The sequence below is a fragment of the Amblyomma mixtum genome, chromosome 5, assembly GCF_055824585.1.
Source record: "Amblyomma mixtum isolate Tamu chromosome 5, ASM5582458v1, whole genome shotgun sequence".
In the NCBI taxonomy this organism is placed as follows: domain Eukaryota; kingdom Metazoa; phylum Arthropoda; class Arachnida; order Ixodida; family Ixodidae; genus Amblyomma; species Amblyomma mixtum.
Genome location: NC_143016.1, coordinates 2,867,093 through 2,938,501, shown reverse-complemented (window position 1 = coordinate 2,938,501; position 71,409 = coordinate 2,867,093). Strand labels below are relative to the sequence as shown.

The 71,409-nt window shown below is 48.3% G+C and overlaps 2 protein-coding genes and 1 pseudogene across 2 annotated transcripts; 2 read left to right on the top strand and 1 right to left on the bottom strand.

Moving 5' to 3' along the window:
• Nucleotides 1-12,585: 12,585 nt before the first annotated feature.
• Nucleotides 12,586-18,806, bottom strand: LOC149341143 (uncharacterized). The gene is made up of 6 exons (XM_089543024.1): nucleotides 18,697-18,806; nucleotides 17,492-17,598; nucleotides 15,930-15,998; nucleotides 15,159-15,236; nucleotides 14,893-14,949; nucleotides 12,586-12,672 (listed from the first exon to the last, which is right to left on the bottom strand). Exons 1-6 carry the CDS (start codon nucleotides 18,797-18,799, stop codon nucleotides 12,586-12,588), a joined length of 501 nt encoding a protein of 166 aa, XP_089399150.1. The 5' UTR covers nucleotides 18,800-18,806.
• Nucleotides 18,807-34,138: 15,332 nt separating this feature from the next.
• On the top strand, nucleotides 34,139-43,831 carry LOC149341142 (ATP-binding cassette sub-family A member 7-like). Its single transcript, XM_089542838.1, has 5 exons — nucleotides 34,139-34,316; nucleotides 37,425-37,603; nucleotides 40,181-40,312; nucleotides 42,943-43,060; nucleotides 43,827-43,831. The coding sequence occupies exons 1-5, from the start codon at nucleotides 34,139-34,141 to the stop codon at nucleotides 43,829-43,831; spliced, it is 612 nt and encodes a 203-aa protein (XP_089398964.1).
• A 22-nt stretch (nucleotides 43,832-43,853) lies between these two features.
• On the top strand, nucleotides 43,854-71,163 carry LOC149341141 (phospholipid-transporting ATPase ABCA3-like; annotated as a pseudogene).
• The last annotated feature ends 246 nt before the right edge of the window (nucleotides 71,164-71,409 follow it).

Genomic DNA, 71,409 nt, shown 5'->3' with positions numbered 1-71,409 from the left:
TGCATACCAGAGGGGACGGAGAACATCCCGGTGCTGTGGCGCCACATGCTCTTGGTCGCTCCGCTCCCGCGTAACATGGACATGGCTTCACATGAAGGCAGACGACAAGCGCGGGTTCGCACGCTTGAGAGGCAATATGGGTATAAAGAGGGCGTCTATTACGTGGACATCACAGGGCCGTCGCCCGCAGGATTCTTCACGGCTGCCGTAGTCCACCGGGGAATGAATGTCGATGGGCTATCTTTTCGGGCCCCAAATTCAACACGAGCGGAGGAAGTCGCAATAGCTCTCGCTGCCGCCGATCCAAAATCGAAAACGGTTATTACAGACTCTCGCCGGGCCTGTGAACATTATCTTGCAGGCGAAATATCACCTCTGGCCTCGCAAATTCTAAGACGCGCTCTCGCCGATCCAACTCGCACAAAAGTGATCTGGGCTCCTGGCCACCAGGGTCTACGAGGCAATGAGGCCGCTGATGCGGCCGCCCGAGCGCTCACACACCGGGCTCCTCATCCTAGCTCTCATGGCTCAGAAGCTCATAAACCGCTTCTGCGGTTCCGCGAAATCCTAATTTATTATTGCGACAGCCACCGTCTCTACCCGGCACCTGCCAAGGGGCTGAGTAAGGCGGAGGAGCGAACTCTGCGGCGCCTGCAGACAGGAACCCTTCTCTGTCCTGCAATAGCAAAACACTTCGATCCGAACACAGATGGGCGCTGCCCGCACTGTGGAGAGATCTGCGATATCTTTCACATGGTGTGGGCATGTACTCAGAATCCTCACCTTCCCCCCTCCCCCACCCCCACCCGAGAGGCATGGGAGACTGCCCTCCTCAACTGCTCCACACTGGAGTCCCAAAGGGCTCTGGTCAAGCGGGCGCGAGACGGGGCCTCGTCATGCGGTGTCCCGGACTAAGGATACCGACCATGCAGCAGGGTTATTTATTTTTTTTTAACCCTCAAGCTCTCTTGATTAAAGTTTTTCACCACCACCACCTAGAGGCCCGTGTACTGTGCGATGTCAGTGCACTCAACTGTTGTTTGAAGGTTCCATTGACATAGAGCTTTTCTAGAAATAAGCGCTTTGTTCAGATCTGTAGTCTGGTGCACATATATATTTGGCATATAGCCATAATTGCACTTATCACGCTTAGCAACAGGGGCTGATGCGAAAGAGTAGCGGATGAAATTAGCACCGAAAGTTCCAAATCAATCAATCAATCAATCAATCAATCAATCAATCAATCAATCAATCAATCAATCAATCAATCAATCAATTAATTAATTAATCAGTCAGTCAGTAAGTCAGTCAGTCAATCAGTCCATCAGTCAATCAATCAATCAATCAATCAATCAATCAATCAATCAATCAATCAATCAATCAATGAACTATTTTGCGTTAGAGTGACAAGAACTCGCATTCCTCGTTGGGATCCCAGGGCACAAACTACAGGTATAAGCCATTCCTGGCCAGCAGCCTTCCTGGGAATTATTTGGTAGCCCTTTCCCCAGAAAAAGCGGAGGGGTGGAGAGAAATCTTAAGCTTAGGAACGAGCTTCGAAATGTTCACTGTTAGCTTTTCCATTTTATTCATAATAAAGCTCTTAATTACGTGATGCTGACCTAATACAAGCTGGCCCCAGATATGAGCGGCCAAGCATGAGCTGCTTTGCGTGTCTTGCGCAGTTTAAGCAAAATTCAGGAAAAAGAAACACATTTTTCAACTATAACTGCGATTTTGATAAAATTTTCAGGGTTCGTTTATATTAGTCTGATATTGATCAAATGCTTAGGGGAATCCCCCAAGGTGGAGTAGATTTGTATTAAGGGAGTAATTACTCATTGACGTCCACCGAAGCGCATCCAATATGCATTTCTGCCTAATATGCCTAATATGCATTTCTGCGTACTCCTGTCCTGTATTTTTAAAGGAAGAAACCCTGGAAGGAGGAGGTCAGTATTCCTATGGGAAAGCTCTATAGCTAAGGCCAAAATTCTATAAATTATATAATCTCATTTTGTAGACGAGGCGAGAATTGCCAGGTAACTGTAAAGGTTATTAACCAATTTATGATAACCAGAAGAAAAAATTGCCCCTTCAAAGGACGTTCGTGGTATGACTACACGCTTCAAAGGCTTTTTTTCTAAAGCGGGAAAAAGTCATTAAACTGCATTGCATTGCGCAATTGGATTAAACTGGCCCCGAGTTCACTTTTCGCAACAATATAGTCCAGCAATGCATTCGATCTGTTCGTCCTTCTGTATTGAGCGCTATAAAGCTTGTGAAGAAATGGAAACCAGAAAAAAATAGACTCAAGGTTCCAAGTGAGTGCAATTTAATTAAAGAACTGATCCATTAAAAAAAGTCCGAAATCGGCTTCATTGCAAACTTTTATTCAAAGTTCTGTCCAAAACATTAAGCATCTAATTCCTCATTATCTGTTTCTATGTACATGCAGCGTGGCATTTCATGTTAAATTTTGTGCCGACTTTCCATCAAAATTCCTTAACACCTAGACACCATTGCCAAATAAGATCGGTAATGTCTGACCAGACTGATGCGCTCCCGGATATGGCCTTGTGCAGATTAAATTTATGCAAATTATCTGTTTTAATAATTTTTCGCCGAATAAGAATAAAACGTGCTACATATTTGCAGCAGTTTTCACATTATTAGTTAACCAGCGCAACACCAGGAGGTGTGGTTGGCTAAGAATTATGTCTGACCAACTCGCAAGCCAGTTCATGATCTGCAGTTCTCACATGCAATAGAAATTACGAAGGAGGACGCCTCCAAAAAGAATATCGGCTCCCCAAACATTTGCTTTCAAGCGCAGTTTGCACGCAATCAAAATCGTATGTTAGCGAGGAGTAAGTGACTCGCAAGGGGCGCGCGAGTCACTTCTTCTTCGTTATGAGGCGTAGGGCATTATTATACAGGGATTACCACGTGGTATCCTCTTACGACCGATGATCGGCAAAATGATTTATAATCAAATTTCTTTCTCGTGCTGTTTCGGTTTCGGTTTCAACAGCTGAGCGTTGGCTGTGCCGTCAAAGAGGAGTTATAGGTCACGCGAGGCATGAAAAACTGCAATATAATCGGTGCTTCTACAAGCATCGTCATACCGGCTCTTGAGGGAGGTTGGCTTCAGCATTGTAGTGACTACATCCCGACTGGACTTAGTCGTTGATAACCCAACTATCACCTTGCGCTTAAAGCAGATCACGATTAAACCTAGCAAAAATATTCAAAAGAAGCTTTCTCCGATTTTCATATTTAACACTCATACTTGTCAATTTGCCAGCCTTGTTCTTCCGAAACGCTATACACACACTGGTTAAATCCATTCCTCTTCACATTCACAGCACTCAAATTCTACTGTCCTCTATATTTCCGATAGCCAGGAGCACAACAAAAGAAATGAAGACCAAGGCCTCGTTCTGCTTTATTTAGAGCGCTTCCAGGAGTCAGTGCTCAACACTAGCTCAATTAGAGGATCATCGTGACTCCACGCCTTATCACACAAGATTGTATAGGCTCTTCGCTTAAAAACGTAAATATGCCGTGATACACAAGGCTGTCACCTCAACTGCGGTTTTAAGCATGAAATGCTTTTAGCTCCCGTTGTCGGCAGTGTGGTGACGTCACGCCGAGACCGAAATCCACTCATCCGGGCTCTGTAACGAGAACATCCGGGCACCGTACGAGACTTAACGAGATTTAACGAGACTCTCTGAGCCCTCCTACGCGACCGGCATGCAAGCGCCGGTTGGTCTCAAAACGAGTCACAAAAAATAACTGCTGCCAGTGCCTTCTCAATGTTTATCAAGATATCAGTCGGGCTGTGCGTTTGACAATGCACGGAATTAGAATTTCCGATTTCTAATAATGCGTGCAAAAAGCACATACATGCTACATCCGGGCACCGTACGAGATTTAACGAGACTCTCTAAGCCCTCCTACAGGACCGGCATACAAGCGCCGGTAGCTTCGCGCCGAACGGGTGGTGGCGTTCCTCCCTTCCTGTATGGTGCGGTTCGGGTGTCCACCGAGATAACAGAGAATTACTGCGCCATTTCCTTTCCTCAAAAAGCGTTTCGTTCAAAGAGCAACGCATCGCGCCGGACGGGTGGTGACGTTCCTCTCTTCCTGTACGGTGCGGTTCGGGTGCCCACCGCGATGACAGAGAATTACTGCTCCATTTCCTGTCCTCAAAAAAAACGTTGCGTTCAAAGGGCAAGGCATCGCGCCGAACGGGTGGTGGCGTTTCTACCTTCCTGTAAGGTGCGGCTCGGGTGTCCACCGAGATGGCAGAGAATTACTGCGTAATTTCCTTTCCTCAAAAAGCGTCGCGTTCAAAGGACGAGGCATCACGCCGAACGGGTGGTGGCGTTCCGCGGACTGCCTGGCAGCGCTACAACACGCTGTCGCGTTCCACTCCTAAAGGCGAAGCTTAAGCGTCATTAATTAGCAGTTTATTAGTATTTAGTCATTAATCAGTCATTACACACTAATCAGTAATTTGTCATTACTTCGTCATGAATTATGTGTGACGTAATCCAGTGGTAACATCACCAGTGTCACATACGCAAAGTGGTGCTGAAAACGCTTTCGCCTCTACGCACTTCGGACAGTTTCGAACGTGCTGCATATACATTCTTGTCAAGCCTGCGTCTCGTCGTGTCCGCGTGCACTTCGCATTATGCCCGTAAACATTTCATGCTTACTCTACTCTCGGTCACGGGAGAGGCAGAGATTTTTTTCAGTGTGATTTAGACGATAAATTGTAAATGTCTTCGTTTTTTCCAATGTGTGCCCACTGAATATGTTATCGGAATGCAGCTGCGACCAATGCGGCGAATTCCATCTGTTGCTGTTTCGTCTTGCTCAGGTATTGCTGGAAGCGAGGTATTGAAAGTTTTCAGTTGGTTGTGTTGCCGCAGTAGGCTTTAGAGCAACGACTGCTGAACAGAGTGGCTCGCTGGCCGATTTCTCTTACGGCTGCAACTAAGCACGCCTTCGTAGTCGGTTCTTCACCACATATTTGAACATAGGTGCGGCGGAGCAGTCAGCAAGGATTGACCGAATGGGGCTCCTCTCAACCAGTGCAGCGCTCGATTGTTTCGTGGGGCTTTGAAAGAAAACGGCTGAACTGAACATTGGGATTCAGACCTTGGTCGCCGCCGGCTACGACGGCTAAATATCTCGCATTCGTCTGCTGCCTAAAAGAACATTCACATCGTTTATGCTTTTGGCGTAATTAGTGCTCTAAATCAGCGGCAACTGAAAGCCTATGCGTCCATACTTGAACGGCCCTAGGCATGCGTGCCGATCCTGCGCCAATTTCGCGTCCCATCGTTCCGCGTCTGGGCGGGCTAAACGTGTGCGCTCTGGAACGCGCGGGCGTCTCCCAGCAGCCTTATCTAATGAAGTAACACCATCTCCTTCCACGTCGGGATGGAATGACGCAAGAACCGCTGCAAACACTCTGTTGGCGATTTTCACGGCATAAAGGGGGCGCCTCAGTTTGTTCAGTATGACGGCGCCACAGAGAGTTGCCCCTGGGGTCAGCTAAGGGGAGTCATGCTTGTTTTGAAATTTCCCGATCAAGTCGCACTTGTTTGCCAATTGAAGCAACCTCATGCGAGTCTGACGGACTCTGCTGTCTGTGGTGCAAATGAATAAACGAGAAGCGAGGAGTAAATTGCTGTCTGGCATTCTAAAACGGCTGGCGTGAATGTGCAACGGTGCAATAGTGGGCAGCAGCACATGCGATGTTTCAGAAGGCAACACTGAAAGTTACGGGTGTAAAAAGATCGTCGCCCAAGCCGGCCTCATCACCCCGCGGACATGCAGGCCGTAAAGTCTTCGTTTTAAAAAGTTGGCCCCTCGGCGGCCGCATTATCCATGTGGCCATTGAAATATCTGCACGAGCAGGTACAGTTATCGCTGTCAAATCGCCCCGTCGCGGGGATACTCTGGAAGCACCTCTCTGTTCGCTCCGTGGCTTAATTACTCGGCTTACTTAATTACTCGGCTTAATTAAGCGTGGGCCGTCTTTTTCTTTGGGTGGCGTTTGCGGAACTGTAATGACTCCGCTCGCGGTTCGCGTTGTTGATACGCTTTCACGTCGGGGACATCATTAGTGGCGGTTTGCTATCGCGGCCGGCATATTTCGTGCTCACTCCAAAGAAAGCAAGGAAAGCGCCATTAAGGATGTTTCAACATATCTCTTGGCCCGACCCTCTCTTGGGAGCTGTAAAGGCGCTGTATTATTTCCTTGCGAGCGGTATGGAGACCACTACGTTCATTTAGGCCGGAAAGTTTTTACAAACGTCCGCTCCAGTCGTGAAGGGGAGCACTCAGACTTCGCGAACACAGCATCTAAAGTTGCTGATATGTTTTTCTGGGACTCCCTCTGTTCATCTCTTATCTAGCCCGCCTTGTCCTCGTTGTTGCTTCGAAGTCCGGAATACGTCGCCCTTTTTTTTTTTTTTGCTGCGAACACCTTTTATCATTGGTATTTCGTCAGCTCCAGTGCCCTTCTTGTTCACTGGCGCCAAAAAATAAGGGAATAATATTAAGCAGAGTACGAATGGAATCGTGATGCAGAGAGACTTAGCGCTTAATCACATTCAATTTGCGCCGCCATGCTAAGCCGGTAAATAGGAGCTGCTTCTAGTCGGGAAGTCTTCACAAAAGCGTGTTCGATAATCTAGTTTGGGGACTTTAATTGGCCAGTGAAGTCCACAAAAAGAGGCTGAAATTTTTGCGCCGGCGCCTAGGCGAACATAGCTTACGCCCCCGCACCTTGAAGTCCGTACTCTCCGACAAACTGCGCCTGCGCGAAAAAACAGAAGAGAAAAAACGTTCCTCACAGAGGAACGCGCTCGCTTTTTCCTCTTTTGCTACTGTTGGCTTATAGCCCGTCCTTTCTCACAGCCACGTGTATGACCTTATCACTGCGATAAGATTAGACTCACATTGTGCAATAATGGGCAGCGTGTGTAACAAAATTAAGCAGAGTGGCTTGCTGGGCGAGTTAGTTGAGCATATCTTCAAAAACCAGCGCTAAAAGACATGGAGAGCAAAAACGAGACACACATGCACACACACTGCGCAGAGTGTTTGTGTCTCATTCTTTCGGTCCACGTCTTTTAGCGCTGGTTTTTAAAGGTAATGAAATTCGCTGATTGGTCGAGAGAGGTCGCGTGACCTGGTTACGTCACCACAAACTGTCCACGAAACAAAGACAGCGAAGAGAGAAAGAGAAGACAGAAAGAGCAAGAAAGAGAAGCAAGAAAAAATAGCGGGAAAATCTGCTTAGAACGAGTTTTTGGCTTCAGATAGCGAAGAATGCCCATCATCATCTCCCGCTTGCGGGGAATGCCGATCTTCTTGGCAATAATTTTTGAAAATTTAGGTTCGACTATGATGTTTAAATTTCAAAATATAGTAACAACTTAGTGCATGAATGTAGATACGATGACTCGAGAAAACACTGCGTGTGTGGTGCATCAGAACTCAATCAATCCAACCTCATCTGCTGATTCAACAGCGGGATTGAAGTGGACCGGTTGAGTGCTGACCAGAGCCTCAGGATCACCCTCCAAGCGCGGCGGGCGCGTTCCGATGGTGGCTGAATAGAAAACTCGCCCAGGTAACACCCAAAACCTCAATGAGGCCGAAGTTATTCCGAAACCCTCTACTTCAGTGCTTCTTTCTTCCTTTTTTTCCCTCCCTCCTCATCCCATCCCTTTTGCAGCGGCTGAGGCGTCCACGGAGAAGCGAGACACTTACTGCGCAATTTCTTTTCCTGACAAATCATTTTTTTCCCACATTGGCAAGGAGACCGGTTTTCTCCATATACGCCCAAAACACACAAGGTTGGCAAGCCATCCCAAAATTGGCAATGGCAAGCAGAACACCCTGAGCAGAACAGACGAAGTGACTCGGCGGCATACGAACGAAGGAGGGTTCAGGACACCGATTATCTCGCACGGAAACTAGTGCGCATGCAAGGAACGCACGATGGCCCCGAAACCACTGGACACGCGCCAATAGGACATGAGCGCTGTGACAACCCCAACATTGGGGATAGTACGGCGATCACAAGGCCATCCACGTAATCGCCAAATAATACAAAACAACCTACCAAAATTTTCTCAGTAATGAATTTTCTGTAAAAGCCTCAATCACAACCACGGAACGACTTTCCTCAAAGCATATCTCAGTCACTGTAGACGGATGCAACTCAAGAACGAAGCGTAAAAAAACCTGAGTAATGAACAAAAATTCATTAATTAACCGTTTTATTTAGTGCAGTTAGCGCGCATGTTTATCCTGAAAACTTAGAGGCAAAGGCACTTAAAGACTATTCTATTTCGTACAATTTTAGTAATGCTCTTCTGTCCTCAGATATGCATGGCTAAAATTTCAACCCATACCGTTAATTACGCATGCGAGACCGTGGCACTCAGCGTTAGGCTTCTCTCTGATGTGACGCAGCTGTTGGGTATGGGAGTCCTCCCGACAAGAATGCGGAATTGCAGACGACGGTGATAACGCTTCGTTCTTGATTAGCGAACCCGGACAATCACTGCATGGGGTGAGCGCTGTTTCCTCAACCGATTTCTTCTAGAGTTAGGGATAAGAAATCACGCTCATTAGACTTTGCATGCAGTCAAGCGCAGCGATGCTACACTGCTGGCCACGGCCGAAAATTTGTAACCGCAGCCTGTAACTACACAAGTTTGTCAGACCAAACGCCATACGCAACAGCTGCGTCACACCAGGAAGAGGCTTCATGCCGGGCGCCGCGATCTCGCATGCGTAATTACGCGGTTTGGGCTCAGATTTCAGACGTGCGTATCTCAGGACACAAGCGAGTTACTAAAGCTCTGCAAACTAGAATTGTCTTTTAATTCCCCTGCTTCTTAGTTTTCAATATATGCATACACGCTAACTGCAGTAAACAAAATTTAATTAATGAATTAGTGAGGTTACGATGACCATTTTTCTCAACGTTTATGCGCGCCTGGCAGCATAGCTCATTTACAGTAATACACTTTGTGCGCTGCTCTCGGTATTTTCTTTTTATTCATTAAAGCTTAATTGTGAACACCCTGCAATGCATGTAGAACTAGCGGTTTCATTGCAACTGAGATTTAAAGAACAGCTCATTTAGGATCCAGCTGTCATGAAGAACTCATGCTCCCAGTCCAACATTCGTGACGTTCAGCAAAGACGACCAAGGCAAGAAGCTGGTATTGAATGTTAGTCGAGTTTAACGGAACGCGCTTTATTTGGGTTCCAGGCAGACTTGTACTTAATGTGTTACAAGTAACCGACTACTAGTAGTAAATAACATTTTCGTCTAATTTTGTAACACACGAATTACTTCTTGTAAGGCGTAATATTTGCTGTACACCTTATAAAATTGTTCGGTTATTGTTTTCAGTAATCGAGTACTAGGAATCTTAATTTTTTTTTCCGCTCGAAACCAAGTTGTAACCAGTGGTATAACTTCGAGAAGCGTCGCGTTAGAGCAGCAACGGCCGAGCTGCGTGGAAGCTGCGCATGCAGGGATGTACTACATGCAAGGCCGAGCGGCCTGCGTATCACTAGCCCCGTGCTCCGAGCTCCTCATTTCCCCACGATGGCACAAGGAGACGTCATATTCAGTGAGCATGGGATTTGTCCGCTTACAGCGCGAACGAAAGCTAAGCGCGGAGCTTTGCTTAACTCCGAGGGGGTGCGCAAGATGTTCGCATATTACAGGAACGCACTTGCCTCATGCACGCCACAAAACTTGCGCTAAATGCGCCTCAAAAGAGCATGCTTCCGAGAACTGTGAATGAGCAGCAGTTCGCTGCGCAAACTGCGAAGGTAATCGTGCCCCTATACTGATGTGTTCCCATCAGCGTGTTCACATCAGGGGAAATTACCAGCGTGTGTACCTAAGATGCTCTGCAAGATTTAAAAAAAGGCTCTTGGAGTTATAAGAGCGTTTTTTTTTTTTGGCACAGCATTGTCAGTGGTGTAACAAATAAGAATGCAGCTAAGACGAGCTAGCTAGTGAGCTGGTTAACTAATAATGTATAGTTAACTTTTCAACTATTACTGTTGGTCTATTTATATATTTATTGAGAGGAGTGCTTAGCCCACCGCAAGTAATATCCATGTTAGATATTAGAATTCCGAGAACGCAGTTACCCTCGGCGCCGTGGCCTATCAAACTTTGCCTACACCGCGAAAAGTACGTGTGGTTTCTAGTAGTTTAATTCAAAGCAGCCCTCCAGTTCACGTAACTTGTCGGAATAGACAATATTTGTTGGGCCACAGCAGAGAGGGTAACAATGTTCTCCAAACTAAAAACTCATATGAATATTACTTGCTGTGGACTGCAGGACTCTCACTTGTGTGTTTTTATTTTTGCTATTTCCAAACAACTGCGTGGTCACTCCTTTCTTCTGCAGATCTCTTTCCAGTTTTATTTCACTATTGTTCGTATGCACTTCAACCCTCCCATGTCCAACATTCTTCGCCCCAAAAATTTTACATTGGAAAATTGTAAGGTACTGTTCTGAAATAATTGAAGGTATTGGTCCATTCTTCCGATGTGTAGGATTATCTCTTAATTTTTTTACCATCTCTCGCATAGCGCAGTTAAGACTGCCATAGAAAACCAATGCGGAAATCTTTTGTCGATATCACACACATTAATAGCAAAATAAGTGCAAGCTTATCGACAGGCAGATCTGCAGATATAATGATTACTATAGTGAAACTTACAATATACATAAAAAACTTGCGTTCATAAACTCTTTTTCGTTCAAAAATGCTTTTGTCCAGAATTCTTGGATATGTTTCACCTTGAAATAACTTCGGTCTTTTTCTCTGGCATCCTTCACCGAAGCCTGGCTAATCATCCTATCGTGATTAAGATTCCTGTCTCTAGGGGCAAACAACAACGGATTTTCATGTAAACAGCAGATCTTCATCGCAATTATTGCTAAAGAAAACTCGAAGGCGGGCGCTCATACATAGCCGTGACGAGCTGCAGCCTCAAGCAAATTCCGCTCCCAGGGGGCGCCACGTGAAAACGGCGCCATTATTCACTTGCGCGTAATGTGCGTCCGCATGTGATCGCTCGTTATGCATGCCCTCTGCACCCGTGCCATCTGCTCCCGACGAGTGCAGCCACGCGATGCTCGATTGCGCTCGATGCTCACGGAGGCGTAGAGGAGAGCTGCACTTGCTTGAAGCTGGTGCAGAGCGCCAACGGGAGCGGGAGATGGAGGCCCAGTCGTGCGATGAGCGGCAAATGCGGCGCTGATATGCAATAGTGGTGTGTGTGCCCAGCGCACTTCAAGGTTAGAGCTTGAGAGGCAATGAAGGATGCACGATATGGCAGAACGAAATATGCTCAAATCTTTATTTGTAGGAGACTCAACTCCAGAGCGTTTGTAATAAGCGAGTAATTATACTCATTAGCGTCCACTCAAACTGAGCCATACGGCTATCTAGGAAAACTGAGGAGGTTTTATTTGTATAGCTGTGTAGCATTTTTTTTTCTAGCACTATGGGTGAGTTTGCGTGGATCTAATGAATAATTACTCCCACTTTACAAATCCTCTCCACCTTGGAGGATTCCTCTGAAGGTTGTACCACAGTATTTCCTTGCTTATTTCCAGTCTGACAGTTAAGGCTCTGTCAGTTAGGTCTCAGGGGGCCGTGGACAGCTGCTTCCAGGACAGCCGAAGAGTTTATAACTGGAAGAAGCTCGCATTTCACGTCATAGAATACTTGAACACATGATATGCAGAGTCATCTTACAAACTTGCCCGACATAATTGGACATGCTTGGGCGGGTGAGTTTGGCGTTGCCTAGGAGAAGATTAGGAGCTTTTCAGGAAGCAATTATAGGCGGTAGTTCAGAAATTTTGCCTAATACGAGTGCTCTGGGGCACAGCAGACCGCTTCAAACGCACATGCAACGCGACGTGGCTGTAATTTAGACTTTCAGGGGCAGCTCTTATAGCGATGGCATCACATTCACTGAAATACGGCAATGATTCGCGCGAATCTGGCACTAATTGCATGGACTTGCGTAAGTAGATGATGTGGCCCCGAAATAATGGCGACAAAAACACAAACAACCCACTAAGCCCATCAAATTTGGACCGCCGCGAAGCTCTCTCTCCGGATAGAATGCACATGCGTGGATAGAACTAAGACAGAGAATGGGACAATTAAGGGCGAGCGCCAATTTCAATCTGATGTTTTCATCTCAGCTTAAGATAAAAAAAAAAATAAAACACGATGGGTTCTGCCACCGCAAATGCTTTCTAGTGAAGAAGTAGAAACAGGCGCAAAAGTCAAGTCTGTAATCAACTTCTCTCTTTCACATGTTGCCGACTCCGATGGTTTCCATGCCGACGCCAGTAAGCAGAGGGTGGCATGGTTGAAGCTGAGCGGGCGCAAGGCATCTTCGCACTCGCTGCTGAACCAAAGCAGGTGCAAGCAAAGGCACTCATCAATGACCAGACCCATTGCGGGCGTTTTATTCTTCGGCACATTTTAAAACAGAGTGTCTCGCACCCATCTGATTCCAAAGAGACTGATCGCTGAGTCTTCTGTGAAAACTTTGTTCTTTCGGGCACAGCTCTGAAACGCAAACAGAGACCGAAGGGGTGAGTTAAGTGAACTTCAAAAAATCGCCGTCATAGAAAAACCCATCGGAAAAGAGGCAAATATTAAACTCCTTCAAGGTGAGTAGGTTCGATTGATTGACTAGTTTTTTTTTTTAGACAAAAAGGGTGTGAGGCGTCAGACAAAATACTCAGACATATAGGTGTTCCAAACATTCACAGGAAGGTCGCGTGATTAAAGAAAAAAATACACCATGCGCCTGAACAAGTTAAAGGATTGAAAAAAAAGGCGCTGCAATAAGAGAATTATATTGCCATTAGTTTTAATTAGCCTCGCATAATTAGTCTAGCATTTGAACAATACTCAGGATTTGTGTGAATTATTGACGAAACAAAGCCAACGCGAACGAGGCTTCCTGTACCTTTGCTACTTTGGCTTAGGACAGGGGTATTCAAGTGTTTTTTTTTTCCTTCATTTATGTCTGTTCACTTATCCTCAAAAGCAAGAATTTTCGAAGCAGCTTTTCGATTAGCCGCACGGGGTTACGACAGTATTCGGTTGTGAACGCCACGCTAAGGTTTTCAAAGGGTTGGTGGAGTTTGTGTAGAAAGCGAAGGGTGCAGTACTGTCTCACTGTCTGTGGACGCCACTGGCACACCTTGAGGGAAATGATGAAAGAGGAGGCGTATAACGAAGAAAGAGAGAGAGAGACAGATCATAGTGGGGGACTCCGGAATAATTTCGACAATTTGGGAGTTCTTGAGCTTGCACTGACATCGCATACCACACATCAGTTTTCGTTTTTCGCCTGGATCGAAATATGGGTGGCCCGATGTGGCAGGATACAGTCCCACGACATCGTTCCAAGCAGCGAGATATCATACCCTGTGATCCTTCGCAATGGCGTGTTCACACCAACAAACCATGAAGGTCACGCGAGTGGTTTTGGTCGGGTCACTGCGGTCGCGGATTCGATTCGAAAATTTTTGGGAGCAGTCGCCCGTTCATACATGTACGTCAACTGAGTTTCAAGGCATGGGTCTGCACAGCCAGTGAGCGCAGCCACAGGAAGTGGCGCAACCATGTATGTGACAAAAACAAAGTTATTCTCTCCACTCCGTTTCCGGCCACTCTCGAAGAAACTAATTTAAAGCGTCAACTGTTAGTGGCTCAGTCCGCTAGACCTCGACTATGGCTGCGTCCCCACCACGCGCAACTGCACACACACATGTGGCGGCCTACACGCACCTGCCTCAGAATCCTACACCGACTGATGCTGGCTTCGCACTTCTCACCCCTTTTTCCTCTTACAGCGCCTTCAACAACACGGCTTGCACATGTGGCACTGCTCCCAGATGGCGCTTGTAGTACACCGTCTAGAACATCACCCAAGCATGACACCCCCCCTTTCCAGGTTCCTAAGCAATCACTGTGAGAGGGCAGCCATGGTTACGCAGCCTGCATGTGCCCACTTGAAGAGGGAGGCGCACCCATGCCTTATCCCGTGTGCGTGCCTCCTCTGGAAGCTTCGCGTGACGCGGACTTCGCTGTGACAACAACCTCGCGGTCTGAGTCATTAACAGCTATCGCTACATACAAATGTTTTCTAGATTTAATTTTTATTGCTGTTCGCCGAGGATTGGTTCCTTAAGTGCCACTCCAATGGCGTCGTAACTGTATTGGCCGAATGGGGCTTCCTTGCCCACCGAAATTCAATTTAAGGAAGTTCGTTGCATCTACCCAAACTGTAAACACTGTGGCCAACGTGCCACCTATGATCACATCCTGTGGGACTGCAAAATAGAGCCACCTCCGGGTGATCTAGTTACAGCTCCTTCTCTCGAGCGGTGGGAGACTGTGCTGGCTAGCTCTGACCCCAGAAAGCAAGTTTTGGCGATGGAGTGGGCTGACAAAGTCGTCGAGGGCTATGTACTCTCGACCACCTAATGCGACCTCTTACCAAGCTCTTTCCGGCGAATAAAATGTTTTACAATCAATACAATTCAATAACAGAGAGAAATCGGTTTGAAAATAGTAAAGCGATTCGCAGGGAACACCGCGGCAGTCAAATTCGACTCTTCTTCACAAGAAGAGAGAAGGCTAGGTTGCCGTCGTAATAGTAGAAAGTTTAACTATTAAACTATTACTCTCTCGTCCTACTTGACCACTATTCCTCGTTCTGCTGCAGTGCCTTGCGGAGCTGTCTAACCTATGCTTGCACTGGTGTCAACTTACCACACCATCGTAGTACAGTCCCTTGGGATCTTCAACGTTTTTTCCTTCGATCCACTCCTAAGATTAGAAATATTTAAGAGTAAGTTTCAATAGTAGCTTTGACGAACGAGTAAACTTTTAGCGGACGTTTCAGAAATAGCAGGCACTGGCTCCAAGACTACCAAACCTTGAATTGAGGAACGGAATCCAGAAAGTTTCTTGCTAAAAGTAAGCAACGAAGTTAAGCTTCACACGACGAAGGGAAAAGCAAGGCGTCTCAGCCTCACCGGATTGAGGACCACAGTGAGAAGCGACGCTATGTTGCCGACGCAAGCGTACACTGCCTCACGATACGCATCGGGGCCCTGCAGAAAGTGAGAGTGAATCGCGGCTCGTTCACCCCAAGGTCTTAACGTGCTTAACGTGCTTAACGTGCTTAACGTGCTTAACGTGCTTAACGTGCTTAACGTGCTTAACGTGCAGTGTCAGTGCACAGTGATTAGCGAGCTGTGCAGCATTGAGAAACACTTGGGAAACGGCATGCTTGACAAAAATTGTGGAAGGCACTTAATACTACTTGCATGCTTCGAATGTGAAAATATTTTCTCATCGTGAGTTCTGTTGCGAGGTTCAATAAAGATTGCTTCCTTTCTGATGACACCTCTACCCATTAGCATACAGTCGTAAGGCAACGCTGCTAGTCAATGACGGCGGGTTTCGTTGTCAACGAGGCATATAATGATTTCGCATTAAGAGATGTTTCCATACCCCTTCCCCTTTCCTGAAAACGTGGGAATATCCTAGCACTGCCGCTATTAGCGTGTCCGTAGACCGCAGAGTGGCGCAGTGCGCTTCCGCCGCTTCTCTTGTCTGTCACTTGTGCGAATATTTTTTTACTTGCACTGTACATACTAAAGCGTATTACTTATCACCGTAGAAAAGAGAGCAAATGAACATATAAAACAGACCCTACAACTCGTTTGTTCTAGACTGTAAAGAAAAAAAAAAGAATAGTCTTTTCGGTGCTTGAAATTATGGCTACATTAACGTTAACTTACCTTAGATTTTTTCAGTGGGATATATTTGTGAAAGCAGAAACGAAAAACGACGCACATCTTGAACGCTGCCTGTGTGAAAGCGTCAAAGACAAAGAAGTTGTTAGGTAGCAAGGAATTCTTCAGATGTAAATTGTCGTTTAGCACAAAGCAAAAGCAGAGACCATGAGAAATAGGAAGAACATGCCAGCTGTCTCCCATACCTAGTACGCACAGCTTTCACCTGCAGATCCTAGTAATGGCACCAAACAGCACGTTTGGTGTTTGGTGGGATTACGTTAGACCACGGCAAAACAAGCACGTTTGTGGCGCTCGACACAGCTGATGACTGCACACACAAGATCCACAAGCGTCCCGTCTACCCTGGCTGCAAATAGCACAGGAGCTACTCTAAAACACTAATACGTTCTAGGCATTTCCACTCCTTCAAGAGAGGAGGGCGAGATGTTGAGGTTGTTGCATTCTACAAGAGGAGCTAGCCTTACGATTCTGCCGGAAATTGCTCCAACATAGCGACACTTAAATTTTAAATGATGTCCACAAATCCGGCACATAGCTCAGTTCTGACTGATCTACCTCGCTATAAACACAATCACCCATAACGGTCAATAGTCAACTCCTGCTATCACTATCTGGAGTCCAGGTCCGAGTGCTGGAGGAACTTTAAAAGAAGGCGCGTAGCCTCCTGCCTACATGATTGATCCATATCCCTGTCCCAAATATCAGCTCGAAACTGCACTGCTACGTGGTGTCACTCAGCGAAATGCGTCAGAAAAATATCCCGGTTATTACTCACGCAAAATATTTAGCAAACATAAATGGACACGAAATTTTTAAACAATTGTGCTCAAGACAAACACGGCAGTAGGAAAGTAATTTATTAGAACATATTTTTGCGAAGACTGAAGTGCTCAAGAAGAGATTTTTTTTTCTCTCGAGACGTTTCACGTTGCAGCTTCGTTCTGGGGGTCCCGTTTCCCGGTCCTTAAATATTATTCGCGCTGTAGAACAGCGTTTGCTCGACATAACGTGGAGCATTGTGTTTTGATGAATGGTTTCGCGGCTTCAAGAACTGCCTTCGTTTTAGTGCTTTCCTGCTTTCGTTTTTTCCCTGCTGCCACTCTTGCGGGCCTTTTTGCGTAAGTGTTGTATTAAAAAAAATATATATTCTACAGCTTCTGTTGCTTACGCATACCCGGCAACTCTGGTTAAGAAAAACAGAGCTATCCTGGCTTCGCATCAATGCCCTGGGTGTTGCATAAAAAAACGTTTTCTCAACCTCTTGTCAAAGCTGAAAGCCGCTGCGGCCAGTCGTACCCTGCCTACGTTGTCGTATATTACAGCCAAATATAGGGCATTTGCTTTCATACGCTGCAGCTAAGCATCACCGCTGATCTTGTACGTAACAAGCAGGCACTGCAGAAGCTATGTTTATGTCCTTATGGAACGCCGGTCGTCCACATGCGGCAGCTGAAGAGAAACGACCTGCGTAAATTTCAACATTTGTGAACTAGAGCACATGTGCGATCAATTAAAAGCACGCGAGTGACACTGCAACAACCTACCCTCTGGATCATCTTCGCAGTGAACTTGTACTTGCTAGCAATGGGCAGAAAGCACTTGTCCATCAGCTTTGCGCCGAGCTGTGTTGCTTTCGCCTTCTGCACAATGCCTGAAAATAATATACAGATATGACTCGTGATGTCTTCTATCGTCGCAAGCCCCGACTCTTACCAAACTTCTGAACAAGTGCTTTGTCTCCATATTTGCCGAAAACACAAGTTCGCGCACTCTCCCTTGATAACAGTGTATGTAAGATGGCATTCTCTCCATCTTGACCTAATATAGCTACTGTTTTACCCAAACTCTTCGGAATGCGTCACTCGATTTAATTACCAGCAAGACGATAGCGGACAGTGCAGTGAAGGTGTACATCGGCAAGCCCACAGGCAGAGACAACGAATGGCTCGGAACCGCGGGAGCTGGTTCTCTTCTGCTGCGGCAAGGCAGGCGAGCAGTGCTGGACTCGATCGGATAGATAAGCGCGTACACAGAATGCATGCGGACGTGGAAGACGCTTAACGACGCTGCAAAGCCGCCCCGCATTGTCTGCCGCGCGATTGCGTCCGGGATGTGTCAGCTATGTTCTGATAGTGTCCACCGGGCTGACTGTCTGCCCAACCTCCCTGATCACGATTAGCAGTGAGAGCAGCAAGACTAGAAACGCGTTGCCACTGGGCCGGCGCGAGCAGCCACATTCTGTCTGTGGTCTCTCAACAAAGGGGCTACCGAAGCAGTAGGTGAGCCTAGGAAAAGGTGAGCTTGAAGAAAAAATAAATCACAGAGTAAGAGGCACGAGCACAAGCTCTACTTGCAACGACTTTGTTTCGTTTAAAGAACACGTGTACGCGTGTTGGTGGCCACGCATGCGGAAATGCAAGTACTGAGAAAAAAACAAAAACCTACAAATCCCACTTTAGTACTCCCCTCTTTTCAAACGTTATGGTCCGACTATCTCAAAAAGAAGTTCTATTGAAGTTCTATCGTAGTGTCGTAGCAGTCGTTGCGGCATCCCTTCTATGATTATTCATTCAGGCTTCGACACAGCCCATTAGTATACAGCATGAATGATTACTTGGCGTTAGATGGTTAAGACCTTGCGAGTAACTATTTGTGCGTGGAATGCTATGTCAACGAGTAGTGGTAAACTGTTAACATATTGAATAAAATGAGTGGCCCTCCAACCAGCAGAAATTATCGGTGCACCCACCTGTTTTTTCTTCACACACGTCGAATTTCTCCGCGACCGACCTACTGCAGAAGTGCGTGCAGAGAAGGAGCAATAAGCTCAACCGCAACAGTGCGGGCGCCATAGCACTTGCCCTGGCTGCCTTGTGAGCGACAGCCTTTAATAAGCTTCTCTCCTACTATTTTTCCTACGGACACGTATCCTTTTCACAACACGCGAGTGTGTTAAACGCTGTTTGACGCGCATTCCTCGTTAATTCTGGCCTGTCAATGCAACACGGTGTGTGCCGTGCCAAAAGCCGTCCGTGAGGAATGAACGATGGAGGCGAGGCAAACACGCGGACGGAGAAGTGGTCGCAGCCGCTCATAACAAAGGCACGGCGGGCATTTGTGTTATTAATGGTAGCATGGTATACAGAGCAAGCCTTGAGCACCACGGGAGACTCCTGGTGAGACGGCCGTTCGAAGAACATTTTTCATCGCATAAGTATGCCATCAAGGTTCTCATCTTGGCACTGCGGTGCCATTCCGTATGGCTTTTAAGGAAATGAAGGCAGCTTTCAAGGAAATAAAGGCTGAACTTAAACACCAGCTGAACTTAGTGCAAACAGAACTCGAAGAGCAGCTCTGCGGCCCATGAATCCCAGGGCATCGCCACGCCTAACGTATGACGAATCAGGCAACAGGAGCTACTTTGAAAGTTTGTAGTCTTTATATTTCAAGTAGCCGCGGAGCTCTCGAGGAGTAGATATATTTCAGTGCCAGTTTCTGACTGTGCCTTGTCAGGGCTGGCAACCTTAGGTTGATGACCGCAGAAGTATGCACTTCCACATATACTTCTAGAGCATGAACACGACGGTCAAATCGGCCTGCCTTTCAATGATCAGGCTGAAGCGCAAAATGAATGGGACTGGTGTAAGGTGAGGACACACGGACACTTTTTTTACTGCCTTTTTTATTATGGAGATCACTAATATATTATAACGATAACATAAGAAAACTCACATTCGCGAGGTGAGAACAATAAAGCGGTGTAAACAGGCCGGACACGGTATAGAGGAGGGACTTCGGGTACTTGGGAGGGATGAATAGCGGCGACAGAGTTGAAACCCGTTAGCAATTTCCTGTCGCACGACAGCTTGAATAAGTGGAAGGGGCAGGGTCTGGTTGGCCACAGGTGTTGCTAAGGGAGCCGGACCAATTTCTTCGAGCTCACGGCGTACAATGCGGGCCACGTTCTCAGGTGAGGTCGGCTGGTTCCGAGAACAAAGATCTTCGCAGGACGAAGACGCAGCCGTGTTGGGCAGGCGGGCGATATGCTGAGTAATCCGTCGGCTTTTGGCGTCCTCGAAGCGGCGACATTCTTTGATTATGTATACAGTCTTGTCAAAGCTTTTATAAACGAGCAGATTGAAGGCGTCGTCTGCAATACCCTTGAGCACATGTCCGACTTTGTCAGCCTCACTCATCTCTGTATCCACCGTGTAGAAAAGAGAAAACACATCCTGAATATAGGAGACGTAGGACTCCGTGGATGACTGGGCGCGACTTGCGAGATCTCTTTTAGCGGAAAGCTGCCGGCCGAGAGGTTTGCCGAAAAGGTCGATAAGTTTCTGCTTATAGTCATCCCAACTGGTCAATGTCTCTTCGTTGGTTATCGTACCATTCGAGCGCCATGCCCTTAAGGTAAAAAACGACGTTCGCAAGCATTATAATTTGGTCCCACCGGTTGTTAGCGCTGCGCCGTACATACTTGCGAAGCCAAGTCTCGACGTCAGCGTCGTCGTCGCCAGAGAAGGGTCCAGGATCACGAGGGTGAGTGAACACCTCCATTAGAATCCTTAACGCCAACAAATTCTCACCGAATTATTCAGAAGTGGTACGGGTCTCAGGCCATTCGGGGAATCCGGGGAACGAAGCAGCCCACAATAAAGCCCGAGGTTTCGTCGACCTGACAGTGGATGAGTCTGGCTCCCTGAATTTCACGAAGGACTCTGTGATCACATATAATGACCTCACCAAATTTAAACTAGAGAGGAGAACTTTTCCCACTCCGGACAAAAGCCTTACTAAAGAACAAGAGCGTGGCGTCGTCTGCAGACGAGATCGATACGCACCCCATCACTCCTCGCGCACATTTATCCAGATCTATACAACCCGAACTGTAAACACTGTAAAAACTACGGCCAACGAGCCAACTACGATCCTCTCCTCTGGGATTGCAAAATAGAGCCACCTCCGGGTGGTCTAGTTACCGCTATTTCTCTCGAGCGGTGGGAGGCCGGGCTGGCTAGCACTGACCCCAGAACCCAATTGATGGCGGTGGAATGGGCTGACAAAGTCGTCGAGGGCTATGTACTCTCGACCACTTAACGTGACCACTTACCAAGTTCTTTCCGGTGAATAAAATTTTTTACAATCAAATCCGTGTTTGGCGCCTTTCGTTTTCCTAGCTACATCACCGGCTTGAAATATGGAGAGAAATTTGCAAGCAGCTTGGCTGTGAAGCACAGAGTCCATACAAAGACCGCAAATACTTTTGAAGCACTGCAGTGAATCAGAAGCTAGAGCAGTGGTGAAAACGTTGCGTGTGATGCGGAAGACGCTGACTCATAATTAGAGACCGGATTTTAGGCAAATGCCTATTTTTTGCAACGCTTCGTAGGCGCACCATTTTTACATATGAGCACGAATTAGGTATTGGCAATAGGTTTAATACTCTTTTCATAGTGCCTATAAATACCTATTTTGGGTGTCAGTGCCTATAAATACCTATTTTGGGTGTCAGTGCCTATAAATGCCTATTTACGACGTCGGTCTCTAAAAATGCCCTATTTTACAGAAAAGGGGCCTGAAATACGGTGTGGTTTTGCTTTCAGATTCTGTTTGCTTTCGAATCCATTTCGGTTTTGAGTAGAACACACACATGGCAACATCAGATGACCTCGTCAGTTGGCTGTGGTGAACGCTGCACCTACGCCGGCTGTGCACACAATACCAACTACGTCAGCCGAAAATATCGAAGCAACCCTTTTCTATTCACCTCTTTCTATCTATTCACGCGTGCTAAAATCAGTACAGTGGTGTCGAAAGGAACACTTTTTGTCGAATTGATGGATAGGCAGAGGCAGGCCGCCACTTCTTGGCCCCATGTATCTCCAGCTGGACGCACACAGAAAACAATTCAAGGGACCATCAGCAATGAAGAAACATGGGCGGCTCTGACACTCAACTCGAACCCAGATGAGCAAAAAGAGGTAATCAGTTAAGCCCAGGCAGCCGACAGGTCCCAATGGATCCTGGTCGACTGCGAGCCTTGTAGGTCAAAACCTCCCCGAATTAAAAAAAAAATGAACTTTTCTCTCTTTCTCTCTCCAGCCAGGCGTCGCGCCGCCGCGTTTTCTGCCACGCGAAAAAAAAACGTCGCATGTATCCTGGCCTTAAATGCGTATTAACGTAGACAAAATGACCAGCTTTGGCGCGTTGTCGAATGACATAAGCAAACAGAAGAATCTTTCTCTCCGGAAAACAGCCTATTAGTGTACGAGTCAAGCCGCCGAAGTGTCTCAGTCGTTATGGTGCTCGGCTGCTGACCCAAAAGACGCGGGTTCGGTCCCGGCCGCGGCGGTTTAATTTCGATGGAAGCGAAATTCTAGAGGCTCGTGTATTGCACGATGTCAGTGCACGTTAAAGAATACCGGGTGGTCGAAATCATCCGGATCCGTACACTACGGCGTCCTCATAGCTTGAGTAGCTTTTGGACGTTAAACCCTATAAAAAAAAAAGGGAATCGAGTCGAGGATAAAAGCTAGAAGGAAACAAAAATTAGAGGCGAAACTTAAGCTTCACCTCAAGAGTATGACGCGATAGCGCGAAGGGGCGAATACCCACATATGCAGAATTGGTCGCCCTCGACTTTGGATCCATAGATCCTTGAGAGTCCCGGTACCACTTCTTTCGCAGTGGTGCAGTTAATGCGCCACCGCCCTGCGATGGTAAGTGCTGCCAGCGGTGGCTCTGGTGCGACCCGGGTTGTTCATCCCGGGCAAACTCTCGCGACCAATCATTCATTCAACTGCCTGCTGCCACAATCGTCAGTTTGCTAACAATCCGGTGGGCTGGTTGTGATGACGCCACAAGGTCACGTGACCTAATCATGTGGCCAACCTAGGTTGCATTTACTGGGATCGTTCGATCGCAACGCCGACGACGACGCAGGATTTTCTGCAGTACGAGGGGCTTAACTCTATCGAGTGAAAAATGAGAAAATCTTAAGCACCACGGAGCTGAGCGGCAGTTGGGATGAGCACTGCTGCTGCAGACGCAATTCTTGTGTAAGCGTAGCTGTTTTGAACAAAAGATTAAAGTTGGGATACATGCGTAGACTTAACTTAGTCATAAGCAAGAAAAGGATGGACATAGAGCATTTTCCTGATAATGTGTCAAGTTCTCTACTAGTTCAACACTTAAGAAATTTCGACATCATGCTGTGGTCGTCTCCACACATGTCTTTGAGAGTAATTAGAAGGCGGCGATAGGTATCTATTGACAGGCACTTGTCTGGACTCAATTCTCCCGTGCTGTCCATTACCGGTATTAACTCCAGAATATCTTCCCTTGGACTGAATTTGCACTCAGTTTTTTCGATTGTGTCACGGATTACAATTATTCCAGATTTCGTCTGTTCTTTGTCGTCTCTTCGAAGCTCTACCCATTCCTTGCTATCAGAACATTCCCCTGTTAACTCATCATTGTTTCACGCTCAAAGTTTCTCTCTGACAAATAGTCACCGTATTGCTCAAAACTTGTATTGAATTGTGAGAAAATCTACCATAAATATGGTTTTTTCCATTTAGGAACTATATGTTGTTGCTTTCATAAAATTATTGGACAGAAATCATTTTCTTTAACCAACTTATTTGCACTCATCACAATGCAAAAAATAGCAAATGTTTCAAGCTGCTTCACTCGAAGACAGCCAATAGGAACAAGATGAACGAATAAAAAGTTTACAAGCCATCTCCTCGCTACTTTCTATCTTCCTGATGCACGGGACAACACCCCACTGTTGGCCCGTGCCATGACGTGCCGGCTGCAGCAACAAGTCACTGCTTCTGTTTCCTCTTTGTCAGCCTGCCGTCTTTTCACCCAGTCAACTAATTCTGTACTGTGAATTTAGCCGTCAAAGAAAACGAGGAGTGCCTGAGAGATTGCCAGCGCGCGGCACGAGGTGAGAAGGAGTCCGTGAACCGCCATTACTGCGAATCTGACAATTGCCGAGTGTCTAGGTGCAGGTGCGACTCGTCCTGGGCGGATTCCCTATATTTGGCTAAGGTGAGAACGTCCGACAGTAATTGTGTCGCTAGCCAGTTGATCGCAGCTACTGTTAAAACGCTGTTGTGGGCGCAGGGACCGATGACAGTTAGTTCTAAGCCTTGCTTGAGGTATTTCATTCGGCCGTTTGATTTTTCTCAGCGCTAGCGAACAGCAGGCGTATAGTACCGACTAGGTCATCTGTGGCCGCGCTCCTGGCTCTGGTGTTTTCCCTGTACGATGAGCCACGCCTTACAGCACTTACACTCGGCGCCCGTCGTTCCACCTCCGTAGCACGGACTCCGGCGTAAGGACGTCACCCGCACTAACCAACCTACGGTTACTTCAAGCCGCGGCGGTGGCTCAGTGGTTATGGTACTTGGCTGCTGACACGAAAAACACGGGTTCCGTCTCGGCCGCGGCAGTCGCATCTCGATAGAGGCGAAGTGCTAGAGGCCCGCGTGTTGTGCGATGTCATTGCATGTTAAAAAAAACCAGGTGGTCGAAATCATCAGGAGCCCTCCTCTACGGCATGCCTCATAGGCCGAGTCGGTTTGCGGTGTTAAACCCCATGAAACCTAAAACCAGAATCTTTGGTTCCTTTCAACCAGGCACCTGTTTCGTGGACGATGAGCGTGTACTTGTGGCACGCACCGGAAGTTGCGTTAAATGTGTGGCACGATGGCGCCGATTCATGCCTGACGCCGGTGATTTTCTAAAGCCGGCGTCGTACTGTTTGGGTTCTCTAGTTAAAGCATTATGCGAATAAAACTCACCAATAAATAGTTGTGCGCAAGACTTTCTGCCTCAGTTTGGTCTCGCGATATTCGGGACACGTATACTCATCCCATTCCTAGAAAATTATCAAAACGGAGCTGTGTGTGGCAGGCGTGAGACTCAGAATGGGTGCGCCACTCTGAAAAGCAGACCAGAGAAAATTACACAGTAGCCAGGCTCTACGCATGGTTTCTGATTATTCAGATAATGGCGGTGTGGTGCAGGAGAACTTGAGGTTACAGTATAACAATAACGATACGTGTTCGGTACTCGCAGTGAAATTTCGCCGTTTAGCTTTATCGCAAACACCGCTTCGATTAAACTTTTACGGTGCTCGCAAGTCAAGCTGAGACTTCCTCAAAGACTTCCACTGTTTCGCATGCAGGCGCCGCCATGTTTGTGCGGCAGACAGGCCTAGTGCTGTGGCGGGCACTATACATGCAAGCGCTGAGGCGCCGCTACTTCACCGTACTGCTCGAGCTGTTGCTTGTGGTGCTCTGCTTCGGGCAACTGCGACACCACACAAGCCCTAGGGCGGCCGGACCGCCGGGCTCGCCACCGCACGCGAGGGGACCTCAGCAGGCAGGCTTCGACCCGGCCATCGAGTACCCGCCTCGCACCCTGGCCGACGTCGTGGCCGAGGGCGCCACCATGGCTGGCCGCACAGTCTGCTACGGGCCAAGCAGCGAGTACATCAAGGAGCTCATGAACGTCGCCTACCCTAGTGGGCCACAGCCCCGCCAGGAGAGCGCTCAAGAAGAAAAACTAGGTATTTGCGCCCCGTGAGCGTCGATCGTGACAGCTGCACCGTGCAGTGTATGTCACAGTACATCGATGGCAGCTTCGCTGTAACGGACATGCGATCAGGGAAGCATTCTAGAGATTCTATTAATCGCACGAACGTCATCTTAACAGTGGTACGTGTTTAGAGAACTTAGTCCCCCATGGCCGGCCAGATTCCAAATAAAAGAAACGGTGCCATATTGTCGCCGACAAACGCTAGCAGGAAGCTCGATATAAGGAAGACGATGACGGTAGTCCGCAGCATAGATAAGGCTCTACATGTGCCAGCTATGGCGGTTGGACCATGTGACGGCGCCTCCGGAGTAGATAGTAGTGGGTTGAGTCATCTCACAGCGTCCTGGCACGGCCGCTCGATCGAGCGGCCGTGGTCCTGGCATGGGCGGTCCCTTGCTGCTGCCACGCCATTCTTCATCCCCGCTTGGTCGGCATGGTCGGGCACAGGCATGGTGACGGCGCCAGCGTAGTAGGGGTGTCGTCTGCTTCCACAATGCGCGCTGGAACGAGGCCTTTCTGCTTCAGCGTAGGCTCCGTTCCAGTTCGGCTGTTCTGTAAAAACGACTGCCAACACACATCTTGCACCGCCGAATATTCTAAACAACGCAGGATTCCTTACGCTCCGCTATTATTTTTTGCGCACGCTTCGACTGTGCCAAGGCGAATTTAGTTGGCGAGGTTAAATTATTCCAGACTTTCTCTAGGGCTGTCTTGGATGTACCGTTTAACCTTGTTATAAGAAAGTCGGAAGGGGTACCGCAACTTCTTATAGCCGTTACTCTGTTACAGCTCCATGCAACCTTGGTTGAAACTGTTGCATGCCAACCGGCCTACCTGTCACGTGTATACCGACGAAGAAATGTTAATGCGCCCCAAATGTGCATTGCGGGCCACGTGTTCTGCACGAGTTATGCTTTTCCAAAAGAACAGCCTGACAAGTGCGCCCATGTGATTCTGCTGGTTTACGCAAGCTTTTGTTTTCTTCATGAAGTTCCTGTGTTCTGGCGATATCAGCCTTCTTGCGCGTGCATACATAATTATTTGGTTGATGTCAAACCATGAGTTGAAGTTTCAGATTTTGTCCTGCTTATCTCTTTAGTTTACTTCCTGTAAAATTTTGTGCTGCAAGGCGAAATTCTAGAGGCCCGTGTGCTGTGCGATGTCAGTGCACGTTAAAGAACTCCAGGTGGTCAAAATTTCCGGAGCCCTTCACTACAGCGTCTCTCATAGCCTGAGTTGATTCGGGACGTTAAACTCCAATAAACCAAACCAAACCAAAAATGTGTTCGACTTACCAAGACCAACTAGCCTGTCATCGCTGAAAACGAGACTTGTCCTCCGCAGCGATCGACGACGGCGGAATCTGGGAGGGCACGTCGGCAACCTTCGAGCACATGACGACCGAATCGGGTGTGGATGTGCTCGCCCTCTGCAAGCATGCCAGCCTGCAGCACCCGGCCGACACGGTGCCCTGCGTGCGCTTCCATGGCGGCAGCGCCGACCAGGTATCGCTCAATTACAGCGTGTACGTATACACGGACGAGCACATCGCCGACGACCAGCTGGCCTTCCAGGCGCCCCGCGTCTTCCAGGCGCCGCAAGACCCCAGCAAGCTGTTCAGTGAGCGCGCACTCATGCACTCGTAAGAACGTTCGCTTAGGATCAGCGCATCCAGGATTGCCTTGAGCAACCAAAGAAACAAGCCAATATTTACGCTATGTTGCGTAAATCACTTAAATTGGCAGGACCTGAGTACAATTCGTCACCATTTATTAGCAACGCAGTGTTCCTCCTCAAGTCTCCGTGTATTCAAACGCTGTGAACTACCCTCTCCCCGTAGATTCCACAACGCCACACGCTCTCCCCAGTAGAAGCTGCCATCATCATCGCGCGGGTCTAGGAATGTAGGAAAACGTAAACCGTCCGCCGGGATGGCTGAGTGGTCAGCGCATTCATCTGCTGAATCCGTGGGCACAGCACCTTGTGTTGACAGCACCCAACTTCAAAACTGCTCATTCAAAAATACAGTGCTTGAAGTGCTAAAAAGTGCTTGGACAGTACACGGACTAGTCTTAAGCATTTAGTGTTTAAAACAGCGGACCTACGATGACAACACTGACTTTGTACGGCGGCACGGTTGGAGCTCAGGCTGAAGTATGTTCTGGCTGCATTCGTCCCGCACTACGAGTCTGCGGGCCTATTCCTGGCGCGCGAATTCCTCTGGTATCTGCGCTTTCCTCAATAATCTACAATTTTAACGTCGATGTGAAGTGCAAGTCAGAGTGCGTGTTCCGGTGAACGTTCTTAAGCATCTTGTCTGAGCACCTTGGAGAACACTATAAATACTCTGCGAGCTATGTTCTTAGGTCCTCATCTGCCATTTTCAATGGTCTTCTCACACTTTAGTAGCCTTCTCCTGTAGCTTGATTATACTTGTTTAGCAGAGCAGCAGGTTTCACTCCAACGAGAGGACACATCTAAACTACCAGGTTCTTCTCGAACTGAAGCTTTATAGAGAAAACGAGCGAGATATCTCACATGGTATGGATATTTTTAGAATATTTTGCGAATATTCTAGTTTAGACAGGCCCTTTAAGCTTCTTTACCTCTCTGTGACGGCGTCAGTGGTCATGAGAAACGGATAAAAATAAGCGCAATGGTTAACAGCAGCGAGAAGAGGTTGATACAGAAACCATCATGGGGAGTTCTCTATGGAGAGGCTTTTTTGTTCAGGACTTAATAAATTGTGGCATCGAACTTACTTCCTGGCAGCGCTTCGTGCGAGCCCTGATCCAGTACTCTCTGCCGATACGGCTAATCGTTTTGCCCGTGAACTTTGCCCGTTTTGCCGCCGCAAATAAAAAAAAAAGTCCCCACGCATTCACCAGTAAAATTTGCTGCCAATAAGCGAAAACTTCCTAGAATCAAGTCGACTGCCAGGTCTTAGTTGCTTGACCATGCGCATCGCCAGGTCTTATGGGCTGGAACATGCGCATTAGGAAACGAATGCTTCATTGCGGCGACATTCTTGTCGACATGGATTCAAAATGTAGGCGCTTCGCTGCTGAAAGCGTTGCGTAAACAAATTATATAGTGTACTGGTAACATAACTAAACATCTTTAGATAAGTAGTGTCTGGTTCCAAAGCACCTTTACCTATGGCTGCGACGCGAAACATGTTAAGCGTCGCAACTACTAACAAGCGGTCCGCTTCCAGCACACTAGCGGGTGGTACGTCTCTTACATGCGCCTCACTAGCGCGGGTGGTGTAACGAACACTTTCGTTATCCCCTTCGAGTTCGATATATCCGCTTTCGACTGTAATAAGATTGCCTCTATAAGGTGGTCAAAGGTCTTATGTCTCGAAAGTCAAGAAGAGATGAATCTCCTAAAACTAGCCGTCACGCGATGTTTACCTGAACGATTTTGAACGTGATTTTACCTCGTCATGTAATTTAGTTTCTTTGGCGAAATCTCAAGGATGTGTGCTTGTTGTAATGAAATCTCCTTTTCGGCAGCCCATATATTCTCCACGATAGCGCGGGTGAACATTGCACACCTTCAGTATCAGAGCAACAGAACAACGCCTGATGTCGGCGTCCCTCCATTGCAGGTAAGTGCGTTTTATTGACGCAGTGTTTTGTGGTGTTACTCTAAAACGACCTTGTTCGTTTTAGTTCATTGTGGTGAAGAGGTGAGAGAGGAATCTTCCTTCCGCTCTCGTGCTCTAGCAGTCGATGGGTCACTAGCGAAAAAGTTGCTACATGTCCTTGTGAAGCCTGGTGGTGTCCTTGTCAAGAAAGAAAACCGTTCGTTTTGGCGGCAGCTGCAGCTACAAAAGACGAAACTCGTGCACGCCAGCTGCGACCAAGTTGAACGCAGGGTAGCGCGCCTGCTGAAGCCGAGTAGAAAGGCAGAAATCCCGTCGCGCCAGCTGCCGCGTACATTGTCCGTAAAACCGCCATAAGCAACGTATGCAGAAGACCTACGTTAATTCTGCGAGTGTACCTATGTCGCATATAGTTTACCGAAGTGAATCGAGGGTTAATTTTTTGCCCCTATCAATGCTTTCCGTAATTGTGATGCAGAAATTTGGGATCAAACGGAGAATCAAGCTTGTCAGTTTTATTAGAGTTTGTAACTGGCGACGAATCTGCCATCGATCCTGTGCTCAAATTCGTTTTGGCTCGCAGTTGCTTTTCCATTATATTGTTTTTTCTTGAGCCGGCAAATAGTTGTTTCTGCGGGATTTGTTGATACCTCTAGTGTGAATAATGCACACTAAAAAAAAAAACAAAAGCCTTTCATTACCTAAGCAGTATTGGGAAAAGGGAGTCTTGCACTGGTACATGAGCTGCTCCACGATCGACTTCGTTGTGTCGCTTGGTGTTCCTTCCGCCACAGTTCGAGTTCAGGCGGTTCCCGCACCCGTCGTTGCCCAAAGACATCCCAAACTACGGCGGAGTGGTCGGACTGATCCTCATGCTGGCATTCCTCGTGCCTTTCTGCCTCAGGGTGCATGCCATGGTGCTGGAGAACGCCAACGGACTGAAGGTACTTGGGGAAAAAGCGTCTCCATTAAATTGCTTTGCACCGTGTTTCAAACAGGAAAGAGAGGAGGGAAAAAAGTAAGTGACCCCCCCTCCAACGGTTTCCCCCTCCAACGGTTCCGAATCGTGCTGTACAGCATGCCGGCGCCACCTGACGGCGCACTCCTAGTGTAAGAACGGTGCGCTGCGCCGGTTTAGAAAAAAGAAAGAAAAGGAATACCGATGTGTAGGAAAGCAGTATGCCTCGAGTTCGCGACGCATCATATGGACCATTTTGCGGAAGTTGTGAGTGTCATGTTGAAGACTAAGCCTAAGGCCTTTATTCTTAATAAGCATCATGCAAATGGTCTTCTAGCTTTAAACATAGTTGAGAGTTGTATTTGTAGATACGGAGATAAGTGTATTGTTAGCTTCGTCGCTGCCTTCCGCGTCATCATCGTTGTGGCGCATATTGGGCGACTCTTCCCTTTCTAAGACACAAATGCGTCTGCATTGTAATCTTGGCAGTCCCTAGTACAGAAACTCTGCTTGCTGATGATTATTTAATCGCGTCCCCCCATTCGACGGGGGTTTGCATGAGGGAAAGGGAACGACATGAGGGCGGAAAAGGGTGAAAGAAATCGAGCACTATGTCTTTTGTTACGTCAGGGTGCCTCCATCGCTTTGCGGATTGAAGCTTCTTCATTCGTACCCTTGTTCGTTTGTTCTTCAGACAGCAGCTGTCACAGTATTTTCTCACAAAAGGCGCGTACTTTGCCCGATTGGATTCATAGCAGCTTCTGACGCAAGCTGCGTCAAATCCTCCGGTGGAATGACTTTCAACATACTTTCTTGAACATGTACTAAGAGGCGCGAATGATCATTGTTGCGAAATTCTGGCAAAACAGGAGTTATACAAGTATTTCACAAAAGGAACTGTCTCAAGCGTCATGGTAGAGGCAGTGCAATCATTAAAGGTGCAGTGAAGCTTTAAAAAATTTGTAATAAATTGTGTCTGTACTTCGGCGAAGAGTCTTCACAAAATTAGAAACCAGGAGTTGTACTCCCATGCAGAATAGTTTTGATCAGAGCTACTTGATTTCCGTGCTTATGTACGGTCCAGCCCACTCTTACACCGTTCTTCAAAACAGCGGGAACGAGTCTTCGGTGTGGACGCCACGAGTTGTAACCGAGTCGAGCAAAAAATTTGGAATTCAATTTTCTTAGCCATCAAACGTTAACGTGGCTAGAAAGCGACAGAGGATCCACTTTTACTAACAACAATAACTGGATAGAGCTCTCCTCAGTGTCCCTTCAAGATAATAACCACTCTCTCTTAAAGCAACTGAAGGCAAGATTACCCGTGACAATTCCTTCTTGTCTTTAGAAAGTGGTAGATGCTGAGAGCATAGAGTCATTAATTCTCTACTCAAGCTCTTTATAAAAACGCCTACACGGCGTACATTCAGCAATTTACGATTTCGTGACATGTGGCGTTGAAAGCTTTACTTCAAACCTTTCGTTCGCCTTCAAGATACGTCCTCACAGGTGAGTAACGGCATGTTGGTCTTTGCCGCTTTGTGGCGGATGGTACACTGTATTTCGCTCTACTTGAGCCCCATCTCCCCTTTCCCTTTCACTCATTAGGTACACACGTTTTACCATCCTCCTCCTGTCAAGCACAGAAAGCGCAACTTGTCCCTCTATTCTCGCAGGAGCTGCAGCGGCTGATGGGGCTGTCGGACGCGGCCTACTGGTCGGGCCACTTTTGCTCGCACCTGTTCTTCGCGCTGCTGCACAGCACCGCGGCAGTTCTCTGCATGCTTCTGCTGCCGGGCCCCGGATCGGGAGACCCGGCCTTCCTGGCGAGGTGCAACCCGTGGCTGCTGGTCGCCACCTTCTTCCTCTTCTCGGTGCTCTTCTCTCTGCACGCCATCCTGGTGGCCTCCTTCTTCACCAACGGCAAGTGCGGCGCCACTGGCAGGGAATGAAGGGCAAAGCTAGTGGGGAAAGCAGGTAGCCCCATAGCTTAATTCTTCCAGGTAGCCCCATAGCAAAATGAGCAAGGAATAGGAGGATAGAAGCCTCAGACCGGTGACCAACGTTGCTGCGACGAGAAATTGTCTTCGCCTCCGTCAAAGACGACGTCCTCTTGTCGAAACGTTCGCTAGCAGCGAAACTTGTTGCGCTTGAACACGGACAGAACAAAGCAGACTACATGGTCTGAGGCTTCATTCCTACCACCCACTGTTCGTTTTATTTTGTGTTGTCAAGAATTTCATCTTCCTGCCTTCTCTACTCCGTAGATCTTCCTGATATCATTGTGTGTGAAAAAAAAACTGAAGCACACTTCATCATGCCGCGCTTGAAAACAATACTTTTAACGAAGCCACAGTGAGTCCTTTTTATTGTAATTGTTAATTTCAGATAATAGATGCAACAAGGCACGTGCAGACAAAGGCTGTCTAATCCCATTTCTAAAGGAACAGTATGTAACAGCCAGAAGATGGAGGTATACCATATGGTAGGGGCCTGCCAACAAAATAAAGCTATCGATGTGAATAGCCAGCCTAAGAAGGAGGGGTAGGAGGAGCTCTGACCAGCTTGGACGGAGCGAGTCAAAAGGAACCCATCAAAAGAGCAATAAAATATTTTCAATACTATTACCGATTAAGGCGGTTATTGTTTTACATTTACGAAGAAAAGAAAGGCGCTTTGACTAGCTCACTGTTGTTATACTCCTCACACTCGCCGTGAGGGAAAACATTGGAGGAGGAAGTACAAAGACTTAGAGAGAGAGCGCGCGATGCCTTAGTGAAGATCGCCGGTTTAATTTCGGCCACCTGGGGTTCATTTATTTTCTCTGACTTCGAACAGCGCGTGCATGTCTTTAGGATTATTGTTCTTGTAATGCAGCCGGCCCTGAAGCAGTAAGCTGCCTAAAGACGCGATTAGGAAGCGAGAAGGGCAGCTACTCCAGTGCATATCTTAATACCGCAGTTACCTTGCAATGCTGCGGTCACTGGGGTAGAATTAGTTGATAGGCAGTTCTATGCTGCCGAGTTGTGAGCGCCCATGAAGAAATCCCCCAGGTGTTAGCGACACTTTTCTGCTTCTCATAGGGGTAATTATTCGGTAGACACAGATAAGTGCATGTAGACTGCTGTTAGTGTAATGTGGTCAAGTTCCAGGGGCGAAGTGCACCTGCTAGGCGTTCGTCATGAATCGACTATATTTCCCGTGAAATGTCAGTTTTAGTTACAAGTCCTTTTTTCTGGGCCGTGCATTTGGTGAACGACCTGAAATGTTTCGGCATATAATTTACGTCGGTTATGGAAGAAAATTAATGCTCGTTCACTGCTTCTCCTGCATTGTATTGCAACATATTAATTCGCAGTTACAGTATCATCATTTTATTTCGCAATTATAGTAATTACAGTATACTGAATGGCTACAGGGTAGCTTTCTAGCAAGAGGCCTTAAAAACGAAACTGGAAGCTCTAAACAGAGTATAATACAACAATGCATGCACAACAATCAACAATTCGTTGTACACACGACCCTGTACTCTAGGGGCGTCGTACTGTTTAACATAAAAACACCGATCTACCATCGCTAATCTGTTCTCTTGCAATAAAACCGCCTAAAATTGAAATCAAAGTGCCCAGTCGAAGACAAGTACTCCCGTCGCAACGTTTGTTAGCGAAGTGAGACTTCCCTCCTGCCCCTCATTTATTTTGCGCTGCCAGTAGCTTACAGTTGCTGCTACGTGTTGCATTTGCAAATATGGTGCGCAGCAGCCTGGTAATGCGACGACACCCCAAACATTTTGATCGCGGTTATTCACTTGTGAAAATTTGAATGAGCGCAGTATGCACATAGGGTCTTCCTCCTCTCCCGGCTTCGTTGCCCCTCGTCGGAAAGGTGTCTCTAGGATAGAGGCAGGCGATTCTTGCAACTCTGCAGCCGTCGCCTTCAGTCACACTTCTTTTCTAAATCTCCAGATGACTCATTTGCATTGCAGGGAGCGTGGCGGTAACGTTCGCCATGCTGTACTGGGTGATCCTGACATACGTCGTGCCGACTGCCCTGATCGAAAAGTACGTGCCAAGCCTCGCCGGCTACCTCTTGGCCAGTCGGGAGAGCAAGCTCATATCCTCCGTGACCCCGACGCTGGGCACCTACTGGATCCTCAAGATACTCACCATCTCGGAAGATCTCGCTGGTCAGCCTTGACTTCTGGTTTAAAATTACTCTCCCTAATGTGATTATTTCCTCTGTCGTCAGAAATGTTTATGGTTTTTGGGGGTTTAACGTCCCAAAGCGACTCAGGCTATGAGGGACGCCGTAGTGAAGGGCTCTGGGAATTTCGACCACCTGGGGTTCTTTAACGTGCATTGACATCGCACAGTACACGGGACATCAGAATAGTCTCACTATACTAAAATACTGCTTAGCCACTCTCTCCACTCTCTCCCTCAGTATGTGATGCGACAGTTAGCGGCATGAGTGAGTGGAAAAAACAAATTACAGCAGTTATAATACGAGGCGAATATTGAAGTAAGCTGTGATCAACTAAAAGATTGATCTGAAAAGGCTCTTAAAATATTTCGAAGTTCACCACAATCCGCAGACAGAGATGGCGGGCCGACGATGGAAAACGATGCGCACATTGTTCCAGAAGCATTCACTTTTCGCCGACGAAGTTGCCACAGATCAGAGACCGTCTTTGTCTGATTCACAGATGCTGCCGTTGCAGTAATTGTAAAATACTTCTTTCCCTCGGTTGTCGCAAAGCGCTCTAAAACCTAGGCAAAACGCCGTGTCATGCCACCTATCAACAGCGTCGGTTTGTTTACATGCGACCACTGGATAGTCTGCAGATCTGCAATTTTGATTACCTAATAGAAATTAATTTATGAATGGCTTAATGTAGTTCAAAATTTATTACTAAATCAAAAGAATCTTTTTTTGTTTCCAGTTTCCATATTGTTTTTTCTTCTTCAATGTTTAGCGTGTGGCTGCTCTGAATAGCCCTTGAAATTTCTGTGCTGATTGTCTAGTTTTCTCTAAATTGCAAGTTTAAAATACCTCCACTAAGTTACGTGGTGCATGTTACTGGCGGCCAACAGATGGTGTTAGCTGCTGATGTCAGGAAAAGTTGGGAAATGAGACACGTTTAGGCTTTGCAAAGGACGAACGTCGGCGTGGGATAGAAACTTCGCTGTTACTTGGAATTATTAATGTCTTTTCTTTGGAGATAGAAGTACACTTCAGCAAATATTGATTATCAATTCATACTGGTGAACAGCGCAAAAAAGGCGGGACAACAACAAGACAAGCGCTGACTATCAACTGGGTTTATTGAAGGACGGAAGGGTATATATACAAAAACAAAAACATAACACAAAGAAGTAAGAAGATAGTGTGAAAAGGGCCGTGAAAATCAAAACTTATGTCACATGTGAAGTGATGTAAGCCAATTCCTTGTTGCTAAGTGCCACGGAAGGACTGCTGATGCATTCGACACCTTGCCTGTGGATGTGATGCGCTTCCATTATTTCGCGCGTGAGTTTATCTTTATGGCGGAACAGAACTTCAGTTTTCTTGTACTCCGGTGCGCACTTGCACTTTTTGCAGCGGAACTTTGTGCGCGGAAGCCCGCCGTCCTGTTCCAAATTCCTTTCTTGCTCCCTTCCATGAAGGCATTTGCACTTTTGACAATGAGCGGCAACGTGGCTAAGAGGGTCACTTTTTCTTGTGTTTTCATGCTCCATGAGCCTTTTGTTTACGCATCTGCCGGTCTGCCCGACGTAAACAGCACTGCAAGAGAAGGGAATTTTGTACACCACGTTTTCTGCACATGGTACAGAGGGTGAAACATGGCGTACCTGGCAGCCTTCCTTCTTCTCTTCATTAGCCTGTGCAACCTGCTTGCACATGGAGCTCAGTTTGTGGGGAGCAGAAAACACAACATCGACATCATACCTGCCGGCAACCTTCTTGAGACCGTGAGACAAGCCGTGCGTGTAAGGAACCACCGCTGGTCTTTTCACCTTCTTGCCTTCATTGGGTCGGCCATTTTTTACAAATTTTATCAGCTTTTCGGAAGCCCTGGAAATTATTTCATCCGGATAACCGTTTGCGCGTAATCTGCAAACCTGCATTGTGATGCTATCAGCAGTCCTCTCATGGCACGACTTTTTGATAGCGGAACGTGGACTTTTTGAACGTGGACATGTTTGCTGGTATTATTGCCCGAGGTCTGAAAAACCATTGTTGAATTTTTCTTCGTGTCACTCCAAACTTATAAAACAAGGTATAGCGGTATCGTGCCTGAAATCCGCTATCAAAAAGTCGTGCCATGAGAGGACTGCTGATAGCATCACAATGCAGGTTTGCAGATTACGCGCAAACGGTTATCCGGATGAAATAATTTCCAGGGCTTCCGAAAAGCTGATAAAATTTGTAAAAAATGGCCGACCCAATGAAGGCAAGAAGGTGAAAAGACCAGCGGTGGTTCCTTACACGCACGGCTTGTCTCACGGTCTCAAGAAGGTTGCCGGCAGGTATGATGTCGATGTTGTGTTTTCTGCTCCCCACAAACTGAGCTCCATGTGCAAGCAGGTTGCACAGGCTAATGAAGAGAAGAAGGAAGGCTGCCAGGTACGCCATGTTTCACCCTCTGTACCATGTGCAGAAAACGTGGTGTACAAAATTCCCTTCTCTTGCAGTGCTGTTTACGTCGGGCAGACCGGCAGATGCGTAAACAAAAGGCTCATGGAGCATGAAAACACAAGAAAAAGTGACCCTCTTAGCCACGTTGCCGCTCATTGTCAAAAGTGCAAATGCCTTCATGGAAGGGAGCAAGAAAGGAATTTGGAACAGGACGGCGGGCTTCCGCGCACAAAGTTCCGCTGCAAAAAGTGCAAGTGCGCACCGGAGTACAAGAAAACTGAAGTTCTGTTCCGCCATAAAGATAAACTCACGCGCGAAATAATGGAAGCGCATCACATCCACAGGCAAGGTGTCGAATGCATCAGCAGTCCTTCCGTGGCACTTAGCAACAAGGAATTGGCTTACATCACTTCACATGTGACATAAGTTTTGATTTTCACGGCCCTTTTCACACTATTTTCTTACTTCTTTGTGTTATGTTTTTGTTTTTGTATATATACCCTTCCGTCCTTCAATAAACCCAGTTGATAGTCAGCGCTTGTCTTGTTGTTGTCCCGCCTTTTTTGCGCTGTTCACCAGTATGAATGCATACCAACTCGCCCAGATCTCAGCCTTACTAAATTGATTATCAATTCGTCATCTTCCGTTTGTACAGGGTCCGCCGAGTGGGACCTGGTCGTTCGGAGGGTGCTCAACCTTGACAACGTCACCATCCTCGAGATCTGGCTCACAATGGTGGCTACTTGCTGTGTGGTCGCCCTGCTCGTGGCCTACCTGTCACAGGTGCTGCCGTGGGTCACCGGCATCCCAAGGCCGCTCTGCTTCCCCCTCATGGTGGGTTCATGGGAACACCGCCTGGTGGCCAATGTGGAAGGGCTTTTACCAGTGCACATTTTACGGCACAGAATGGTGGGAGAAGACACCAGACTGCACTTTAGGGCAACGAAGTGGATACCAAGGAAGTGTCCATAGGCAGGCAGAAAGCCAGAAGGAAACATAGGATTAGGTATGGAATAGGGGAGGGTTACTCGGAGAGTTATGGCGCAGTGTAAGGCTAACAGAATGTATAGCATATAAACAAGAGCTAAGGCGACAGGTGTTTTCCTGCACCCTGTTTTGTACGGTGTGTCTGTGCTCGCCTTCTTTTCATTCTCCAGTCACGCATCTAAGGCTCCTAACTGCATATTTTATTAAAACTACACTGCGGCGTTAATTTTCTGTTTCTTAACTACACTAATTGTTATCCACCGCGTTCTTATAGCGGATATATACTATTTTCAGATTTCAGAAACCGATAGTTTTCTTCCATTACGTATAATGCGCTTGAAATTGCAGGCTTCATCTCTGCTGACATGAGATCTGACTTGCTAGCATGTAGTGTCGCGTTCTTCGCCTGGTTGATGCACCGCGTATTTACTTTTCATACGTTTCAAGCAATTAAACTGACCGCGTAAGTGAGATGCCTACACGCTGTAGTGTTTCGTCCACACAGCAAGGACATTTTAAAGCGCAACAGACGCAGTTACAAAGATGGTGATCACTGCTGCAGAACTGAGTCTGTATGTGCCATTGCAGAGCTTAAGGTTTTTATTGTCTTGTGTAAACCCAGAGAGATCGACATGCAGGCTAACCGCATCGCCATATGGCCCGACGTTTTTTTGCCTTTCCCTTTTCATTCATCAACGTAGGCGCTGGGTGTTGTCTTTCGTATTCATACCTTCGCAGCAAGGGGTCAGTGATTCACATCTACGTTCCCACGACACGGTTATATGGTCCGAGAATTACCCGGGTCCTGCACTTGCGTCCACAAAGTTGAAAACTAAATTAATGGTCTAGCAAATGGCCCGCACCTATCCTCTGAATTCTCGGCCCTCTCTCTTTGACACAAATAGCGAATGTTTAGCAGTAGAGTGGCAGCTGCGATCACGCAACAACAGCTCCCGGACATTTGTAGTTAGGCTCGGGAGCGCATGTCATTGAAGTTTCCACTCGACTACCAACAACCAGCGATGGAAAAAGGTGTTCAACAAAAATGATGGAGGCAGAACTATCAATTCAAACTAACACTGAAAGTCCCTCGTTCTGATGAGAGAAAATACACCTAATAGAGTTCTTAGCGTACGCATCATCACCGTGGCCACAGAAAGGGCACGGGCTAATTGCAGAAACGAAATCGGAGGGAGTAGAGAAGCAGAGACAAACTGACGCTTTCATGGAACTGTCGCACCTGCATTAAACTCTGCTCTGATCAAAGGAAATGAATGAGCTCGTTCCAATAGCGACGCTGCCATGGTCACTCGAGACCACGCAGAAGCCTTTTTCCAAATCTATATTTGCGATATTTTCGCGCTCACAAGAAAAGCATCAAAGCAGCCTGGTTCTCCGAGCCTTGCTTAGAAAAGGTTAAAAACCAGCTTCTTTTATTATTTTGGCATTTTTATTCGGTGATGACTAACACTGAGTGTTATGACACACAGTGATATACTCACGCCTTTATTTCACATTAGTCTAGAGCACTGCTTCTTAGGGTGACGTGGAATGGCTTCGTAACATGCAAAAGAAAGCCATTTATTTAAAACTTATCAGAAAATCAGCACACGCAGCACATGTACTTAAAAACGAAATTCTTAACAACATATTTCGGCAACGCTTCGCACCGAGGATATTTAGAGAGATAAAACGTTTTGAGCCGGGGTTTTATTAACAAGGATGCGTCTATGAGCTCGAGAAAGAAATTCATTACAGAAAGGAAACACCCCACAGGCTGCAATTAGTTGGCAACTTAATTTCCATAGAATTAAATTTGTTTCGAGGAACAGTCGGAAAGGCTTCTCGTGCTAAATCAATAAGGAACTTACGAACTCAACAAAAACAATTTTCCGTAGGTTATGAAAATACCATTACTGAGACATTTGCGCTCTCGCGCTACCTTTCGTTGCATTGTGCCCTGCCTTCAAAATTCGGGAAAAGAAATGTCTAGTTTGGGCGGTTAAGGCTTGCTCTCATCGTCATTCACAGTAATGCGACAAAATTTGTGGGCCCAAATGAACCATGTGTATTTTCACCATGTCCATTGTCCAGACAGTGAGTCTCCGTCTTAACCAGGCGTAAATGCGTTGAAGGAGATGGGGCAACAAAAAACTTGTCCATAATAACGTTGGTCGTATTAACGAATCATGACTCTACACCTCGCATCGCCCCCGCCACACCGTCCTTCTCTCGTCGCCTACCACCCGCGTTTTCCTCTGCCTTTCCTCTGCGCTTCACTCGAAGCAATAACTGCAGCTGTGTCTTTTCGGCCGAGAGGCACCGCAGCTCGAATCATGGCAACAAAGCAAATGAGCCGCAGAGAGAGCGGAGGCAGCTGTGCTGTTGTTCTAATCCATCATTTTCTTTCTTTTCTGTTCTTAGTTCAGCTACTGGTGCCCGATTGCCCATTGTTCTCAGGCCGGTGCGTCTTCTCCGGGGGACAAACCGGGAGCGCACTTTCAACTGCCTCCCTTGAACGGCAATCCGCTCGTCACCGTCAGCTGCCTTACAAAGGTGGGAAGCGCATATTTTTTCGAGTAACCATTAGACGCATTTAGCATACCATATACCGTGTTACCCTTATCGTTACTGGAGTACCGGGTGCCCGCCCACCACCGGCGAGCACGCGCTGATTGGTCCGGATGCTGCAGGCACGCGTGTAGATGATGATGATGATGTCCATATTGGCAGCTGCCGGACAACTGGCGCCATCTAGCGTCGTTAAGACGATTTTCGCATGCGCATTGGCTGCACGCGCGCTCCCGGTATTCCGTATCATATCACGTGAGAATGCGAACGCAACAAAGCATTCCACCAACACTAACACCCGAGTGCGGAGCAATGGGAGAGTCGGCTCACCAGCGGCGAGCTCGCGACCCAAAGGGCCTTAGTGCAGCACGCGAATGATGCAGCACGACTCAGTGGAGCCTTGGAATAGGGGCCCACCCTTGCTGACGAGAAGCCTCAAGTCGCCAGCGCCAGAGAAGACGACGGAGACTTCACAACCGCGAAACCCTTGAAAGATCCAATAAAGTTTTCACTCACTCACGCACTCCGGTACCGGCAGCGGTAACACGGCACACGGTATGCTAAAAGTGCTTATTGACGCGCAGGAGAAAAAGCGCATTCACGATCAATGGGATTTATGCGGCTTAGTATGAGTTAGCATTAGTTTTACTCTGGACGGATCAGCCGCTGCTGCTGACAGATTCAAAACATGCGAGCAGGTAGCCTGACTTAGGCAGTCACAGTGTGACACGTCGTACCTCTCTTTCCACTCTCTTCACTCGTAGACTCCAATTGGCTGCAGATTGGCTCAAATTGGCTGTCCCGTTCACGGGGTGTTGGCCCTATCAAATAAAGAGCTTGAGAGAGGTACGCGTCATCAAACAGAAAATTCGTGCTTTTCACAGCTGTGGTTCGAAGTCCGCCGATTTTGCAATAGAAGTACTTCCTAAGTACTTGGCGTGCCGAGGGCGAGATGCTGTTTTGCTAATGAAAGCGCTTGTAATTATCGAAGTTGTCGCGATGTGTAGCTCAGGTGCCAGTGAAAGGCTAATTATCAGCGTCTCTCCGAAGAATGCGCATGAATTGCACATATAGCCGCTTTTCCTGCAGTTAAATACGGGCATCTGCTATTAACGATAATATTCTTCTGCTTTTATAAATTCCGCCCTTGATTTGCAAACAGGTCGATTAAGAGTTCTTAATGCGCACTAATACGAATCTTCATTAGCCCGTATTCTTCAGGCACAATTACCCTAGTTGGAGCGCATTCAAAGAAGAAAGTTTTAAATTGCGTCCCACTAAGTGTCTCCGTACATCCACGAATGAAATTACCTAGCATTTTCATTTTTTTTTGTATGCTCCTGCATTTCTAGAAAAATTGGCTATATGGCCATAGATCTTCTATTCTCCTGAGTGTCATGCACTTAATCGAATTTTGCCGTAATGGTGCGCTCACGTGTTTATAAATGATGATAATTCCTGCTCGAAGACTACTGCACATTAAGGAGGGCGATAGTTCACGATTATCTTTGCTTAAAGTGGTGTAATCGATTCGGTCTCACCGTGCCAACTGCAAGTAAACCTCAAAAGACAATTCAGATGCCGTCCCAAAAAAGTGAAGGTCACAGATTTGAGACCGGCACCAGGGCAGTGCTTTACTGGAATTTCATTTAACTATCAATATTTGGTAAACTGCGAAGCTCTCTTTTATAGCCGTATGGCTACCGTGACTTGGACGTCAATTATCTTTTTTCCATGGTTCATCTTTCAAGTAACATTTAAATGGGCGAGGCTATCGTAAATGGCTACGTACGACTCGAGTCTATTCGCAGCATCGATTGAACGAATATGCCATGTTTTTGATATGCAAGTACTTCAATCAAATCAGTTTCTTCTTGTCGCTTCGTGCGTTTACACATGATGGGGTGGGGACAGAGATAAAAGGCATCACGTAGATAACCAAACGAGTCTGCAGTACCTATTTCAAACCACCTGTTGCTAGAATAATTCTCCACGAATAATTATTTTTGCTTCTCGAATGCTCGAATGCTTCGTTTTGTTTTCTGTTTTTGATGAAAATTTGCCGAAGTAATTGCTGTGCGTCCTAAAACAGCGAGTACTTTTTATATCATGCAGGAATGCTCAAGACTCCTGAGAAGGTGCCTGGTCCGATACTTTCAGAAAACGATGAACAAATCGTGAAACGTCTTTTCTGAATTCGAATGAGTCAGCCGAAAATTAAATAAGGCGCCAAGAAGTTTTCGACTAGTTGCAGATACACTTTAGAGCGGATCTTTTTCAGTTAGAGGGCACTATTCAGCGCCACTAACCTGCATTCGACGATTCCTGGTTTCTATTCACATTTGGACCTAGTAGAATAATGCACGTTGTTTGCCATGTTGTGAGCAGTGAAACCACTATGCTCCAAGCGATAAAAGCAAAAGTGATGGTTTGAATGTCAGTTCGTCAGTTGTGGTTGTAGCGTTTTATAGGTTGTAGCAACGTTTTATAACAAACCAGCTTGTTCTCCTAATTACGTAAGGCGGGAAACAAGACGTCGTAAACGTGCTCCATGACTTCGGGTCATTGCTGATGAGTTTTCGACTTAGGTGCCACAGTCTATATACGCTCTGCAGGACTACGACGGGGTGATCGCCGTCCAAAACGTCGACCTCGAGGTCTACGAGGGCCTCATCACCGTCATACTTGGGCACAACGGAGCCGGAAAGACGACAGTCCTGAACACGCTTACCGGTGAGTGGTGCTTTCACCTTCTTCAGTGTTCCGATCATGGAGGCGAATATAGGCTGGCCTACGATATGCATTGCTGTACAGAGTGTTTTATATACTACTTTAGAGTGAACAAGAAAAGCAAAATCTCGGCACTGTGCATTAAGTGTGGCGCCGCATAGTTTTAATGTTCAATCATTTCAAAGCGAATGATAATTGCAGTTTTGTCATGTATGCGCTCGACGTCTCCGGCGAATACACGGCAAACATGACCTCAGTGAGAAACAGTGTTCACATCCTAAGTAAACTCGTAGGCAAAGTTCCTACATGGCTGCCCTAAATGACTGTGTAGAGGACCATCAATGATGTATTTCTTTCTGTGATGGCCCACTGCACGACTTGAGGCGAAGCAATGAAGGAAAAGTAGAGAAGTCACTGCTTTCAGTGCTTAAAATTAAAAGCGATCTTGGCATCAAACAATGCAGTTCAAGAACACTCAGTCGTGATAGCTGAGCTAGCGAGGTTGTTGCATGTCCGCATTTCCACATTCGAACAAGGCTCCTCCTTAACCAGCTTCACCTACGTGTCAGTTCATGAGTCACGCTCACACTTGCAGTGATCGACCGCGAAGGGTACACAGGACTAAACAGTACATCAGACATGGGCGCTTTCATGTACCTTCAGCACTGCCATGTCAACGCGAGCATAACAATGTTTTGTTGATGCTCCTGGAACAAGATCCTTTTTTCTTATGGTTAAGCTCGGCGCCCACAATTTTTTCCCCATGCAGCCTAACACTGTGCGCTTTCTCGCAGGCATGTGCTGTCCCACGAGTGGCACCGTGAACGTGTGTGGATACGACGTGGTCGACAACACAGCCGAGGCACGCGCCAACTTGAGCTTCTGCCAGCAACAGGACGTCTTCTTCGCTGACCTCACCGTCTCGGAGCACTTGTCTTACTTCGGCGCGGTACGTTGTGAACTCGGACCCATATTGAAGAAATATCGGTTGAAGAAATATTGGTTTGAGGGCGAGTCGGCACGCGAGAGACAACATAGCACTTTCAACTCCCGGCTTGGAGCTCCCGTTTCTGAATGTCCCACTCTGTACTTATCGTCCTACCACACTAATTTAATGACGGAAACCCGAATGGAAATCATTGCGCCGTCAGGCAGTAACCGTCTGGCAGCGGCAAAGCTTTAGGCTAGCGTTACTGAGAGATGTTCGTAACCCTAAAATGTGGCCCCAGACGGCGCTATACTTCAAGCCATGCTTCCAGGGGAGCCTGAGGTGCCAGGCGCACCATGCCTCTAACTCAGGCGCAGCTATCAACGCCTCGGCAGCGGCCATCAAAGCCAGCATGTCGCTCGACTCCACTCAATATCCTCTCCCCCTTTTCCACCCCTTTTCCTTTTTTTCGCTCCTCCTCACTCGCAGCAGCCCTGCAAGCGCAAAAAAAAAATGGACATGCGCTGCAGCAACAACAGATGGAGCCACTTCACGGAACGTCTTGCGGAAGTTTGATTCCCTATGAAACATCAACCATGCTTCACGGTCAAACCCCGCCGCGGTGGCTCAGTGGTTATGGCACTCGGCTGCTCGCCCGCAAGACGCGGGTTCGATCCCGGCCGCGGCGGTTGAATTTCGACGGAGGCTAAATTCTAGAGGCCCGTGTACTGTGCGGTGTCAGTGCCCGTTAATTTCCGGAGCCCTTCACTACGGCGTCCCTCATAGCCTCAGTCGCTTTGGGACGTTAAAAACTAATAAACCGAACAAAACCATGCTTCACGGTCAAAAGGCGTGTTTTGTGAACAGTAGGTTTTCGGGCCACATTCATTAGTATTGTGTATTCATAACTCAAAGGACCATGTGCTTATTTTGCTCACGAGCGTGGCAACGCCTTGTGGAATACTGCTGGCCCTTCCATTCATCGGAATCGAGAGGTACAGTCTTTGTCAAAAGTAACCAGGCTGCATGGTTTTGCTTGTGAATCGTATATATAAACTATTATGCCAGCCCTCAAGCTCTAAATCTCTGTATGGTAAGAGGAACCCCTGTCCTCACCTTCAAAGAACTTTTCGACCTTAAGGAACTCCGTAAAGGCTCTACTATAGAAATGAGAAGCAAACCACGCAGCCTGGTTACTTTTGACAAAGACTGTACCTCTACCACGGGGTACTCGTCGTAATACATGGGAATGGAATAACGTATTGCTACAAGCAACTCAACTAGTATGGATGCGCAGCATTCGCTGAAACTAAAGCTTAGTCCTTCCCGAAATAGCTACTCTATGCATATTTTACTCTCTACAACTTCCTGTACAGGCATACGCGCACTTCCCCGAAAGTTTCCTCAGCGACGTCCTCCTCTATGATTTTGTGTTCTTCAGCTGAAAGGCATCGAGAGAAGTGCGCTGCAAGCGCGCGTCTCTAAGACGCTCAAAGAAGTGCACCTGGACGACAAGGCCCATTGCACAACCTCCGTCCTCTCCGGTGGCATGAAGAAGCGCCTGAGCGTCGCTATAGCCACCATATCCAAGCCGAAGGTGGGTGACCCAAGTAACGTGAGGCTCAACCGCTTTGCGAGCAGTTGCTGCGAGCAAGCGAAACCGAAGCCTGTTCGAATTTTCTCCTTCTTGTGGAGGTTGTTACAAACAGGGTCCCGGCTATTGGCCAAATGTATAATCAAATCAACGTTTTTGCGGCAGGCACGAAATTCTAATTAGGGTGCGAGCGAGTAAATTCCAAAAGTAGAACAGTTTTGTTACTAGCGAAGCCAGTAGCATGTTAATAACGGCACGTACGAAATGGCATCTTCTCTGTTCAAGTCTAGTTCGTACTTAGCGCTCGTCGTATCTGTTCTCTCGGCTACCTTCAAGGACTTGTTTTACGAAAATCTAGCCCCGAAACTGCACATGCATTACAATCCGATGCAAAGCCGAAACCATGCGACTAACAGCCCAACGTCATTATCCTAACAAAATGGCGGTCAACCACATCTTGCGCTGGCAGTTAACATGGTTGGCATATTGAATACATTAGGCCGAACTAGGAACATTGCCACCTATTAGTCGACCTGCTTTCTATAAAAATGGCGATCAGTAATGGCGGAGTCGAGCCGCGAGGTTTGCCGCCGCGATGGCAGCGAAGAACTGTCGAGAGAGCGACGAGGTGTACCGCGGAAGCAGATATGAATGTCGCTTTAGGTTCCCACATGAATTGCGCTTTTTTCTATTCCAGTGTACATGAAAATCTGGTGCGCGCTAGAATTCAGTAACTGCGGTACATTGCTGCTCAAATTAGTGCGTACGTATAGTCGTCCTACTTCAGTACAGCAGAGCAACAATAAGTTTCCTCCTTGGTGTTAGCCACGGTTTTCCACCAGATGTCTCGTCGAGCTCTGCTCTTGCTTCCTCTCGCGAACTAAGAGGGAAAACTAGGCGATTCTGAATATCCATTTTCACAGAACTATACAGGGCGTAACGTCGTGCCCCCAAGAGGATAAGCAGTAAGCACCGCTACTTCAGAAATGAGAAACTGTAAACAAGCGTGAAACGGCTAGTAGCCAAGTGTGCACACAGAGGTGACAGGCATTGGCAAAGCGTGGTTGTCGTTCGAGAGGGCCAACGGGGAGTTGTCGCCCTTCGTAAAGCCCGCCCCGCTGGCGGCGGTGGTATGCAGGTGGTGGTGCTGGACGAGCCAACGGCGGGCCTCGACCCTGAGACCCGCCACGACATCTGGGAGCTGTTCCTGTCGCTGCGGCGCGAGTGCACCCTGCTGATCGCGACGCACGACATGGCCGAAGCGGACGCCCTGGGCGACCGAGTCGCCGTCATGGCACGGGGCACCGTCCAGTGCTGCGGCTCGCCGGCATTCCTCAAGAAGGCATTCGGTGAGCGGTGTCTCGCTGCAGGCAAAGTCACGCTGCTTTCTCCCTTTCCTCTCGCGCAGGAAAAGGTTACCAGTCTCGCAGAGTGCAGCAAACATTCCCTTTTCAAAAAGGCTGGTGTGACTTCGACGTGCAGTCGAATACGTGCTTGGCTGCGCATGTACTGTATCACGTAAAGTCGCTTCAGCGACAGCAGCATCGTCTTAAGTCCTCTTTTAGGCTAATAACGGGCTCGGAAACTCTGTTCATAGAATTAAACCGGAGCCGCGTCACTGACGGGTCGAGTGATGTTAGAGCGACACCTAAAGTGGCATATAGCTTGAAAATCAGCTGCTTCTGCGCCCTTCGTAGGCGTCCCTCACGATCATTCGTGTCTCCTGTCTTCTTCATTTAAGAGGCAGAGGGTTCGTGTTTCCACATCTTACTCATGTCTTGTTTTGCGCTCTAATTTTTACAGAACATTTGTGAATGAAACGTCCGAGTCGCACCCAACTGTTCTTATGCCTACTTTGAGCATAAAATGCTCAGAAAACGGCTTTAACTTCTATTAGCCTCTCTTGCGGCTGTCAGAAAAATCGTTAAAATTCGACGACAACTGCGGACCTTTCTAGTCGTGACGTCTTCTCGCTTTCCAGAAATGTAAAGAGATGAACAAACAGTGCAAACACTCATGTTCCCAAGATCGCTTTGTGTATCCCTTTGCCGATGTCCATGCTGCTCATGGACTGCACACGCCCTTCTCTAGTTGGTCCTGGAAATCTCAGTCCCATTTCAACCCCCGGATACTGGCTGGCCGTGCGCAACAATGTGGGCCCCGCTCCAATCCCATCGGTTCGCTTTCGGTGCGCAGGCGCCGGCTACCAGGTGCACATAAGCCGGAAACCCTCGGTGGCCTTCCAGCTGTACGACATCATGAACATCATCAAGGGCACGGTTCCCGAGGCCGAGCTGCGGCACCACCGGCAGACCGACGTCACCGTCGTCCTGCATATGCTCGACTGCGCCGGCTTCGAAAACATGTTCGCTCAGCTGGAGGCACAGAGCGATGCGCTGGGCATCGACAGCATCGGCGTCTCAGTCTCCACCATCCAGGACGTGTTCGTCAAGTGAGCGGCACAGCTGCAGTACCCGAGTGTCGAAAGCAATGTGGCCCAAAATTTGCGAAATGATGCTAGAAACAACGCCGTGAGCGCTCAGCACAGTTAAGATAGCGTGTTCATTGTTTCTTTATCTACCTACGCGCTTGCTTCAAGAGGGGTAGAGGCGATGGCTTGCGCCTCGTGCACGGGGCAGCACACCTTGCCACAACAAAATGGCAGAGTTTTAAACTCAGTAGACGTGCGAAAGCTTGTGTTTAGCTTGACTGGTTCATGATTTTGCTTTTCTGGGTCGTCGGCACGACTGGCGATATTAGGCTCAGGTTGCGCTCTGATCGAGGTTAAGTTGATTTTATCTGTTCGCGCCGCAGATTGTAGTAGTAGAAAAATTCAGGGGGGCACTTTGTTGACCTAAAGTGCGGTGAGGCGAAAGCCTTAAGTGCGGTGAGGCGAAAGCCTTAAAGGCCTACTTGACCGAAATTTTTCAAACCGCAAAAAGGTTGTTTTTTCACAGTACACCCCCGTATTATGCTACCCACAAAACATTACGCTCCAGTTTCAAGCAGTTACGGTGAAAAAGGCACGCAAAAATCGGAGTTTTCAATACCGAAACTGGAAAAACGGGCGCCATTGCCGCCCGCCGGAAGTGACGCATGTTTGAGACTACTCTGGACGGGTTCGGAGCGTCTGCTCGTTGCGGCTCGAGCAAAGCGCTGGTAGCGGTAGCGCGTGCAGCACTTTGTGCGATAAATACTGGTTATATGTGAAAACACACATCTTGAAACGGATGAAAAGCCCTAGAAAAAGTTTTAAACGTGTTTTATTTGCTGTAGTAGACTAGAAAAGTCCTGGCTCAACCTCAGATGATCGCGCCGCAATGCTTGTGAGCGCTGTTTGCCTGGCAGTATTCGATTACAGCTTGTGCAAAGTTCGGATATAGCGGAGGAAGGAAGCATATTCAAATGGAGGCCAAGTACAAGTGCTTGTATTATAAAGTCGGCTTTTTTGAGCGGGCACGCGCGTGCCAACAGCACATGTGCGCTCTGCTGTGCGTGCAATACGGTTTTTGTTGTCTTGATAAAAAAAAATGACCTGCCTTCTCCTTTTCCTTCTCATTTTTCTCCCCCGTCGAAAGGTGCACAGAAATTTGCCTGTGCACAGCCTGTGCCTGTGCACAGAATGCCTGTGCACAGAAATTTGGAACAGGTGCTGTGAACGCCAGTTAAATCAATAAAAACAGATGGATGTGTAAAAAGAGAGCTGAAGAGAATTAAGTGCTGCGTTAAGCGAAAGAATATGCCAGAAGCAAAATTTTTGTTGCAAAATAAATATATATTTTTCTCTTCGAGGACCGTGGCATCAGTGCGGTGCCGATGGTGGGCTGGTTTATCTTTGCGCGCCTCGGTCGGACAAGCCACTGCGCGTTGCGAAATACATGTCGATTCAAATGAACAAAAACTTATGCGTTGCGTTCATTACAGTATTTACCTAGAACCACTTAAATCCCGTGTACTGCAGGGACGGAAAGGTTTTTCTAATCTTTTCAAACCACACAGCTGGGCAGAACGACGTGGTTGCCGAACCCCAATCGACCGTATAGAAATATACCTGCGCTTAACCACTCTGAAGAAACCACTCTGCTAAACGACCGTATACGCCCACCGCGCAAATTACCGTAGGTGTCTCTAACTAAACATATAAATTTGATATTTATATGTTATGGATCACCAACTAGCCCTTACCCTTACCCTTACCCTACTGAATAAAATCAAAATTCTTTGAAAAGATTATCATTCAAATAACATGCGTGCAGTTCTCTGGGGCCTTGGAGACGCATCTCGAATGGTAACGCTGAAGTTTCCTGTAATCGACCTCAAGTGTGAATGGCGTGAGGCAGTAAGAAAGTCAACGTTTTCAGTAACGCTTGTGTGGCCTTCCAGGATTCTCAGGCCGGCCTGCAAACCTTCGAGGCAGCAGATACACTCGGCGCACGACGGCATTATTGCGCATTGGGCAGAGCTGTACCTGCAATAAACGGGTGTGCATATGTTGATTCCTTTTCAGACGAACCAGACCTCTCCTTAGACCTCTGCCTGGTGTAAATAACGTGCCGTCAAAAGGGCGTTGCTCGATGAGCAAAGCCGTCCACTTTAACTTCTGGACCGGCTTAGCTAGCTTGTGACAAGCGGTTCCCCCCTCCTCTTTATTCTCCCGATTAGAGACTCCTCGAAGCCTTCGGTTCGTGGCATGCTTTGCCGATCGGGCCAGAAAGACGTAGGTGCTCTGATGCATGATGTAGACCGGGACAGGTCTATTGACAAAGCCCAACCCACAAAAGGGGTTAGCGCGAGGCAGAAGCGTCAGTCACCCACCATTATCTTTTTTGAAGAAGAGAGGGGAATTCGCGTTAAAACCTGAGCTCCAGACAGCTGACGCCAGCTTTCGAGATCGGGGGTGAAGGGCAGTGGACGAGAGGTATACATGGTACTTTCCGCATTCCTCGTATTCCCTTCCGCGGCCATGCACTTCGTCTACATGATGCCAGCAGTTTATTTTTCTCGGATACCATCGAGCTTCGCGGTGAAAACAGCCAGAAACGCGCCAGAAGAAGAGCTTACAAGGCGCGCGCACTCACTTCAGAACGCCTGAAACTGGCGAGCCGGCGATGCCGGTGTCTCAAATGTGCGTCATTTCCGGTCAGGTTTGTTAGTTGTTCAGCACACCGCTAGGGGTCTGCGTCGTCTGCTACAGAGGTTTTTGAACGCTTCTAACTAAAATTCTAGACGCTTCACAGCCCTAATATTAAATATAAATATTGTTAATAACATGCACACTATATCGAGCGCAAAATTAGCCGAAGTAAAGTTTCGGTCAAGTAGGCCTTTAAGCGCGGTGTTGCTGTTTGTGTCACTGATGTGTGGTTAAGATGTTAAGCTTTGCCTATGAGTGAAATGCGACAGCGTCTTGCAACGCTGCCAGGGAGTCCATAGAACGCCATCGCCCGTTCGGTTCCACGTCTTACTCGTCGGTTAATTGGTTTTTGAGGAAAGGAAATGTGTCTCTTTCGCATACCTCGGTGGACACCTGAACCTCGCCGTATAGGGAAGGGAGGAAGATGGGAGTGTACGAAGACACCGTATTCACTAGACGCGCCTTTGTTCATTCCAAACCATCGAGCTGGCATGGCTCATCCAATGCCACCTTGAACTAGTCCAGAGGGCGCTGGCTCGTCTCGCACTCCAGAGACCGGGGTTCGATTCCCGAACTCGACCAATTTCCTGCGGTTAAGATGTTAAGCTTTGCCTATGAGTGAAACGCGACAGCGTCTTGCAACGCTGCCAGGGAGTCCATAGAACGCCATCGCCCGTTCGGTTCCACGTCTTACTCGTCGGTAAATTGGTTTTTGAGGAAAGGAAATGTGTCTCTTTCGCATACCTCGGTGGACACCTGAACCTCGCCGTATAGGGAAGGGAGGAAGATGGGAGTGAACGAAGACACCGTATTCACTAGACGCGCCTTTGTTCATTCCAAACCATCGAGCTGGCATGGCTCATCCAATGCCACCTAGAACTAGTCCAGAGGGCGCTGGCTCGTCTCGCACTCCAGAGACCGGGGTTCGATTCCCGAACTCGACCAATTTCCTGCGGTTAAGATGTTAAGCTTTGCCTATGAGTGAAACGCGACAGCGTCTTGCAACGCTGCCAGGGAGTCCATAGAACGCCATCGCCCGTTGGTTCCACGTCTTACTCGTCGGTAAATTGGTTTTTGAGGAAAGGAAATGTGTCTCTTTCGCATACCTCGGTGGACACCTGAACCTCGCCGTATAGGGAAGGGAGGAAGATGGGAGTGAACGAAGACACCGTATGCACTAGACGCGCCTTTGTTCATTCCAAACCATCGAGCTGGCATGGCTCATCCAATGCCACCTAGAACTAGTCCAGAGGGCGCTGGCTCGTCTCGCACTCCAGAGACCGGGTTCGATTCCCGAACTCGACCAATTTCCTGCGGTTAAGATGTTAAGCTTTGCCTATGAGTGAAATGCGACAGCGTCTTGCAACGCTGCCAGGGAGTCCATAGAACGCCATCGCCCGTTCGGTTCCACGCCTTACTCGTCGGTAAATTGCTTTTTGAGGAAAGGAAGTGTGTCTCTTTCGCATACCTCGGTGGACACCTGAACCTCGCCGTATAGGGAAGGGAGGAAGATGGGAGTGAACGAAGACACCGTATTCACTAGACGCGCCTTTGTTCATTCCAAACCATCGAGCTGGCATGGCTCATCCAATGCCACCTAGAACTAGTCCAGAGGGCGCTGGCTCGTCTCGCACTCCAGAGACCGGGTTCGATTCCCGAACTCGACCAATTTCCTGCGGTTAAGATGTTAAGCTTTGCCTATGAGTGAAATGCGACAGCGTCTTGCAACGCTGCCAGGGAGTCCATAGAACGCCATCGCCCGTTCGGTTCCACGCCTTACTCGTCGGTAAATTGCTTTTTGAGGAAAGGAAGTGTGTCTCTTTCGCATACCTCGGTGGACACCTGAACCTCGCCGTATATGGAAGGGAGGAAGATGGGAGTGAACGAAGACACCGTATTCACTAGACGCGCCTTTGTTCATTCCAAACCATCGAGCTGGCATGGCTCATCCAATGCCACCTAGAACTAGTCCAGAGGGCGCTGGCTCGTCTCGCACTCCAGAGACCGCGGTTCGATTCCCGAACTCGACCAATTTCCTGCGGTTAAGATGTTAAGCTTTGCCTATGAGTGAAATGCGACAGCGTCTTGCAACGCTGCCAGGGAGTCCATAGAACGCCATCGCCCGTTCGGTTCCACGCCTTACTCGTCGGTAAATTGGTTTTTGAGGAAAGGAAGTGTGTGTCTTTCGCATACCTCGGTGGACACCTGAACCTCGCCGTATAGGGAAGGGAGGAAGATGGGAGTGAACGAAGACACCGTATTCACTAGACGCGCGTTTGTTCATTCCAAACCATCGAGCTTAAAGAAAAAAAAAGCTGGCATGGCAGAGTGGTTAGCATGCTCATCTCGCACTCCGGAGACCGGGGTTCAATTGCCGAACTCGACCAATTTCCTGCGCGGTTTTATTTATTTATCTGGCCTGACTAGAAAGGCTAATTAGGCTAATTGGGTAATTAAGCAGTCAACAAAACTCATTCCCACTTACTTGGAGCATCACTATACGATCCCTTTAATTGGTTGCATGGTTACTAGCCAAAGTACAATTGGCACGAGCTCATTGAGGCCACCAGAGTAGCGCAACAACAACGACTCCTACGCAGCCATTCGGGGCTAAAAATACTAGAAAAGCTAGGCTTCGAACCTCGAGCGCGGCTCAAACACACGGAGAATATCCCAACAGATATAAGGAACAAAATCAGAATCCCACCACTCCCAAGGAATATGGATCCGGTACACCATGAGGGTAGGCGAAAGGACAGAGCGAAAGCTCTGCAGAAAAAATTAGCCAGTAGACAGGACGTGGTTTACACGGACGCGGCGGAATATGAAGGCAGAACGGGTTTCGTAGCCCTAGCAACCAGGGAGGGCGGAGACCGAGTCTCGTGCTGCAGCACCCAACAGAGAGATGCAACAGCGGCTGAGGAGGTAGCCATTGCGCTGGCTTTAACTCAACAGAATGTCAGGGTGATTATAACAGATTCCAAATCGGCTATCCGCAACTACAACGCAGGCAGGGTATCTGTCGAAGCAGTCAAAATTCTGAATGCCGGCCCGACACCGGCAGAACTAATAAACCTTGTTTGGACTCCTGCCCACGAGGGCCTCCGGGGAAACGAGACAGCGCACGCATTGGCCCGAGGACTCACACACCGGGACCCCAATGCGGTCTCGTCAAGCAGAGAGCCCCTTCAGACGAGCGAGGAGCTGAACACGTACCAAGATATTCTTAGCCATTACAGATTAGGAAGACAGACATTACCTAGAGCATGCAAGGGCCTTAGCAAAAAGGAAGAGGTCATATGGAGAAAGTTACAGGCGGGAGTTTTTCCGAACCCACTCGCACTAAGCAGATGGCATCCGGCGATCCAAGACCCCAGGTGTAAACATTGTAATGAAATAGCAGACATGATCCACATGGTGTGGACATGCCCTAGCCACAACAAAGCAGACAGGAATATAGAGTCCTGGGAGGCTTTAATGGCCAGCCAGAAAGAAGAAGAACAAAAAGAAGTTATCCGTCTGGCCCTGGACACCGCTGAATCCCAAGGGATCCCAGCCTGCCGAAAGGGGAGGAAGATGACGGCGGTCAAGACTCGTCTTTTTCGCCCTCTGATTCCTTGACGGGTGCCAATAAAGTTATTTCATCCCCGTTTCAAATTCTCCCACAGTGACGTCACAACCGTTTCGACCAACTGAAAAGCATGACATTTCTGTCGATAGCTCCTGCTTACAACGATGAGGCATTAAAGGCTTCCGCCTTAAAACGACGATATGCAATGCACAGCGCGAGAGTGTGTTGGAATTTAACACTAGACGTGACCGGCTGCGGCGAGAGCATAGTGCTCTTGCGCGGTGGCCAGCAAAGCTGAGCTGTTCGCACCGCCGCAAATCTAGAATCCCAATCGCGGCAATATTTAATTTATATATTTATTCAAGGCCAAGGTTAAGGCTTCAGCGATGGTCCGGCTTTTGCAGCTTTAGTTGTGAAGTTGAGATCTTTCGTGCCAGTCTGATCAAAGCGCTCGGAAGCCAAGCACCCCTATTTCACAAGCTATTGGTGGGCAGCTCACTCCAATGTCATTGCCACTTACAAGTGTCCATGGTCTCTAACGCAATAAGCTCTTAGCGCTGCACATAGCTCCTAACAAACACCACACGGCAGGCAGAGCTGCGCCTGTGTTGCCATCGCACTTGAAAAGTTTTGATGAGGTGACCGCTGCTGGTGCGGCACAGAAGGCCAAAACTTGTGCGTATGTGGTCTCAGTGCGAAAGGATCCAGAGGGTTCATTCGAGAAAAAAACGTACTTGCTCCGGAAAGACGCAGAGAAGCGAAGGACATATATACGACACTACATTGCGAAGCCTCCAACCAATTTACAAATGCGTTGGCTATTTTCCTCGGGTGGCAGTCAAAATTTATACAAGCGGGAGCCTTCACTACTGGCCACAGAAGCAATAGGGAAACTATGGGGGCGCTTAAGTCACCTTAGGAGTGGAATGCGATAGATACCATTTGATTTCATATTTGTCGCAGCTTCTGTTGCAACTTGCGTGCGTATTAGAGTCAGTTTCTTCGCGATTGTCGGTCCATCAACCGCTACATTCGGACTGTAAGCTGCAGTAGCAGCTATCTGCTATGCTATGGCGGTGCCAGAGTTTTCATATCACTTATTTTTACGATTTCTCATTTTTATTTCGATTCTCTATCTAGTTTGCTGTCAGAAACTAGGTTGCTCACAACTCGATGGGCAGGTTGTGTAGACGTCACACGCTCACGTTACCTGTCTCGACCAATCATTAATTCAATTGTCACCTGCCACTATGAGCAGATTGGGATGACGCCGCCAGGTCACGCGATCTCTCTAGACCAATCAGCGAATATTGAGGCAGTTGACATAGGCGCGATTTTGGTGTGGCGACAACTCTAATGATATCACATCGAAAACATGAATAGTGCCTAATGAGATCAAGAATGCAAGTCAAAATGGCACATGCACGGTTCACACCGACAACACCGCTGCCAAGAGCCATGCGAAACCCGGAACCAGGAAGTAGTAGTTCCCTTACCCGCCTCGCAAGACCAGTGACAGGAAAATTATAGGTAATTAGCAGAATATGCTAAGCAAACAAGGTTGCGGTGGTCAGGAAATGCGCCGATAATCAATTGAATTAGTCAAATCGTTGCACGAGCACTGCCAAGGAGCTTCTCTTCTGTGAACCATTTTTTTTTCCACCGACGTCGCCCCAACATTTCACATGCTAGGCAATGACAGTATTACAAAGGTAGTCCCCGTGAACGGCTTTTAGGGTCGAGCGTAATCTGGCCACGGCCCAGGGTGCCCTGTTTGCTGTTATGTTATGACTTCGGGTAGGCGCAGTTTCGACTAGAATCGCTATCACTTTTCCGAGCTGAACTATGACGAGAAGACCGGGTGTTTAGATATTCAGAGCTGCACGCAATTCTACCACAGTGAAAAGGCTTTGCTGCATGTGCCTAAAAGTAAGAAGTTATTTGTAATTATTTCAGGATTAACCGCGAGGAGACCTACCTTCTGAGCAGAAGCATCGTACCGCCGGCCGACCGTAAGTATCCCACATCACGTCAACATCTACCTTTCACTTAACCTCCTCGTAGTTACGGGTGCGTGATATAAGTCAGACATTAGCGACTGTACTGGTCGCATTTCTGTCGACACTCAAGCCTGTGAATAATGAAAATTGCATTGCAGTGTCGAGGGTGCTTCTAAAGAAGGCAGTAAGCTGCTTAACATGGCGAGCCTGGAATTCTAGCTTAGATACACAGGGCGATTTTTTTTAAACTTTAGATTTTTATTTCTAAAACTGTGAGAGAAACGTCAGGGTGGTCTGTTAATCTGCATTTTTCTGCAAGGCGGACATTATGTACCTCATATGTACCATTAATTACAGGATTAAAAAACAAATTAACAAATACACTTTTCTATTTCTGACCTTAGAGGGCAAGGTCATATTCCGAAATTGATAGCTGTCATTATCGATGGTGATGTCAGCTTCTAACATTTGTAATCGGTGATGGAGTTCGAAATATCGAACGTCAAAATGCGCATTTGCAAGCTTGTTGAGTTTGTTTTCTTGCATTATTTAATTATAACATTGCGTCGCTGCGCTTGGTATCATCGCCGAAATCAAGTTAACTTCTTCTATATCATCAAATGCACCAACTGCGCTTCTATTCAATGCATAAGAAGTGCAAGATACGCCATTTTATAAATACTCGATACACGAAAGCAAACTCAACGAGCTTCCAAATGCCTAATTTTGACATTACATATTTCGAAACACATAGCCAATTAAAAAATCAATATATAGTTCACCTGCAGTGTTGATAGCTATGAATTTCGCAATATAACTTTGCCCCTAAAGTCAAAAATTAAAATTTTGCTGGTTATTTTAGTTAATTAATCGTTTAATTATTGATCGCCGTGACGTGCATAATGTCCGCATTGCTGTGCAATCCAGCTAAACAGACAGCAGCTACTTACTTCTCAGTTTTTAGAAGACAAGCCTGTAAAGACTAAAAAAATCACCCTTTACTCCGAAGATCAGTACTGCACCTTTACTTTCTTCGCCTTTACTCTGGTTTTTGGAGTTACAGGCGTGACATCGGACCTAAAGTGTCCTGCCGTTCGCGAAGCGATGCTCATGAATGATAAGATGGCATTTCAGGTCCTTTGTAAAACTGTTGTATAACTTTGTAAAGCTGAGAGGAAGGCGGGAGCACTACAACAGACAGAGACGTGCGGCAAGGACTGAACGGTGCTGCAGCTAGGACAGTAGAGCGAGGTGCCTCTGCCGCCTACTGCTGCACGAAACTTCGTTTGGGAATCGCAGGACTTTGTTAGGGGTCAAAATACTACAGAGCGCGCCAGAGTCGGTAAGTTTGGGGAACTATAGCAGGCGACGCATCATGGATGCACGCCGGAAAATTTTATTCGCGACAGTAATAATGCTAATGCCAGCCATGTTAAAACCTTATCAGGGCAGCAATTAGTCATTAACATCCTCCCAGACGCAGCCCTACGGTTACGAAGGCAAGCTATACAGCTTTCTATAAAACATCGCTGGTTGTCAAAACTCTTGTTCCGGGGTCGGCAAGTTTCTGCATCTCCTTTCCACTTTTGCGTTTCCGGCTTTCCTCTGTAGCCGTGTGGATGCATTAATGAGATACCTATGAACCATTAGTTACTTAGTGAAACCTACTCCCCCCCAAAGACATACTAGCTAGCGGTGGTGAAGACACCATGCGAACAACCCGCAGAAGACCACGCCCACCGGGTAGCCACCATGGAAGGCGCGGGCGGCTCTTGCGGCGGCATCATGGTGGCGCTGTTCATCAAGCGGCTGCTCTGCTTCTACCGCTCGATGGTGTCTCCGCTCACCGCCTGGATCCTGCCCCTGCTCGTGTTCTGGGCCCTGGTGGCGCTCGAGGGCAGCCTAGTGCCGGAGCCCAAGCGGTGGTTGCGGCACCTCAGCGTGCGCCTCTCGCTGACCGACGCGTACCCGGGCGCGGGCGCCTTCGTGCACACCGACGACCCGAGCCGGGCCGCGGCTCGGGAAGCTTTCTTGCCCGCCCTGGAGGCCCAGGCGGAGCGGCTGGACGTCCTGACCGACCCCGGATGGCAGCTGCCGGCCATGGCGAAGCGCGACTTCCACGAATACACGCAGACCTACGCTCTGGGCATCTCGGTCACCCGCAGGTGAGCGCGGATGTAGGACGCAGTGCTCCGGCTGAAATTAAGAAGCAGGCTCGAGCTGTGCCTCAAAGAAAGATCAGTAAGTCCTTCTTTGTGTAGGTAACAAGTGAGATGCTTCGAAAAGGCAAACGGGGTCGACGGGGACGGAGTATGCAGTGTACGAAAGACAGATGGAAAATTACATGTAAGGTGTGAGCGTCGTTAAGCGCGAGGTTTGGGCGATGCGAAGCACTATTAGAGACCTTATTCCTGGAAACCAAATAATCCCTGATTACCCAGCCTGCTGCTGTGGCATTGCGTGAATGAACAACGCAGCGTTCTACAATAATGGATCTGCTCAAGGTTACACTCCACGGTGGAAAAGTATGTCTGCCGTACTGGCTGCCGCAATCGGAGTCAAGTAGATGTTTCGCACACGAAAAGTGTTGCAAATAACCATTCTGGTAAAATGTTAAGATTAGCGACGCCATAGTCGCTGCGAAAATGCACGACAAGCTCGAGATGTGCTGAGATGGTTTGGAACGAAACCGCAAGGAACACTATATATAGCGAGGCGTTTGCAGCTTAATGTCATATTGAGTTGTTTTTAGCAAGAAATCCGGTTGGTATATTTGAAAATTACATCCCGTCAACGTTGTCGAGGCTACTGTGCGCTATTGCAGTTTAACGTCGCATTCCTTTTTCATTCTCCCTTCATTTCAGAACAATCCAGCAAGGCGAGCGAAATATAAACAGGACAGCGTAAGTTCCCGTATAACTTTTTGATCGGTCACCTTCAGGATTAATTACACATTGCTTTGAACTGGGGCAGGTCATTAAGCCCTTATAAAACTGAGACCGTAATGGAGATGGCCGCTCGTTTCCCTGGTACATGAGTGACCAAAGGCAGCCTACTCAGTTCAGTGTTTCGCTTTTCGCTTCGAAACACAGCGTGCAAGGATGGCACAACCCTTACGCCAGGATCAGCCGCGAGCTGGCGCTGAGCGTGGCTTCGACGGCCGCGCTGCGCCTGCTGACGGGCGACGAGCGCGCCGGCATCTTTGCGCGAACCGTGATCCACGATGTTGACGAAGCCCGCTCCGGCCAGACCAAGGATGCGGACGAAGAGTTCACTGAGTACCTCAAGTAAGCAGCGTGCCACCCGACCTTGGAGCGCATAATTAAACGGAACAGGGTTACCTCTTGCTGAATGGCAATAACGAGCCGAAGAACATCCGCGCAGGTGATGGCAGTCCACAAAAGATGCCCAAGGCTTACTCAGACGCCTGAAATGTCACGCAAAGCGATGCCTACCTTATACCGCAAGGCACCCCACTTAATTGCCTCTGGATGGAAAACGGCAAAGCTCCCGGATCCCTGACCTTCTCTAGGTGGAAAACGTGCAGGCGATATCTGTCTCTGTTCCCTTTCTTTATGGTATGAGAAAACCAACTCCAAAACGCCCTCGGATCGCGCCCACGTATTGAATAACCACCTATACGCCGTTTGTGATCGACCAGCCGACGATCACTTCAGCTTTCAGCTACGTGTGTTGTGGCGGCGACGTTGATGCCATTTGAAGCGGGCAAATGTCCTGTAACAGTGATCGTACGAGGAGGTAAACCAGCATGTCTTATGAAAGGTCCGCGATATCGGATCTAAGCGATAGCTAGCAGTTCAGTTCGATATCACCGTGAGCTAAAATTTCCTCTAAGTTGCGTATTCAACCCGTAATCTGGGCTTGAATGGCGCTTCCATTTGCAGGCAGAGCTTCCTGACCACCCTCCTCCGCACATTCCTGGTTCCCCTCGGGGCGGCGCCGCTCATGGCCACCATGGTCCTTCTACCGACATCGGAGCGCGCCAGCGGTGCCAAAGACCTGCAGCTGATGACGGGCCTCTCGGGCGCACTCTATTGGTTCGCCAACTGGATGTTCGACTTCTTCGTCTACATCTTCGCCTGGGCCACCATCTGCGCGCTGCTTTCCTCGTACCAGCCGATGCTGTTCGAGACGAAGTGTAAGTCCCATGACATGGACAGGCGGCCAGCGAGCCAACATAAACTATAAAAAACGGCCCTGCTCCCTCTCTCCGACCTTGCTTTCAGATATTTGCCAGCCTGAGTAGCGTCAGCGTGTTGTGCATATCGTTATATGGAAAACAAGTACGGCTTTCGGCTTTCTCGGCACGGCAGGCGAGGAGCGTGTAATCATGGGTGCGCAAAAAAACTATAGACTATCAAATCATTTCATGAGGTAGATTATTCGTTAGCTTTACAGTCACCCCCCCCCCCCCCCCCCCCCCCCGCTGCTACTGACAGGTACGGTTCGTGCGAGCGGGTGTAGTGATTCATTCAGTCAGCCACCGTGTGACAGACCGTACCCACGCTACACTATCCCGATCCAAATCAGCAATCACGGCGGGACACTTTAAAAAGTGCGGTAGGAGTACCTGTGACGTCTCTGCATCGACAACGTAGCGTGTGCCACAACCCGCGTATCCGTGTAGCTTGGATGAGAGGCGGCTCACGATCCGGGAAGTGAACACATGCTCCGTTGGTTATGAGGGACGCTCATAGCGACTGAGCAGCATTCACATATCGAAAAGCTCATGCTCAAAAAGGCACAGAGGCCTCTTTTGACTGCTTTTAACGGCATTTCTTTACTGTTCCACCGCGTCTTTGTTGCGTGTGTGAAAAGGCTGGACAGAGTGAAGGGTGAAATAAGATCCAGCAGGCCGCGAAGTGAGGTGCGATACAACTGTCATCTTCGCTATTTGGTCCACGTATGTGGCAAAAATTGCTTGGATGTTACTTTGTGTAGCTTTAAGTGCTGAGGTGCGCTCTAGCATCAGCTGTGTAAACTGTACTGTACTTTCTCTGAGATGCCCTGAGAGCAGTGGCGTGTGTTCGTTTGCGTCTTTCAACCAAAGAAAGACGAGGACAACGTAGAAGGAAGGAGTTCCGTCTCCTTTACTTAGAAAGTCTCTCCGGGGAGACCATTACAAGTAGTTCGTTCATTCATTCATTCATTCATTCATTATTTTGTAATCATTGTTTGCTGCCTAACTATGTGCATCTGTGCGTGTCGCAGTTTCGTTGCTGCTCGTGCTGGTGGCCTTTTCGGGACCGGGCATACTCTCCAGCTACGCCTTCTCGCGGTTTGCCAGGACGCAGTCGGGAGGGTTCACCTCCCTCATGCTCGCCTACGCCGTCGGAGGTACGCCCCGGGTCTTTTAGAAACCATCGCAAGTTAGCCTCGCTCTCGAAATTGTTGTCCACTCTTCCTAATCCTAGCCTCTTCGGCCAACTTCGTTGAGCTGAGGATCTGTTCGTACCTCAGCTGATTTTTTCCCCTGCTAAAGAAAAAGAAAATTCAGCACAGGCGCGTAAAACTATTTACGTGTGGGAATGCAAAAGCCTGTCATGAACGCAAGACGAAGACGTTTGGTTGCGGTCTGCAAACTGAAGCATGCCACGTCTGAAACATGTCTGAAACGTGGCAGCGAGAGAACTACAGCACAAGCGCTTGTTCGAAGTCGTAAACAGTCATCCCGTGGACCTTGAGAAGCTTGGGGTAGCGGCACTGTTTCGAACAGTTGCAATACGACAGTAGTCCGAGGGCGGGACGCAAGGCTTTGCCGGTACTGCGCAGGCACGGTGCTGGTGTTCGCGTACTTTGCCCGCAAGGTGACGCCTCGCGGCGCGCTGCTACCCACGTCGGCTGTCGACGTGGTGGTCATGCTGGCGCCGCCCTTCAGCCTCGCCGTGAGCCTGATCAAGGTGCTGCGCATGGACTTGGACAACAAGGAGTGCCTGCGCGCCCGCCAGTCGTTGGGCCGCGGAAGCAGCTTCCAGGCAACGTACTGCGGCAAGGCCCTGGAGGGCTATGCGCGCTTCGGCGCCGTGACCGCACACTGCTGCGCCCGTGAGTCGGCCGCCGCTGTATGCGTCATTCCAACCTTTGCGTTAGGCCTAAATCTCGGTTTCACCGGAACTTCAACACCCAACCTTTGGTGTCGAGCGTCGAGGGGAGAGTCTCAATGCCATCCACTTCCTGTAGGTGATCACGGTGTCCTTTCCGGCCTTGTCGTCATAAAATTGTATCAAGAGGTGCTTTAAAAAATTTCGTACTTACATTTAATTTTCTCTCCAAAAAAAGCGTCATTTGGTGTGGGAAGAAACTTTAGGATATCCGGAGCGAGCTATAAAATTCCTTTTCATTTACCATAAAAGTTGAAATCTAAGTTGTCCTTTAAAAAAAAACGACCTATTGGTGTGTTTTTTCTTCGGTGACTGCTATTCGTTTCACATGTTCGATCATGCACGAGTACCCATTCCGTGTACGGATTGAGCTGAGTGACAGTTTAAGGCACAGCGCGTAAGCAGCCTCCGCAGCTGCATGCGAAAAATGAATTAAGTCGGCTGCAGCGTCTCCGATGCTTTCGCCCCCTGCGGCGCAGAGGCGAACGAAAGCAGCTGGCAGCCGATGCACCCCATCATCCTCGACGTGAACGGCGTCGGCTACGAGCTGCTCATCATGCTCATGGAGGCCGTGGTGCTGTTCTGCCTGCTCGCTTACTGGGACTCGGGCCACCGCTTCTTCCGGCCGTCGGCTTTGGCCAGCTCCCCTGCCTCCCCGTCATCCAAGCTGGACGAAGACGTGCGTCGGGAACGCGAGGAGGTGCAGCGCTTGCGCGGCTCCAAGCTGTTTCGCGAGCGTGCCCTACTCGCCGAGAACCTGCACAAGTGGTGAGGAACGTCATTTCTGCAAGCTCCTCCGAAATAGGGCTTCGTTCTAAGAGAGCCACTTGGCCTTTTTTTTTTTTTCTTCTGAGGTTGTTCAGCATCACGAACCGCTTAGAAAGGCGAATTAGAAAGCGTATAGAAAGCTCTCACGATATAAAGAGGCTTTGCGTTTCAAAGCTGCTGCAAGTACTGCACCGCAGAGACGGAAAGTACCTCCTAATGCCTCAAGACAAGGCTGCCCCTTTTCTTCGCTTCTTCGCGTAACTCTTATGACCAAGTAGCCTGAAAACTACAGATGCAGGCCTCTGTGGCTAGGTTTAGACTGCTCGGTCGGGCCCAGGGAAGGACAGACGGCATGCAGTAATAACTGTGCTCAAGTGATGTTGGTAGTCCTGCGGTAGTTTGATGCTTCGAGAAAACTGCCTGCTGAGGTGCCAAGGACTGACGTTGTTACTGGCACCCTGCCCTCCTCTGGGATCGTGTACGTTGCTCGCACGGTTAGGGATGACAAGAGCGTCTACTCCCGAGTTCGCGTGCGTTCTACAGCTTGTGGATAGCGGATGAATGAGCTGGTTTTCTCTTCAGACGTGGTTTTTTTACGAGGCAGTCTCCCACTCTTAGCTCTCACTGTATACTAATCGCCAGTTTTTTGCGGCCTGCTACATTTTAACGAGAATGGTCACGTCGGGATGACAACAGCCCGAATACTCTTGCTGCTGGAGTACCCTACAGTGGCCACCGCTTATGCTCATCTATCGAACGTTAATTAATATCGAGTATACATGTGCATGCATAACACAGAAGGAGCAGTCGGGAGGAGCAGAATTTGTAAAGGTGGGAAGATCATGCAGTATGTTGGAGAACTCGCCTTGCGCAAACGATGGCACAAGTGCGCTCGAGGACCAGCAAGTCAGGGCCTTTCTTTTGGCTAATGTGTCGTCCTAGGTTGCTTGGTGTTAGGCGTTTGTTCGCGCCGTGGTGGTTCGTCCTTTCGAAGGGTTCGCTTCGCGCGCAGGTACGGCACGCTGCACGCGGTACGCGGCCTATCATTCACCGTGCAGCCGCAGGAGTGCCTAGGCTTGCTGGGCGTCAACGGATCTGGCAAGACCACCACGTTCCAAATGCTCACCGCACTCCTGCCGCCCACACGCGGCGACGCCTACATGGACGACCTGGTGCTCTCCAGGGAGCCACGAAAGGTACCCCCCCCCCTTTTTTTTTTCTTTTCTAGGTAAAGAAATAAAGTGCACAGGGCAGGAACGGTGAGATGACCAGACAAAATCAAGAAAAACTGCCGGGCCATCATTATGTCGACGTCTTTCATCGTCACACGCTTGACGCTGTCTGTGTCAGTTTGTTTTGTACCTGGTCGACTTATACAAGCTTGAATCCAAAAGCATAACTGCGATGTCAGTGCACGTTAAAGAAACCCAGGTGTTAAAACTGAAGGCACAGCGCACGGAAGACAGGACTAAGGAAGGGACAAACACAGCGCTGTGTTTGTCCCTTCCTTAGTTCTGTCTTCCGTGCGCTGTGCCTTCAGTTTTAACAATGTACCGACTAGCCCAAACAAATACCTTAGTGAAACCCAGGTGGTCGAAATTTCCGGAGCCCTTCACTACGGCGTCTCTCATAGCCTTAGTTGCTTTGGGACGTTAAACCCCATAAACGAACCAATCAGAACTTCATAGCACGCGGTTCTTTTGAGATCCCCTGCACGCGGTGAACCCATGTTTACAAGCAAAAAGCCGCTCTTGAAAACACCTCCTCTAAACAACTTTTGTCGTCGCTACGGCCGAATTTTGCTTGAGCATTTTTTTCTTCCGAGCACTGCTGTAATATGCCAGGTACTGCAATGTCAGCGCGTTAACTCAAAGGGCAGGAAGTTTGCTTGTTTTCGTGGTTTGTGGCAGTGGCATAAAAGACGGGAATGCTTTTTTTTTGTCGCTTTTCCACATTCGCGCTTATGGTGATGAGGCAAAATGTAAATAAGCATACATATACATGAGCATATATTATTGCGTGGAGATCTACAAACATAACTGGAGCAGTAGTCAATTTCACCTGCCTCATCGACGGCGACGCCATCTGGTGCATGCAGTGGCAAGCGCGCTTGGGCTACTGCATGCAGAACGGAGGTCTTGTGGACAGCCTCACGGCGTGCGAGTTCCTGCGGCTGTTCGCCCGGCTGCGCGGCGTGCCCTCCAAGGACGTGAAATCACTCGTGGAGGGCTTCATTCACGTGGTGGGTCTCGAGGAGGGCGCCAACAGACTCTGCGGCACCTACAGGCAAGTGGGCGAAACAATGCAGTCCATGCGAGCATGTCTAAAATTAAACTTGCCGAACGCCGCCGCGAGGGCCCCTCTGCCACATAATGTCTCCTCACGAAAGGAGTGCCCTAAAAAATCAGCACGATTTTAATGTGGTTAAACCGTGTTGACGATAGAAAGAATGTGTTTAACCTGGTGCCGGAACGATTTGAGCAAGAGTTCTTGCAGATGCGCATGCGTCGAAAATAGCTTCTTTGGAGTGTCACAGTGGGCGAAGCCAAGGCGTAGTGGGCGCGGAGGCCCAAGAAGCGCATGCGCAGTTCTGGTTGCACTTGCTGAGCGAGGCGACAATACCCCCTTGTAGCCACTGTAGCGACAACCCCACGTGAGCTGCCGTCATTACGTTATGCGCACGCTGGCGACACAGCTCCCGTGGCGCCATCTACCAGCAAGGCCAGTAAACCAGCTCCGGTTGCGCGGGCCGTCTTCAAGGTCAAAAATCACACAATTTTTGGCTGATGTTGGATCCTGTTAAATCCCTCTATTTGCACAAGCGCATGGCATTTTAGGTTCAGATGCCTTATACGGTTTCTCCCACGGTTGCTGATACGCTCAAAAAATCTCGTGAGCTTTTCTTATGTGCGCACTCAATTTGTCGATCTATGCTGAGAAATGCTATAATATCTCACCGTTAAACTCCCCTTAATTCTGTTGTGAACTCGTTGCTCGCAGTGTTCCCACTCACTTGAACGGTACGTCGTACATACGTCACTGCACTAACATGTGTGCAACAGCTGTAACATTTAAGTTTTATCGCGCACTGAGCAAGTGGCGCCATCACGTTAGTGCTGAGTTCAAAAGCGTATGTCTGAAAATATATCTGACGTTCACTGACAAAGGTGCCATGTGATTGAGCCAACCCGGTTCGATAAAACGCGACCCGGTTCAGCAGAATGCCGTCGCGTACCGGGCTGCCAACGTCATGGACCGTACGAATATGAACGTTTAAGTTCAGTGGTGCCATGCGAAGGCCCAGGGACCTGCTGCCCAAACTCCTGTATTCTGATATAAAGTTTTTACTGCCACTATTACGCAATGCGACATAAATCGCGAATCTCAGAGGGAGATGCACTCTTGTAATGCATGCATTGTGAGGTAAAAGTAACTAAGCACAACCTCAGAACGCACAACGCCGCCAGTATGCAATCAGATCCAACATACATGACACTCAGCTTCCGTTGAATTCAGCGTAAACGCTGCTAACGTTCTTATCTCTTAGTCTTCAGAAGGCATCTTAGCATCACTACTGCTTGCTGGCGACTCTGGCTCGCTAAAATGATCAGATATGCATTTTTATACGTTCCGAATTAAGCAGCAGATTATATTTACAGACCTTTTGTAAGCGCAATGGAAATGCGATGTGATTAACATTACTTTGGATTTTCCCTTGTCACCTTCGACCTAAATCTGTGCGATGGTGTATCTTACGGCATTTTTAACTGTGACATGTGAGCGTATCAAACGCTCGCAAGTTCTTGTTTGTTGCAATTTCCGCGCATTGGCTTGCGCCGCTTTTGTCGCCTCTGGCTAGCAGTGCTGTGCGGGTATCTTTGAGACCGGTGAAGAAGCCAGTGTCGGTATGTTCTGAAGCTTTGAACGGAGCACCCCTTGCAGCGGCGGCGGCAAGCGGAAGCTCTCCATCGCTGCCGCCCTGATCGGCCTGCCGAGGCTGGTGTTCCTGGACGAGCCGACGGCCGGCGTGGACGTGGTTGCCAAGGCGCGCATCTTCGCCGCGCTGGCCCACATTATGGTCTACTCCGGCATAGCGGTCGTGCTCACCTCGCACAGGTACCAATCTACCGAGAAGATACGGATTGCATCCGGCGGCAGTGTGCAAGTCTCATGCAGTTTCAGAGCTTTCTAAGAAGTGCGGTTTTCAGTATGAGGCGAGCTTTGTGCACCATTTCGCACTCGTAACCAATGCACTGCGAAATCGAATCTCTTCTCCCTCAACTCCGGCAGTACTGATTTTCTTTGCGAGTTCCAGAACTGCGAACTCTGGAGAATTCCCTGACCGAAACGCAGGGTGATCAGACGGCGTCGTCCCCTTCCGGTGTAATGTATTCATCGCTATTGAGTCTGTTTGCGGCTTTCGCTGTTGGAATTGTCAGTACTTTCATTTCAGTTAAATTCAATTCACACGCTATCCAGCCCGATTGTCATTGATTTCAGACTAGTTCCAAGTTTCCCGTTCTAATGCAACATGCCTTCCTTACCCGGCTTTTTGAGCCCTTCACCTATGTCTGCTCGCTTCGAGCGTAATCGGTGCCGTGGGTAGGAACTCGCTAGTGTAGGCGTACTTGTGCAGAAATGTGTGACATAACCAGAGCTCCAGCCAAACCGACTGTGGGCCACATGTATACCCATTAAGCTTTTCTCTGGTCAAATGCACACCTACGGGGGTGGCGTGTTTAGGTAGCTGGAGGGTGGCGCTTCTGGAGGGCAGATCCCTTTCGAACTGCGCCTTGGAATTCGATTTCGTCGTCGCTTTTTCCTTCCGCTGCAGCGCGGCCTTTTGTTGAGCAGAGGACTTGTTGAGGGTGGTGTTTGATGAGTGTGTGGGTGATGGACGGCGCCTCTGGAGAGTGAGGGGTTTCGGGGTCGGGTGGGGAGGATGCTGACGGGCGATGCCTCTAGAGGTTGTAGACTTCACTCTCCGAGGGAGCAGGCAGACGCCGGCATTTTCGAATTGTGACACTGGTACTGCTATCGCAGTGAAAGAAGCTCACATGACGGTTTTCACCGTATAACGCGATAAACGGCGCTTCTACCTATTAAGCACCCGCGTAATGTGGGCCGCAGTATGGAAGATTGCGAGTCTGTGTGCGACCGCATCGGCATCATGTCCGAGGGCCAGCTCCAGTGCCTGGGCAGCTTGCAGCGCCTCAAGGACCGCTTCGGCCGAGGCTACACGCTCGTGCTTCGGCTGCCCCCCAAGGAGAGGCCGCGCGAGAAGGAGGTGCAGAAGGCCATCGCCCAGGCCTTTGCTGGGGCGACCCTCAAGGACTACACCGAGGTGAGCGCTGGCACTGAACCTCCAGGCTGGATCTATTCCGGGATTTTCAGAAAACTTACAAGGTAAGGTGGCCGACCTAGAAAGAATATTTTCAGGAACAAACTCTCAGCTGTGGTGGACGTGCAGCTATTTGAAAATTGTGCTGACTAGTTAGCTAAATAACAAATATTTGCCAACTAACTTGCTAAGACATTCGTCGGCACATGTCGAGGATCCTAGGACATCATTTTTAATTCTGAGGTAACTGTGTAATATTGCATGTACTATGAATAAAATATTGAATGTAATGACCAATTCATTCGATGCGTAGCAAAATCTTTTAATTCTTGTCTGTCTCTCGCACCAAATAGTAGAAAACTAATGAGGAAAGTTTTTGACAATAGCAAAACGCTAGTAGCAACAAAATAAAGGGAAGTCTGCTGAGGGGAGAGAGAGAGACTTCAATGGATACAGGAGAGGTGCAGAGGGGAGATCTACAAATGTATTGATTTCTTATAGCGGCATTATACGATATGTAAGGGTTCATTAACAATTTCCAGTTTAAAAATGCGTTTGTCCAGAATTTCTGGTTATGACAACGTCGTCGTCATTTTCTTTAAACCGTTTAGTACACGTGTTGGTCGTAGTGTCCGCCAAAGCACGTGAAGCTTAACCATCGATACTGGGTGCATACAGTCCATGGATGCATTTATACAGGAAAACAGGGTCCCGCGAGTCCAGTCTTCTAATCAAATCATTTAGCCCCGAAGCGCGCAGGTCAGCACTGCAGTTGTATCGGGGAATAGGCAAGCAGCTCCGAAGGGCCATGACGTTCCTGACGAGCCGCTTTTGGACCTTTTCGAGGAGTATAGAAGAGATGCGGAGTATTGAATCCCAAACAACGCATGCATACTCGAGTCTAGCGAGCACACAGCTCCGGTACTAGGCAGGGCTCTGCGAGGCGTGTCACCATGCCAAGCACGGACAGATAAGCACCCACGACCCCAAAAATGGGAGGCAAAAAGTGGAACTTGCCATCCAGTAAGACACCTAAGTCACGCACGACAGATACCCTCGGAATGGCCTGGTTGTTGACAGTGCAACGAAATTCACTCGTGCTGTTCTAGCGCGCGAGCGATAGTCTTCTCGCATTTAAGTTCAATCTGTTTTGGACGCACTAGCTGTGGGCAGCCTCTTGGATTAAGCTGCAATCGCGAGGAGAACGAATAATTCGGAATATAAATTCAGTATGCTTTATCAAATATGCCAGCAGACAACCTTGTTAAATCTTTAGGCGATTGGAATATCTGCGAATGAGCAATCACATCCCATAGATCATTGAGAAAGGAACTGAATAAAAGAGGTCCCAATCTGAATTGTTAGGGAACCCCAGATGTCGCGCTGAAAAGGCGCGATTTTGTCTACCTTTGGTCACGCGGCTTACCGTGTCTTGTAATTAGCTAGCACAACAGCTGCAATAGGATCTACAAGGGCTTTAGTGCGACAGCTTTACGAAGAGGATGCAATGCTACATCAGTTCAAAAACCTTGCTGCAATCAAAATAAGCAGTGTCAACTTGTTCACGGCAGGAAACTGCAGGAGCAACACCAGTCAGGAAACTTGCAAGGTTAGTTTCAACAGAACGACCTGTTGGAAATGGGTATAGTATCTTAAAGGTGATCCTATAGCGTCGTGCAATTGCGTTTTACAGCAATGTCTGTCACAGCTTTGGCTTAGCCACAGAGCCCTGCGTTCACGGCTTCAGCCGTAAGACATTAATTATTTATTGAATTGTTATTATTTAGCCTAAACAGAATAAGATTTAATTTTATTCAGTTGCCACCTGGCACGGTCGGCAGCCACGTTTAGGGAGAGCAAGAAGAGGGCAAGTGCGAGAGGGAACAGAGGCTGGAAGGCGAGACGGGTGGCCAGGTCAGATTTTGCCGATTCACATTATCGCGCCTAAACCTTCTTTTGTCGCTGACTGTGTAGACTCCTCTTCCAAATTCAGAACTAAATGGCTGAACCTAAGCTCTAACAGTTGTCTCTTATTAACGCCATAAACCGGCAAGCTTATCTTTGCAAATTTTTTTCATGCTTTCGTTCAGAAGCGAGCATTAGATTGTGATCCGTTAGAAGAGCCTATAAACATGGGTTAGAGGTGCAAGACTGCAACTTTTATGAGAGGAACCACATTCAGATTTGCCTTTTTCTGCTGGGGTGAGCAATGGTTTCGTGTGTCAAACACGAGGAATTTCTGCTTATCTGCTTTGCATGTGATCAGAAAATTATACACTAATTTCAAGCTCGACGTCGGAAAGACATTGGTGTCCATGTCAATGATAATGAGACCAAGCCGTTTCCTGACTTCACTTAGGCGCGGTTCTTTTAGAGCGGTGCTCAGCAGTCGGCGTCGGTTTCCGCAGGGCGTGTTCAAGTTCCACCTGTGGCAGAAACTCCGCTGGAGCGAGGTGTTCGCCCGCGTGAACGAGCTCCAGCGGCGCTACACCTTCGAGCACGCCTTCGTCTCCGACTGCAGCCTGGAAGAGATCTTCGTGGACATCGCGCGGGGCCTGCACAAGACTGCCGTCCGACCCGCGCTCTCCGGAAGCCAGCCCGCGGCCACACCCGAGCCGCTGTCCCCGCCTACGCCCAAGCAGCAGTAGTGCCCCACCTCCTGCTTCAGTGGCGCCCTTTCGTTGGGGACTTTTTCTCTTCCGGACTATCTCGTCGCTCCAGCACATGGCGATTTATGGCTGGATGCCTACAATCCAGGCGCTTACACGCTTGCACGCATTCAGAGGCGAGCGGGATTCGGTTTGGCGCGCATCCACTTTTTCGCGGGCAGCCACCTCCTTTTTTTTTTTTGTTTACCATGCATAGGACGCGAAAACATTTGCCTCGAAAATGTC

Bases quoted from the DNA above. Each gene is read 5' to 3' on its own strand.
- LOC149341143 (XM_089543024.1), bottom strand. From the start codon at position 18,799: ATGGCGCCCGCACTGTTGCGGTTGAGCTTATTGCTCCTTCTCTGCACG. The intron at 17,599-18,696 runs GTGGGTGCACCG...TATTATTTTCAG, and splicing joins CGTGTGTGAAGAAAAAACAG to GCATTGTGCAGAAGGCGAAA. The intron at 12,673-14,892 runs GTAAGTTGACAC...TTTGCGTTTCAG, and splicing joins GACTGTACTACGATGGTGTG to AGCTGTGCCCGAAAGAACAA.
- LOC149341142 (XM_089542838.1), top strand. From the start codon at position 34,139: ATGCTGTACTGGGTGATCCTGACATACGTCGTGCCGACTGCCCTGATC. The intron at 37,604-40,180 runs GTGGGTTCATGG...TTCTGTTCTTAG, and splicing joins CGCTCTGCTTCCCCCTCATG to TTCAGCTACTGGTGCCCGAT. The intron at 40,313-42,942 runs GTGGGAAGCGCA...TACGCTCTGCAG, and splicing joins CCGTCAGCTGCCTTACAAAG to GACTACGACGGGGTGATCGC.